At 33.7% G+C, this 71,695-nt stretch overlaps 5 protein-coding genes, 1 long non-coding RNA gene and 1 other non-coding gene across 11 annotated transcripts; 6 read left to right on the forward strand and 1 right to left on the reverse strand.

Moving 5' to 3' along the window:
* Window positions 1–11,572: 11,572 nt before the first annotated feature.
* Window positions 11,573–12,520, forward strand: LOC130624921 (uncharacterized). Its single transcript, XR_008981674.1, has 2 exons — window positions 11,573–12,137; window positions 12,249–12,520. It is a non-coding gene; the product is annotated as an uncharacterized LOC130624921 (long non-coding RNA).
* Window positions 12,521–22,436: 9,916 nt separating this feature from the next.
* On the forward strand, window positions 22,437–26,305 carry LOC130625239 (uncharacterized). Its single transcript, XM_057440295.1, has 5 exons — window positions 22,437–22,714; window positions 22,827–22,952; window positions 22,998–24,226; window positions 24,340–25,759; window positions 25,948–26,305. Exons 1-5 carry the CDS (start codon window positions 22,437–22,439, stop codon window positions 26,303–26,305), a joined length of 3,411 nt encoding a protein of 1,136 aa, XP_057296278.1.
* A 5,955-nt stretch (window positions 26,306–32,260) lies between these two features.
* Window positions 32,261–32,332, forward strand: Trnat-cgu (transfer RNA threonine (anticodon CGU)). The gene has a single exon. It is a non-coding gene; the product is annotated as a tRNA-Thr (tRNA).
* Window positions 32,333–36,494: 4,162 nt separating this feature from the next.
* Window positions 36,495–40,816, forward strand: LOC130625705 (uncharacterized). 2 transcript variants are annotated; one of them, XM_057440808.1, is made up of 4 exons: window positions 36,495–37,362; window positions 38,100–38,406; window positions 39,314–39,410; window positions 40,147–40,816. In XM_057440808.1, the coding sequence occupies exons 1-4, from the start codon at window positions 37,352–37,354 to the stop codon at window positions 40,536–40,538; spliced, it is 807 nt and encodes a 268-aa protein (XP_057296791.1). In that variant the 5' UTR covers window positions 36,495–37,351; the 3' UTR covers window positions 40,539–40,816. The 2 variants fall into 2 exon arrangements, with proteins under 2 accessions (XP_057296791.1, XP_057296790.1); XM_057440807.1 differs by having other exon boundaries at window positions 36,495–38,406.
* An 8,044-nt stretch (window positions 40,817–48,860) lies between these two features.
* Window positions 48,861–50,024, reverse strand: LOC130625885 (uncharacterized). Of its 2 annotated transcripts, none has more exons than XM_057441005.1 (4): window positions 49,873–49,924; window positions 49,648–49,753; window positions 49,387–49,554; window positions 48,861–49,238 (listed from the first exon to the last, which is right to left on the reverse strand). In XM_057441005.1, the coding sequence occupies exons 2-4, from the start codon at window positions 49,697–49,699 to the stop codon at window positions 48,973–48,975; spliced, it is 486 nt and encodes a 161-aa protein (XP_057296988.1). In that variant the 5' UTR covers window positions 49,700–49,753; window positions 49,873–49,924; the 3' UTR covers window positions 48,861–48,972. The 2 variants fall into 2 exon arrangements, with proteins under 2 accessions (XP_057296988.1, XP_057296987.1); XM_057441004.1 differs by having other exon boundaries at window positions 48,862–49,238; window positions 49,869–50,024.
* Window positions 50,025–55,776: 5,752 nt separating this feature from the next.
* Window positions 55,777–57,357, forward strand: LOC130625883 (uncharacterized). 3 transcript variants are annotated; one of them, XM_057441002.1, is made up of 4 exons: window positions 55,777–56,012; window positions 56,089–56,194; window positions 56,373–56,540; window positions 56,995–57,357. In XM_057441002.1, the coding sequence occupies exons 2-4, from the start codon at window positions 56,143–56,145 to the stop codon at window positions 57,249–57,251; spliced, it is 477 nt and encodes a 158-aa protein (XP_057296985.1). In that variant the 5' UTR covers window positions 55,777–56,012; window positions 56,089–56,142; the 3' UTR covers window positions 57,252–57,357. The 3 variants fall into 3 exon arrangements, with proteins under 3 accessions (XP_057296985.1, XP_057296986.1, XP_057296984.1); XM_057441003.1 differs by lacking the exon at window positions 55,777–56,012 and having other exon boundaries at window positions 56,021–56,194; XM_057441001.1 differs by lacking the exon at window positions 55,777–56,012 and having other exon boundaries at window positions 56,052–56,540.
* A 6,297-nt stretch (window positions 57,358–63,654) lies between these two features.
* LOC130625939 (uncharacterized) lies at window positions 63,655–69,987 on the forward strand. Its single transcript, XM_057441063.1, has 4 exons — window positions 63,655–64,020; window positions 64,847–64,964; window positions 67,606–68,119; window positions 68,454–69,987. Exons 1-3 carry the CDS (start codon window positions 63,718–63,720, stop codon window positions 68,082–68,084), a joined length of 900 nt encoding a protein of 299 aa, XP_057297046.1. The 5' UTR covers window positions 63,655–63,717; the 3' UTR covers window positions 68,085–68,119; window positions 68,454–69,987.
* Window positions 69,988–71,695: the final 1,708 nt, after the last annotated feature.

The raw sequence follows: 71,695 nt of genomic DNA on the forward strand, positions 1-71,695 counted from the left end.
TTGAAATGCGTTATTTGATTTTTTAGCCAATAGGATCTCAGATTGTCAGAATCTGATATCGTGGCTTCCTGTGATTTCTTATACCTTTTTAGAACAATGTGTAAATTTGTATATTTCTGTTATTTATTCAGATGTAATTAAATTAATGTATATATAAATTGCGTTATTTGTCGCCCATATTTAATACTTTTCAGACCAGGTTACTTTAACCCCTTTTTAATATAAGAACAATGTTATAAGAACATGAACCTTAGACTCAAAACCCCAGACTCAAATCATTATTTTTACAACTAAAACTACTCAAGAAATGGAATAGTAAAAAAGCCTCAAAAAGCGGTTAAGTCACATAGTTTTGAGCAATTATTCAATCATTTATCCTGTTTTTAAATCGGAAATCTCAGCCTTGGGTCGACCATTGAACGTTTTGCTCTGTGAAAAGTTTTTCTTGACAAGCCGGAAATCTTCAAGCCTTGAGGCTTCTTGTTTCATATATAAACGCCTTTCCAAAGTCATAAAAGAATATCCAGCTCTTATGTTTTGAAGATAAACAAAAAAAACAAAAACAAAACAACATAAAAAAGTTTCACATGTTTACATTACAGTCGCCTTCTTCCACAAGGTCGTTTTAACGCGGTCAGAGATCTGGACAATCACATTAGTATGCGTAATTATGCGACTTACGTAAGCAATAGACCTTTCCCGCATTCCTAATTATGCCAAATTAAATTAAAAAGGTCGATACTAAAAATGATTCTTATCCCTAAGTTCCTTAGCAAAAGATAGAAAAAATTACCAAATTTTGTAAGTATTTCTGTTTGTTAAGTGCCTCAATTCCGAGCTGAAAGTTACGATCAAACCCTTCATATAACCGAGCTTTCTAAGAATAGCCTCGTTTTCAAAATAATTGTTTTCTTTAAAATTAAAGAAAATCCAACCACAATATTATGTTGCTCTAAAAACTTTATTATTGGCATGATAATTAAATATTCCATCCTAATATCCTTGTTTGAAGACCACAGAACCATTATAAAATTTTGGATGACGACATAATTATTATAATTTATGATTCGGGAAAGGTGTATTGTATAGAAAAAAAAGCCAGCCCCCGTAAAAGCAGAAGGTTCTTTTTAGAAAAAATATGTAATGTTTTGCGAAAGTAAATAGCAAACATTCATATTTAATTTTATCATGGATCAACCAACGGTACTTGGCTTGCAGTTTGAACCAGAATTTTAGTATGATGAAGAACATTCTAAACCTGAAGAAAATTCTGATGTTTCTTTGGAGAATGCAAACTTGCGAGCTGTTACAGCGGAGGGAGATAGGAAAGCTGGGGTCGATGGTCGGTGTACTTGTGGGTACTGCGTCGTGATGGATAGGGAAAGAGAGTGCATATAAATAAAATAAAATATTTCAAATTAGACGGTTTGCTTCAGTTTATTTCTATTTATAAAATAAACGGTGAAACAATTACACATACAATCTAGTGCCCAAACCTTTTTTAGATTGCAGATGTATCACACTGAGCACGATAGCTTTTCAAACGTGATGCTGGACAGGGGTGTTCTGTGGACTGCTTTGGTATCGTTACATGACAGGGAGAATGCATCGTTACCATAGGATAGGGATAACGTACCTAGCCAATAAGTAGAGTTATATAAGAATATGTTATATATTATATTATCCATAAATGAAATATATAACCTATTTTAGATCATATCGCTGCGCGTCGTAACGACAGTTTAGTTGGTTCATCCATACTAGGTTGAGAAGAGTTGTGCAGAGAGTCATTCCTGCTTGTGTCGTTGCTAAGATAAGAACAGCCTTCCCTTCTGAAAGTAGTAATTACAATGGGTTTAGAGAGGGAGGAACGAATGTTCCCGAGATTGAAATAGTGTAGCAATTTGCAGCTCACGAAGACGAAAGCGACTAAACAGTGCTTTAGTATACGTGTAAAATATCCACGTAAATTATATATATGCATGAAAATAGTATGTAAATAATTATATAAGCTAAAAAAATAAAAAGTCACTACAGTTTTAATCTGCTATACATGATTGCTCAATGATAACTTCACGGTCATCTCTCTCTGATGGTGCTACAGTTAAACTGAGCTTACATTTGCTGCGCTTTTCCGTGGTGACCTTCTGTTTTCTTCCACTCGTGTGATTATATTACCGAGTATGTCAACAAGGTAATTATAATCTTTTGCGACTTTCTCCTTTTTGGCGACAAAACGTTTTGTTGGTTTGCTATAGACAATGCGAAAAATTGGTTTTCACATTGCCCTCTTTTTCAGCTTTTTTTAGATGTCTTCTAAACGATTAGTTTGCTGTACGTATTTAAAACAAAAAAGTAAGACGTATGTAAGACGTATTCGTACCTGTTCTCTACCCAAATTTAAGGTACGATCCAAAATGGCTAACTGAGTACCCGCAATCATCTTTTCCATATTGAATAAAATGGATTTGGGGAGATAGCGGATTTTGACACTATGAAATACTTCCAACAATGTGGTATAGACCAATCGGGTCATGTCGGAAATATCAGCGACAACTTGTCTTTGAAGAACAATAGATTTGAACTTTTCATAAACTTGCGTTTCTTTCTTTAACCACTTCTTGCGTCGAATGTCAGTGTCGTTGAGTTCGCCATGTTCATATTATAGGTAATTTTTATTTCCAATGAAATTGGAATGGCGGTTTACAACATGATGAATAATAGAACAAAAGCACTCTCGTAAGTCATTTGGATCATAATAGAGTATATATAACGCAACAGATTTATGTTTTGTGCGAAATTCTTCTGACTTTTCCAACCACGAATCGTTGAATGATACATCGTGCAATTCTTCTTTATTTGTCTCATCATCTTCGTCTACATTGTCTATAAAACTCTTGTTGCTGCTTGTTATTGAAGATAATCCCGGGATGTTGGCGGAGTATTCTGGAGTCAGGTCTCTCATTTTTGTAATAGCGGTGCTATTAAGTTTGGGGACAATGTTATTGTCGTCACATTCATCATCAAACTCGTAATTATCATCATCAGTTTCATCATCATCAGCATCGTCGTCTTTGTCCCAGTCGCCTTGGTCTAGGAAAAAAGAAAGAAAATTTAATGACGATATGATTGATTCTAAAAAAAATTATAAGGAATGAATTTAAATTACCGTCAAGACGTGTTTGACATTGAATGCTTATTATATCTGGTGTTACTTTTACACAATGACTTCTGTGTCGAGGTCGCATGTTAACTTGATACCCCATATTTCTGACACTAATTGGAGAAGTCTGGGTACCAATAGATCGCAAGACAACTTTTGGTTTACTAACGACAATGGGAGAATCAGTTTGTGTTCCACATGTGTTGCTAGCTTCCACTTCTTCTTCATGCAATTCCATCACTACGGCAGTTTCCATGACCTATAATTTTAGATAACATGGAGTATATGCTCGACATGTGACTCCTATTAACAAATACCTATAAATTACCTCTTCTCTTTCTCTGCATTGGGCCCTTCGAACTGAGGCTTTTCTTTCCTTTGGTTGCTCTTAGAACCAAATATTGTTGGAAAGGCATTTTTAAACAGCATTCTCGGAATTTTTTGCGGGAATATCTGGTGTTGCATGTCCCAACTTGGATCAAAGCATTTTTCTTCCAAATTTTTGAATAAACAAAGACCTTTTTAAGTAAATTTTTCTCCGCAAAGCATGTATCCACTTTCTGTGCGTATCTTCATTTGGCAGCAAACTGAACTTTTTCGGGATTATTAGTCGTATGATTTTTGAGCATAAATGTTTTTAAAGCATACCGATCGTATAAAATAAATCTAAGTTTCTATTTTAGATCATTAATAGTTTAAGAACAAAAAGAACAAACTTCGCGTGCGGTATGTGTGAAAGAGGAAGGCTTCTATACTTTCTATAAAATGGCTTACGTCACAGTAAACCGATTATGCTATATTGCACTTGATCGTGTTTTCATCAGAAACTATCATGGCGCTCGCTCTTGTAGCGAAAGTTAAACTTTGAAGAACAATATTGTGCGTAAGAATTCCTTTTTAAGATGTATTGATACTGAATTATTGTTTCGTGCTATATGAAGTTTTTATATGTAAAAATTTATAAAATATGCTGTATTCCCTTTAAAAAAAGAATGTATACAAGACGTATTTAACGAATCTTATTGCTGTAACCCATTGACCGTCGCAGAGTGCAGAAAAAAACTCAGATTAGTTATTGATTTAAGACATAGATAGATAAATGTGCGCATCTTCCCTCACAATATAGGAGATATATCCTGTCTATTTTTTCAGTACGGGCCATGGCTTAAATAGAGAGTCCTAGAGTACTTAGTACTTATTTTAAGTTACGCAGACCTAATTAGGGTTAACGCTTTACCAGACAACTCTATGCAACATCCAACGGCCCACACAATGTGCCATCTCCCCCATTTCCCTTAGATCGCTCGGGTTAACCCGGGGCTAAGATAACATTCACTCACCCACTTTGAAGCGCCGCCAACAAACTTTTAAAACTAAATAAGTTTCCTTCCAAATAATTGACTACATTATCTGAAATGTTCGAGAAAGACGATTATTTCACAAAATCCAATCTTCTATCCACAAAATCCATTACCAAGTTTAACCTGCAATGTTGTGTTTTCTTTGGTTTAATAAGGCCGAATAAAGAAAAGGCAGATATAAACTTGAGTATGCAAAATTTCAGTTGAGATACAACTAGGCTGGCTGATAATTGTGTATATTTTAGAGAGATGGCACGGTATCTTTATGGTACGGTATCTTTATATAAGCAAAAAACGCTTGCGTGATAACATTTTTCATGAACAATGCTCATAATAAAGCATATATTTCCAAAAAAATGACTTTACTTTTAACATAGTATGTTAAATATTTTGAAGCAACAAAAAATTTGTCACCTAACTTTTTCTTTGAAAGGAAAAAAAAACGTTATGACAAGTATAGAAAACATTTTTGAAAAATATACAAAACCTTGCTAAGAAATTTCTAAATGATTTACAGATACATAGCTTTATTTTACCCATTTTTAACCCTGATTAACAGCAAAATGTTAAAAGACGATTCATAATTAAGTTTGAGAAAAGGGTCAAAAAACATTTTAAATCCATAATGCGCTTTAAATGAACTCATCCTTCCAAAAAGAATCCATCTAGCGATACGTTTTCTATATAGTATTTACATAAAACACTTCTTATAATGTAACAGACAGACAGACGTATACGGGCATTATAATATAGATAGTCGTTAGCCCGTGGAAAAATCCATCTCCCGTCCTTTAAATTCACTTGTCGCAACAAAGTGGACAAAAATATATCGCATTTGGTATTGGTGTGCATTATAAAAATTTCGTGATTCCGTTACGGGACGCGGCTCTTGCAGATACACAGACAGACGACGGCTATTATTAAAGAGATATTATTAAAGAAATGCTAATATCTCTTTAATAATAGCCGTCGTCTGTCTGTGTATCTGGGTATTACACTGGGTATTTCCCTCTTGATTTCGTTTTAAATTGTTGTTACGGAAAATAAGATCTAGCGACAAGTGGAGGTTTCAACAATAAATACATGCGTATCTAGCAAATAGTAAACTTTCTTTAAACGTGGTCCGTTTCAGGATTGGTTATCAAAGAATTTCATGGCTTCGGTCATGACCTGGGTCACCCTCGGGTAAAGTTGGCAGGGTTTGGTGCCTCTCAAAAGCAATGCCCGATTCTGTGCCCGAAAGGGATCGACCAAACTTTTAAGATTTTATAATTTATTGTAAATTTTGTGTCGAAACTGAGTCGTTTGTTCTTTCTACGCGTGCAAAATATTGTAATGGTACAAGTTTGTACAAGCAACCGAAAAACTGTTCGGAGTAGACATATCTTACTTACACAAATTAATTAATGTGTTGCTAAGTTATATCAATCTTATAAGTTATAATTTGATTTAATGTTAGCTGTTTTTTTTTTTAAATATTCAACAGTTATTTATATCTAGGAGAATGTAATCTAATTGTTTTATTAAGTTCTTTAATACGACAGAACAGAGAATCTAGAATCAATACAGCTTAAGTCAAAAGAAATAGATACAAAAGTGTTATTGTTTATTACAAGTGGGACAAGTAGCCGACTGACTTTAATAATCTCCGCCCCTCGTAAGCTCTTGTGTTTAGAAGTGAAAGACGCTTCCTTTTTTCTGACTTCGAAGTCTGTTGGAAATCAGCCAAGTAACAATATTTCAACAAAAGTTTTATGATATGAATTTTATTGTGAAAAAAACTTCAGTTTCCGAGTCACATAAGTTGAAACTTTTCTATTTTTGCGTAAAAACTTCTGTTCTCATCATCCGAATTTTATTTTTTGTTTCAAATCTCCTTTTTCCCAACACGAATTCATAAAAACACATACGGAGGTGTTGTAGTTTTGACGTGTGGTAAAAATAAATGCTTAGGCAGATAAAATGGTAATTGCTTTTTATCGGCTAAAAAAGTTGTTTTTTTTCCCGGGGTGGGGACTCGAACTCGACACTTTATGCGCTACCACTACAGCATTCACGCTATTCGTTAATTAATCAGAAAAACATTTTTAAAAATAATGATTTTTTAACTAGCTGACATTTCCTAGCTAGCTAAGCCTTCTTTTAAGAAGCACGACTTTTTAGAAACATTAGCTTCAAAATGCTGAAAACATAAGAAACATTGCCAGTCTGATGGTAGGAAGCAAAACAAGACCTCGTGAATTTTAAAAGCGTTAACTCTACCTTAGAACATGAAATCAGAATAAATATAGAAAGAGAAAGCTTATAAAACTTGGGGTGCAAAATCTGAGATGTTTAAAGAAATATAATAGATCTCTTTCCTTAAAACTATCTCAAAATTGATAACACAAGACATAAACCTACCAATGCATATTAAAAAAGCTGCATAGGTTTACATGTAAATTGGCAGGTCTTAAAGCTTTCCAAAATGGTATCTGGGGCTACAAGAAATGATGAAAATTATAGAGATATATGAAGAGCATCACAAAAAGTCTTTAGCAGAAAAATCTGGCAACTAAAAGACGAGAAACGTATTAATAAAAACACAGCACACCAATTTACACGATAAAAAAAATTTTGCAAATTTTCGTACACGGGATACCGGGAACGAAAATCATTGCTTAAACTTCTTTAAGCTTATTCAATGGCACTGATTTCAGCTTATGGGTAATGTTACGGAGACTTGTTTTCTGAAATTTCTAATATTAATTCAAACACCTGAATGTGATATTCCATGAGTATTTACAGCAGCAACACCTGATGGAGCATATAGATGAACTTAAAGTTTATCAGGATTACCAGTTGTATAAGAATGGATCTTTGTGAGCGCGTTGAAAATAGTTAAGAAATGAAACTTTCCTACTACCCACTTCCTTTATTCTCTTGCTGTACATAACCAGGTGCGGATTCAGAATGTATCAACTCGGAAACGCGACGTGATAAAAAATGTTCAAAGTAGTACGCTGCGCTACCTGAAATAATCTCGGAGATAATCCTGTTGTAATGATTTTTGTTCCCGGTATCCCGGGTACGAAAATCTGCTTTCTATTTTGCGTTGCGTTATTGACCATATCACACAACTCACAAGGCAAATTAAATCAACATATGTTAGCCAGAACTGTTTTATATCAGACAGTGTTGACGTGGTAACTAAACTTCATAGCACAGAAACCCTGTCAAGGTTATTTCTGGTTATAGCCATGGGATGTGTTTATCGTAAAGGTTTGACTATACTTTATAGCACAGAACCTGTCCAGGTTGTTTTAGGTGTTTTGGTGACGTCAACAGTGCATATACCAAAAAAATTGGCGAAATTTGTTTATCTGTTGTCTGTAATGTGTAGAGTATAAAACGCTAATAAAAATGTATAGGATCATGTGCTTTTGACGAAGTTATAAAAAAAATTAAGTTTTTAAAAACTTTGTAACGTCAACGGAGATACGGTACAAGATAAGAAATTGTTTACTTGCTGCCTTCATCGTAAAGATCTTGGAACGCTGATCAATCAAATGTATAAGATCATGAACCTTTTCAACAGTTACATAAATATTTAGAGTTAAAGTTTTTTAACGACATCATGAAACCGTCTATTCCGAAACGGATTCGGAAACATAGATTTGTGAAACTTACCCAAATTAGCTCCTTTCCAAGTTATTTTACGTTAAAATTTTAAGTGCATTTCAATGGCTTCATTAATTTAAATTAATATACTCACGTTACATCTTATATATTAATTCCCTTGCGTGAGTAAAACTGTGAGTCCACGACACGGAAATCACGGGTCACTTTCTTATGACGTGGTTGTACGCTAAAATTTAACTAAAAAGATTAGGAATGTACTTCATAGAAATCGCACATAAGCTGTAAATATATAACCCGCTGCTAATAACGATATAAATATATATACCCTTATGTCAAAAAACTCTATGTTAGCATATTTATATAGCTATCGCTACATATGAAACGGTATTAGATATTCACAAAGCATACGGACTGTTAAATGAAGTTCCCAGCATAAAACGGAAGTTGTGTTTACGAAAAAGATGGCTGTTCTTTTTGAGTATTCTCTACTCTTTCATTCAAAATAAATCTTTAAAAAAACATTTGAAGAAGAGCATGGTTTTATAAATTAACCATAGCAATGTTCTGTAAGGTTTTTTCATGTTTTATTTTCAGTTTTGATTATATTATTGTTGCCAGACATGTTTTATAGCTAGCATCATAAAAAGCCAACCACCACCAACAACTAGCTAGCTAGCTAGAAATATATATATATATATATATATATGTATGTAGCCATGTTTTTTATACCTAGCTAAGTCTCCAGTTTATATTTAAGTGACTAGCTATTAGCTGCTGTAGCTAGCTAATGCTAGCTTTAAACTAAAGATTCCCAGTATATATATTCCCACAAAACCCATCAAACGTTATTAACCCTGAAGATTTTAAACATTTTCCTGGTTTTTTTTGGTTTGCGAAGTTCTTTTCCTCCAAATATTCTGAAAATAAAGTTCAGAAATTACTTATTTTTAAAATGTAAATTTAATTTGTTTCAAATTGTGGTTTTGACATTTTCATGTAAGAATTTGTGGGCAAAAACCTTAATCAGCATGCTAAAAGAACTGACTTTTCTTAATTTAGAATTACTAAACACAACCATTTTCTTACATTTAGTGTAAACTTTTGTGCGTATGGCTTATATTTAATACACCAAAAGAGCTACTTTGTTGATTTCAATTTTATACTCTTTGTAAGCTATTTTTTTCTTCTTTTTGACATTTTGAATTAACTTATTGCTGTAGAAGGCATATAATATACATGCATATAAAAAAATGGAATTTTGCAAATTTCTGTTTTACCACTCAATTTTTACATTTTATAAGTTATTTGGAACAGAATGGTATGAAACAGACCAAAATACCTGATCTTAGTTGTTTTTAATTTACAGGCTGTGTCTGTGAAACTTTAAGGGGAACATTTGGTGGAAGACAATGGCATGACATATACTGATAGAACTGATTTTTGTTGTGTTAGATGTTATATCTGAACCTTTTTGACATTTTATGTTAATTTTGCGAGAAAGGACTATATATATATACACAGAAGAAGAATTCAATTTTACACCTTGCAAGCTTTGTTTTTCTATATTTTGTATAAATTCTTACTGGGGAGGACTCGGTGCAATATATCGAAATGACTGATCCTTCTCGATTTAAATTTGATGTGTTCTAAATCGTATATAGTTTTGGAAATTTTGTGTAAGATTTAATGGGTAAGGGCTAGATGCAATATGTCAAAAAAACTTTTTTTGTTGAATCAGAAGCACTCCCTACAACCATTCTTTTTTTTACAGTTTGTGAAGCTTTTGTGAGGAAAGAGTGTATGCAATATTATCGAAATAACTGATTTTTGTTGCAAACTGTCTTTCTTAGGCATTTTAGCTTAAAATATTGTTTTAGAGGGCATATGCAGTAGATACATGTACCGAAATAATTGAATTTTGCAAACTTTGATTTTGTCGTTACCTCTCATTTTTTACATTTTGATTAAACTTTTGTGGGAGACCGTCGGTATGCGAAGGACCAAAATAAGAGATTTTAGTATTATTTAGAATTTGTATTTTGTGTTGCAAAATTGGTGCAAAAATTGACATAAAATGAACTTATATACAGATTGATTGCTGTTGTTTAACATGACTCATTATGACTTATATATATATTTTATGAAAATTTGTGACAGAATACTATGTGAGATTTGAAATTTTGTTTGCTTTATTGATGGTAAAACAGCATGCAAATTGCTAAAAGGACTTTATTAATTTTAGATTTAAACACCGTTTTTTGTTGGCATTTTGTCTAAAGTTTGGTGAGGAAGGACCATATGCATTATATCAAAAAACGTTTTATTGCAATATAATTTAACCTTGCAATCCCTTTGTAACACCTTAGATAAAAATTTCTACTTAGGCAAAATTTATTGTTTTTTTTTTTCGCATTTTGTGTCAACCTTTGGCAGGGTTTGCAATAAACTAACTGATTTTAACATATACAATGAGAGAGATTTGTGTTTGACATTGATCAGCTTTTTTGTATATATGTGGCGTTTTGAGTGGTTTAAATTTTATGGGTGAGATGTATGTTGAAATGCTTTTAAAAACTTTTTTCCGAATAATTTTCGCATTTGTCAGATGGTCAGAGCAAGTAATTTTAGTAGATTTAGATTTTAAATGTCACATATATACTGCAGTGGTTGAAAATCTTTAATTTTTTTGGTCATTTATATAATAATGCAGATGTAAGATGCGCACTGCTGTATTGTTTGTTTTTTGATGGACATATATCTGCTACATAAATTAAATGGAATACAGTGGATTCTTTCACGGGAAACAGCTAGTTAATGTTATTAACGTCGTGCCGTAACATCAAAAATTTTTCATTTGAGACAAATTTTTTTCAGTTACATCAAAGAAAAATGATGATTTCCACTTTGGTGGTTACAGACCGACACAAGTGTCGTATTATTAGGCAATAACATGATATAACTTCAAAGGTCGCTCGGCATAAATTTGAATCTGGAATATGTTCCTGTTAGGGTCGCAAAATTATTGGAGAGCCTTTGTCATTTGGTCGTCTAAGTGGATCGCTTGAACATTACTTTCATATCAAAAATGCACCCTAAGGATAACTTTTGCATACCTTTGGCTCACCACATTGCCACTTTTAACCAGTCACTAAAATCTTGTCAAAAATTCGCGTGTGGATAAAATCATAGAGCATCTCATAAAATAGTTAGCTACAGTGGAATCTTGTTCACGCAGACGCACACTGGGAACAGGAAAATCGTCCGACTTAAAAAATGTCGAGGTATCTGAAGTCTCGATAACTTGGACTATTCGAGAAAAGTAGGAGTTATCAGGATTTTATTCAAGATTTTTGGTAAAAACTAAAAAGAGTCTTTATTCTCTTTACTTTTAGTAAAGAAATGAATACAAACTTAAAGGAGTAGTCCCACGAAATTTTCGATTCTTTTTATTTGTTCTTTGGATTCTCCGATATTCAATTAGTATAAAGTTTTTATTCTTTTTTCGAAAAATGGTTTATTGATCTTTTAATCAATGCGCAAAGATTGTCTTTTTATTAAGAACCTTTTGCTGTGACGTCATAATTGGTGATGTTAGTTTCCAGAGCGAGAGAGAGAGAGATACAGAGAAAGAAAAGCTTAATACTCAGATCACATATATGAACACAGACACAGCGAAGAAGAATTAGAGTATAATATTATTGAAGAAGAAAACAATTTTGGAGAAGATGAGGACGGTGATAATGAGATGGAAACCTTTGATGAGCTTTTTACAGGCACAAGGCTGCAACTTTTTTTAATTCGAGACCACTAAATAAGATGATAATAAGAACATTGTAACTGAGAGAGAAACGATATTTTTAGTAAAACATTGGAAAGTTTTCGTGTTGGGAGAAACGAATGGTGCAAGTGCGATAACTGCAAGACTGAAACTAGGGAGATTGATTGTCTTTGTTGCACGGAAGTGGGTGCATTAACAGACAAACAATTCCAAGGTATATGTGCTTAAAGATATTTTTTTAAATATGATTAAGCTACATAAAAAGTATTGTTAAAATATGAAATAATAATGGTATGTATGGTACAAATATCCGTTGTTTTTTTAGGAATAAAATATATAACTGAGAATGAGGATTTCAAGCAACTTTGTGTCGTTTTAATATGCTTACACGAGGCAAGAGGGAGATTTCTGCAAGACACGCCTACAAACAAATCTTTTCGGTTTGCTGGTTACAAGCAATTCATTTGGTTCGTTTTCTAACGACTTGGAAAAGGCAATCGCCGAGTTATACCGTCGCGTGTTGTGTGGAAAATATGACAAGCTTTCCCTGAAGAGGGTGGTGTCTATGTCCCTTACTCGAAAGAATAAACACAAAAATATATAATATATAATATGTGATTATAATTATAGAAAATAAAATAAAATAAATATTTCTAATTATGAAATTACGATCTTGGATTCTCTAGAATATCATTCTATTTGCTAAATTGTATTAACACACAAAAAATCATTCGCCAACTATGACGTCACGGCTATTTAAACAGGATTGTAAAAAAGGGCCGAATAAGAGAAAAAAAAAACATTTCCGATAAAATAAGATGAAAATATTTTTTTTTGATATTTCGTGGAACCACTCCTTTAACACCTTTGCTAGAGAATGTTAGTCAGTGATTTATATATTTCAATTTTACATTGTACGATGACCGAGAATTGCACTAATCTTACATACCTTAATGTGCTAGGGATGCATTGTTTTCTTTGTTATTTAAGTATGATTGACATCTAATTGACGTCATTCCTTATTTTTTTCAAACAAGGTCATCTAAACATATATCAAATGGTAAAAGCCCTTGCTATCACTAAAATCAAAGCAATTTTTTCTTCTTCGTGAGATGAGAGTGAATTTGTTTGACTTCCTCTTGGGTGTTCTATGTGGTGAACTTCCTTTTGTGAACTTTTATTTTTTGTTTGTGTTAGGGAGCTAGTCACCTTGTTTGAAATATGATGCTCTTGCATAACATTAATCATTTTATTTCTTCCGAGGCTCAAGTTCTCATTAGATATGAGAATTTTGTTATTGTAACCAGACACCCCCGACTTTATGTTTAGATTCATGTCACTAGGTAACATATAAATGCCTTGTCCAACTGAATAATCAACTTTGCTTGAAGCGTAATTTAAAGTATCCTGATAACGTTTAATGTCCTCTTGAATATCAACTCTACGGTTAACAATGTCTTTAAAGTTGTTCATAAAAACTCTTTGAGCTGCCAAAGCGCTTGAATTATTACCTAAGATAGAAGAACGAGCTAAGGCTTGCGAACTAAGAACAAGATAAGCATATGCTCTAACACTGTCTGAAATATTTACAAGACCTGTTTTTGTAAAGCCATTAGATTTTTATATAATCCATCGTGTCATGGAGTCGTCTGTGAAATAACTTAGACCTGGTGTTGGATAGTTTTTACGTCTTTTTTGATGCGAGCTGTAAAAATATTGGACTCTGTATTTCATGGGATCAGAATCGACACCATATACACTACAGATTTTTAGAAATTCTTCTTTTGTATAAGGATTGTCATATTGATTAAAACTATCTTGAAAGGGCAGAGGTGTCTGCAAGCGCTTAATGATTCGTCTAATGTGATAATAGACGTGAAAACGATATACTGATCTAATCATAGGAGTAGAGCGACCTTCTTTCAGGTGTTCAGAACTGACTCCACATGCACTTGAAGCACACCAAGTGACAAAATTGAGTTGGGTTTGCCATAATTTAAATGGTTGTTCCTGCCAAATTTTCATGCGTTGTTCATTTTCATCCATTTCGTAATAAGTAAAAATATTGGGAAAGCTTGCAGGAAAAGAACCATTTTTAGAGACAATAATTGTTTGTTTGTATAAATCTTTCCCATCCAATATCTGAAGGTCTTGTCCTCCATTTGGCTTATAAGCCGCATTGGGGTTATATTTAAAAAGGTTCTCCATTAGTAGCTTAAAATTATTATCTCCTACTCTCTAATATAAGAATGTATATCACAGTAAATGTGGAAAGGGGTGAGAAAACCATATATCTATCTTACCCCATTCAAAATATGGATGGCTCAAAAGAAATTGCATTGCTTGAGATGTTTGCAGACAATGTTACCTATCAAATCACAGCTCCCCTAAAAGTGACTCTGTCCGCCGGAGAAGTTGCTACAACAAAGAAAATGCACTAGCAGAGAATTGAAGGCATTTTTAGCAGGCAATGTAGAACTTACCTTATTAGACAAAGACCCTCGAATAATCAAGACCAATACATTAGCTGAAATAACCAAAATTAATTCGCATCTCTCTGAACTCGACAACACTCAAAATCTTGAGAATGGAAAGCTAAGTGATATTTTACTAACCTTTCCCATCACTAAATATGATGGAGACGTCACACATGTTGAGCCTAAAAATCCTTACTACAAAAAACTTAAAAAGGGTGTATTTACCTCTCTCACGTTGAAAATCACGGATCAGCATGGTAATATGATAAAAAATGTTAAAGACGAAGCAATGGGTATTGTCTTTCACATACGCCAACTGAGATAAAAGTAAAATAAAATAAAAGTAATAACAAACATGGAATACGGAAAAAGGTTAAATCCCGAACGTTCACTTAGAACTGCTCGTGGTGTAAATGGCTCACGTCAAAAAGTAATTGTCACACACAATCCAAGTGAGATTGATCAAAACCAGTTATTGTTGGTTAGATTTCCTAATTTGGGTAGTGATGATGTTATTATTCCCAGGACGTCGAAACTAAGTTTTGACATTGAACTAGAGTCAAAATCCGACACAAAAAGAACATTGGTCTCTAGTATTGGAAGAGCGATTGTTAAAAAGTTGGCTGTTAAGTTTGAGGGTAGCGAGATTTTGAGCATTGATGACTTTGATCTTTTTGGGTGCTACAGAGATTTATGGCTAATCAAGTCTGAAAAAAGAAATGCAATAAGACAAGGTATCATCTTTGATGAGGGGTGTACAGAAAACTGTATGAAATTGAGGATCAACGCTTCAGATAAAGACACAACTAATGTCTCAGACAAAGCCATTGCTGATGCATACAAAAACAAGTTTATCATTCCTCTCGATTTTGAAATTTTAGATTGCACGATCCCATATTATCAAGCTGGATTAGGGTATAGGTTATGTTATGAGATCACATTTAACGACTATAACCGAGTTATTTATTCAAATCCTCCAACATCCGCCGCAGGTCAAAAAGTAGCCCCGGACGCTAAATACAAAATAACTAACATCTCTCTCGAATATGAGATTGTGACACAACCTACCTTGGCCAGATTCATTTCACATGAATACTACAACATGGCTTTGCTATACCAGAGGTTTTTGAGACACAGACAAATTAGGGTAAACAAGTCGGACACTACTTGGAATTGGTCCTTCAATACCCCTTGTAAATCTTTGAAGGGTATATTGGTTTTGTTTGAAGACGAACAAGCCTACAAACGAGATACCGGCAAATTCTACAATCCGAAAATTAAAAAGGTATCCGTCATCGTTGAGGGTAAGCCCAACCAACTTTTTACTCAAGGGATGCGGTTGTTTGAACATTACAATGAAATTTGCAAGTATTTCGCCGAAGGAAAACCAAAGGATGACAATGCCAACGAAATCCAAAAACATTTACAATTACACGATATAAAAGTCTCCGATTACCTGACAGACAAATATGCTCTATGGTTAGATTTCAGAACCATAGATGAAAATGCTTTGCATGGGACCGGTCGACGTATTGAAAATGCAAGTGAAGGAATCACTTTACAAATTGAAAAGACCGCCGAAACTGCAGGTTCCTTAAACGCTTATATATATTTAATTATGGACGCCCAATTAAACATTTAAAACGGTGAATTTATGTCTGTCTTGTATTACTAAAATGGCGAAACAAAGTAACACACTTTACATGAAAGAGCCTCACACAGGATAATTCATTGGTCCCACGGGCTGTGGAAAATCTAAACGTGTTGTAAAATTATTAGAAAATGAATACTTTGATCACTTTGATTTCATCGTGATTATATGTCCAACATTAAGATGGAATAAAACATACAGAGAACAAAAATGGTTTTGGACAGACAGCTATGTGATTTTAATTGAGCCGGAAGGATCTTTGTGTGAATGGATTAAGAAGAAGGACTTTTTCTGTGCTGGATACAAAACTTTGTTTTTGATTGACGACATCATCGCTGATGAAAAATTGGACAAAAAGAGACAGCTTTTGCTTGAACTAGCAATCTCGGGTCGTCATCGAAATCATTCGGTATGGTTACTTACACAATCATACACCGCTATACCTAAAAATTTACGACGGCAAGCTAAAATGTTATATGTGTGGTATCCAAAAGATAGACAAGATCTGTCAACGATTCATGAAGAGAATGATGTCATTGAATCACGATCAGAGATCCAGACTGTTAAGGAAAGGCTAAAAGCTGGTAAACACGCGTGCCTAATCATGAGAATGGAACACCCAAGAACGTATGTCATTCGTTGAGCAAGTTGACGTTTTTTGTTACAAGACTCTTGTAACAAAGCTATAAGAATACTACAGGCTGTTGCAAGACTGCTATAAGACTCTTGCAAGACTGCTATAAGACTGTTATGCAGCAAATTTCAACAAAGCTATAAGAGAATATAAGAAAATTACAACAGATATAACAAAATGATAGAATATGTTAACTTCATGTTATTAAGCATCCTGCTATTTTTTACCGATTTTGTCTTAAAAAAATACTTCTCCCTAATAAAAATGGTGGAAACAGCAATTGACAGTTTAATTGGACATGATGTTCCAGGAGAATTTCCTCAGCAAAATAATGATGTCAAAAAGCAAAAATTGCTCGAGTGTGTTCTGACTGGGAATAGTAAGTTATACCTCGGAAAAATTTACACTGAAGAGCAAATTAACAAACTCAACGCTGAAGAGATGGAAAAACTTTTTAGTATCTATGAAGCTAAACTATCAGGTCAGATGGTGAAGTCCTTGGGTAAATCAATCATTCACATATATTCTACAGTCTTGGGAATAAACAATCAAGATGCATTGAGCAATGACCTGGAAAATGACCCCTTCTTAAACTCTGCCCTTCAAAGATTCACATGTGACTAATATTATAAATTCGGCTCATTGTTAGCACCACTCAGTGTTGGACTTATTACCAGGAGGCATTATATCAATGGAAGAAATTTAAACACAAATAATATAAATATAGCAGATAATAAAAATGTCAGAAGAACAGACTCCCATTCAAGTGACAACGAAGAACCCTAAAAAGGTTGAAGCAGGTAAGAGGTTGGCGGAATACAACCGTAAAAAACAAGAAGAATTAAAACAAGTGTCCATAACACAGACGCCTCAAAAGAAAGTGGAGAGGAAGATTCTCCTACCAAACCAAATGAACAGCCTATGAACTACGCTATAGGAGGAATAATAGCTCTCGGTTTAGTTGGTGGCTTTGCTTGTTTTGTGTATAAAAAGAAAGACCAAATGTTATATACTAAGCCAGCAAGTGTTGCTTCCCTTCCGCAAAAATCTAAAATACCTGTGAAAATAAATAAACTTGAAATGGAATAAAAAGATAATCTCGAAGTATATAATCTCGCAATATATAACAAAATGGACAAGAAAAGTATCGTCAACGATTTATATCACGCATCAGTCGTCTGCGTTTTCGCTATCGGCTATTCGATGCTAGGAAAAAAGGTGTTAAAAATGACACCTCCCTCAATTCAAAAGTTTGACTTGGAAGATACAGGAAAACTAGTTGCCATTGTTGCCGCTAGTGAAATAACAAGAGAATACTTAATTAAGCAAAAGATTTTACCTGAAAATATCAATATCTAAATATGGCGTCAATTGCAATGATGTTGGGAGGGGCTTTAGCTAACACTTTAACTTTCACAGGATCAAGTTATCTCTTTTCAAGTTTATTAAAAGATCGCATCGACACTGAAAGAAAGCGACATGATTTAGCAGTTGAAAAATTACAAAAAGCACAAATTGTATGGCAACAAAAAAGACAAGAGAGAATAGACTTTATCAATAAGCAGCTCAGGCTCGAAAAGAAGGCCGATTCAAAATTTATAGAGCTAAACGATGCAATGCGCGAATACAATAGGGTATTTGGTAAACATCTTGAACCTTTACCACGGGAGCCTGTATTGAGCGACTTTTATACAACGAGTCATGATCAACATGAAAGGGAAATGGCTTTTATTACTTTGAGTATGCTTGGAATTGGTGGAATTGTGTGGTATTTTGAAAGATGAAGAGGGGGAGCAAAAATTATGTTGCTTGTATCATGTAACATATAAGCTGTAAGAGCATTAGCGCATTGTCATGAGATAGGTGTATATCAGACCTCCGATTCCAAATACCAAAGCCCACAGGTTTTGACTCAACCAACCTACCACTTCTTTCGCTCGATTGAGTAACCATGACACGATGGATCCTAATATACCCGGTAGAGCTGCAGCAGCTTTACCTGCCAGCCTTCCCAAGAGAGACCCCAACGCCTTCAACTTGTTTTTTATCCAATCCTTTGCACCGTCCTTTTTATCATCACCTTTGTCAGGATTTTGTGAGTGACTTGTCGACCCTCCACCTCCTGGTAACTAAGCTTTCACAAGGACACCAATAGCCATGCCAAAGGCTGTCAGAATGCTAACGATTGTGATACCTTGTTCACGGAATAGTGTTCGTACCTTTTCACCCAATGTGGTATTTCTGTTGATGACTTTAGCAATGGTTTCTCTTATGCTCGTAACTTGACTGTTTAATTTACCCTTGAGAAGATCGATAATCTCTTGTCGAGATTTCAACTCATCTTGCAAACCTTTCAACCTTTCTTTGACTTCATTTTGTTGTTCCTCAGTCATATTTGGTGTGTTTTCCATTTCTTCCAACTTGTTTTTTTCTCTATCAATATGCTGTTCTAGCTGAACCTTTTTTGCGACTTCATCCTGAAGACTTCCTCGTATGTTTCTCAATGCTTTATCCAATCCTAACAATTCACGCACAGAATATTCAAAGAGATCATCAGTCTGAGTTGTTTCATGATCGATTGATGATTGGCGAACCAGATCTTCTGTACTATCACTTATATTTTCAATAATTGTATCCAGCTCAATGTCAGTTGCATTTGTTATTCTAGACGATAAAGGTAGTTTTTCTTGTATTTTGTTTAGTTTAGCTGCTTGTCGTGCAGACAACTTATTCTTAGGTATATCAAACCCTAAATTACGCAGCCTTCTCTTGCCTAATATTTCTGCTATAGTATCAGTAGCCCTTAGTCTTCCATTGTTTGTCAATGGTTTGCTACTGTCTTTGTAGTATAATTCACCATCTCTAATTTCAAACAGGTCGGTATATAACACCTCAGGTTTTGGCTGGAATCTTTCAGATAATCTATCATACAGCCCTTCAACTATTTCCTGCAAAACTCTAGTTTTCCGACTGGGACCTCCAAATGATGTTTCTTTTTCACCTGATGTATGTATTTGTACACCCGTACGGTCTTCAGTGGGTATGAGAGGAAACGTCATCTGTTGTCTCATCAGGTTTTCCGTGTTCTCCAAAAGGGTCAATGTCAATGTCTGCCATTTTATTTATTTAGAGAATAATTTTTCTCTTGTTATGGCAATAGCTATCTCTAAAATAAAAATGAGTTTTAAGATTTATCCAAAGTTACCCACTGCTCCTGAGTATTCGAGTGAGCAAGACAAGTTTAACACAAGTATAGTGAATTCTCAACTTGATGAGTTGATAAAATCAAAGAACAAATTTAACACCAAGTATAAGAAATACAACAAAGCACTACACCGATTGATACTATTAAATGCTAGCTCAAGCGCTTTAACCATTAGCTCTGGTATTGGTTCAATAGCAACAGGCGCTACTCTTATTGGAATTCCCATTTCTGTCGGATTAGGTGGCGTAGCCTTAGCCGGCTCTATTTCCACTAGCATTATCACAGCGTTGATTAAAAAATACCAAAAGAAACTCGACAAAGCCATGAAATTATATGATGTTGTAACATCTGCGACTGCTGTGTTTGAAACCAGTATCTCACAAGCATTGAATGACGGAAAGATTTCCTACAAAGGATTTTAGGTTTTAAGCGGTGTATACTACAAAGCTCTGGAAAATATGACCTCAACAGATAGAAAGATGGAGAGTGAAACACGCAATCAGTTTGAGAAAAGTTTGATGGCAGAACTTCAAAATCTAAAAAAGACGTTAAAGCCAGAACAAAGTTCGTAATGTGTGCTTGTATACCATTCCTATATTTCATGTGCTCGTCAATTTGAAAAATTAATAATTGAAAATGGTATAAAGAGATATAATCGTAAATATATAGACAAAAAAAACAATGGAATTTCCAACAGTTGAAACATTTGAACAAAACATGGAACAATTTATTCCAATCATAAAGTGGAGAGAGCTGCCTGAAAACGTGATTTACCTTGTTAAATCTGTGGGTGGGATAGACACACCTGCGTCTAAAGTTGGTTCTGGAACAGCTATGTATGCAGAGGTCCAAGACAGAAGAGGAAATTTATATAAGACGTGGTTGCCTGCAAGACTTTGCGTTGAATTAAAGGATTATGGTTGGGGCTCTAGGGAAGCCTTTGTCAGATCAAAAGGTCTCAAGCAATCTTAAAAGAATCATGAAAGGCAGTTTTTTAATTATGACATTATGTGGCGCTAAACCCTGCAAGACAAAATCACAATCATCTTTACTAGAAACAAGTAAAGATACTTTTTATGTATCGCCCCTTTTTCACCAACGTTGCACATAATCAGGAGGTAATTCTGTATCTTCAGGTATTAACATCAATTCTTCTTTTACAAAAGCTCGTCTAGGTCCGTCTTGGAGGTAATATATTACACGGTTACCAGGTTGCGCTATTACCTCACGCAATCTATATGTGTTTTTTGACCATATTCTATCGGTTGCTCGTCTCCGCCCATCATCATGTTCTTCACCAGGTTGTAGTAAATATCTATACAAGCCATCTTGTTTAGCAAGAGGCACCTCTTTCATTTTAATAGCATCTTTTGGTTTCATACCAATCATTCGCGTCTTTGTATCGTTTAACCTATCAATCAGTTTATACAAATGCTTAACCCATGTAGATGATACCTTTTCCGAATCATTCAGTTCAGTAAATTTTCGGCAAGTATCTTGTTCAACGCCTCAACAAAAGCTGTGTGGGTATGCTTATATTTTGTAGTCGCTCTTTTAATTTCAACATTATGCTTCTCCAAAAATTTTGTCACATCTGCTTTGAATTCTGAACCGTTATCACATTGGAAAGTTTTCGGATAAGTTAATGGTGCAGCCTTGTAGATGTCTTCAATCATAGCGGCAACCTCTTTGGCTTTCTTATTCTTCAAAGGTCGGGCTACTTTGTATCTGGAAGCAACATCGATTCCAGACAAAATGTACTTATATTTATTACCATACAATATGTCACCAGGCATGTACAACAAATCGAATTGATGTAAATCATTAGGAGTAGTAACTTAATAATGTGGTCTTTCAACATGTTTTGGGGCAGGTAAATGTACTTGCCAAAATGCTTGTTTTGATAGCCACTTCTTAATTTGCTTTGGCTTAAAGCCAAATCCTCTTAAATTCTGAACAGACTTTTTCCCTTTCCATAAATTTTGAGGCTGATAATAAATCTCTTGAAGTTTAGAGTTTGACATGTTTTATTTGTGAACATCGTTTATTTAGCTCATTTTTTTATGATGTAGCATGACAAAAAGTGACTTAAAACGTTTTATTGATTATATATAAGGAATAAAGATGACTGACAAAACAGAATTACATTACGATACTCCCGTATCAAATTACAAATCAATGAATGTTAAAACGCTACGAAAATTATGTGCATCACGAAAAATAAAATATCCTTCCCAAATGAACAAAACTAAATTGCTCGAGGTGCTTGAAAAGAATGATAAAGATCCATCTTATACTCTTGATCCTGATACTAAACAAGCATGTAATAGATACTATTCGAACTGGATTCAAACCAACAGAGAGAAATATCTCAGCTACCAAAAACGCTATAATGACAAGAGGAAGAGGGCTTTCAAAAAATAAATTGACCTCGCTTTTTGTTACTTAAATACGAGTAACAAAATAGAACACAAAGGTTACGAGTCTTTTTGGTTGAAAATTGAAAATGATATAAAGAGAGTTAATCGTAATAACATATCACCAACATGACTTCGCAAAATACTGTTGTTGAATTAAAAGCTCTCGCCAGAGAGCGCGGCCTACATGGCTACTCAAAACTCAGAAAAGCTGAGTTGCTCGAATTATTATCAGGCTCACCTGTTTCTGCTATTAGACCGATGAGGAATAGTCAACCTGTTCCACCGCCAAGATCTACTAGACGGTTCAAACCAGTCCGACGTGTTACAATTATTCCTGGCCAACAAGACATGGATTTGTTTGAGCAGCAAGAAATGGCAAAAAATAGACCCCAGGTAAAAAACAAGTTGAATGAATGGAGAGAATGGTTAATAAATCATGTACCTAAAGCTATTAAGGAGAAAACGAGTAAAGCTTTCAGAACCCTGAGAGATAAGGTTCTGGATTTGTATAAAAAGGATAGAGGAGAGAAAGAGGAGGAAAAAAAAAAAAGAGGAAAAAGAATTTACTCCTATTGAAACAGCCTTTAATGGTTCTTACAAAAGGTTCAAGATAAACTCAGATGGAAAAAAGGATGTTGATTTGTTTCTCAAAAAGGTTTGACCCATCCTAATTGATCTTATTAAAAGGGAACTCAAAAACAAAAAATCAATAAAAATACAAGCAACTGTGTGGATCAAATGGAGAAAGGAGGATTTATCCAATCCTGAAACGACAATCTATGTTGATAAGGCGTTCAATAGCTATATGGAAACAATTCACAATGAAAACGATATATATAATGTTGTTAATAATATGCTCAAAAAGATAATCGAGCAGATTGAAAACCCTGCGTTACCTCAATCCGGCTTTGTTATCGATAAAATTTTAAATATTGATGTAGACTTTCACAAGCTAAAATTGACGAGAGGCAGCTCTTACTTGCCGCTACCTAAGAATTTCAGCGGTAAGAAATCGATAATCAATCCTAAAAATGAAGATGATGATGAATGCTTTAGGTGGGCTATTATCGCAGCTCTCAATCATGATAAGATCGATAATCATCCTGAACGAATCTCAACTTTTAAAAAGTATGATAACTATAATTGGAATGGTTTATCGTTTCCGATGCCATTGAATAAGATAGATTTGTTTGAGAGAAGAAACCCTGATATTGCTGTGCATGTCTTAACTAAAGAAGGAGGTAATTGTGTCTATATGTGTCGTAAGTCGAAGCATCTTGATCGCAAAGAAACGGTTGTTTTGTTTTTACTGTGTGAGAAGGAAAAGAGGCATTATATAGCTGTAAAGAACTTGAGCGGTGTCTTGAGTAAGGTCAACTCGAAGCATAAAAATAAAGAGCATTATTGTTTAAATTGTCTATCTGGTTTTAATAGTGAGGAGACCCGAAATGAACACTTTGAATATTGTAAAAATAATGAAGCTGCTAAAATCAAACTCCCGAAAGAGGGTAGCACCGTTAAATTTATCAATGGTCAGTACCAGCTCAAAGCCCCATTTATCATGTATGCTGATTTCGAAGCTTTGTCAAAAGAGGTGTCTGAAGAAGAGAAAAATAGCGGATCATCCACTGAAAAAGTTGGTAAACATATCCCCACAGGTTTCTGTTGTTACAGCAAATTTGCTCATGGTGAAGTTCCAGACCCTCTGACGCTTTACCGCGGTGAAGACCGTGTTTTACGCTTTGTGAATTATGTAGTAGGTGAAGTGAAAAGGCTATACAATATCTTTTCAAAAAGAAGAATGCAAGATCTCACAAATGATGAGGTGACAAAATTAGTCAATTCTAGTAAGTGCCACATATGCAAGAGACATTTCAACCAGGATATGCTTGTTGCTGATCACTGTCATTTTACTGGTAAATTTCGTGGAGCTGCACATCGGTCTTGTAATCTCCGTTACAAAGTGCCTAAATACATCCCAATCGTCTTCCACAATCGAGCGGGTACCATGCGCATCTATTCATCAAAGAATTGGCCAAACAGTATGGAGATGAAAATATTACCGTCATCGCTGAAAACAAAGAGAAATACATCTCTTTCTCGCTAGATGTTGTGGTCGGTGAATATGTGAAGAAAGGTGAAAAAAGGAATCTCGGGATACAACTGAGATTCATCGATAGTGTGCGTTTCATGGCTAGTAGCCTGGATAAGTCGGTAAACAATCTATCTGATGATCAGTGTAAAAATCTTCGAAAATTCTTCAAGGGTGATGAGCAATTCAAACTATTGAGAAGAAAAGGAGTTTATCCATATGAATACGTTGATTCTTTCGATAAGTTCAATGAAACTAAGCTTCCGGCAAAAGATGCTTTTTACAGCAAGTTGAATAGGACCGGTATCAGTGATGCTGATTATGCGCATGCGCAGAAAGTGTGGAAAGACATGAAAATCAAAAATATGGGTGTGTATCATGATATCTACCTCAAGACAGACGTTCTATTGCTTGCTGATGTTTTTGAGACTTTTAGGGAAACATGCCTAAAACATTATCAATTAGATCCTGCAAATTTTTACCCTGCTCCTGGGTTAGCTTGGCAAGCATGTTTGAAAAAGACCAAAATTAAGCTAGATTTGTTACATGATATGGATATGTTTCTGTTCATGGAGAAAGGTATTAGAGGAGGTCTCACTCAGGCTGTTCATAGACATGCTAAAGCTAACAACAAATATATGGGTGTTCGATATAAGACGACCGAAGAGACCAGCTATCTCCAGTATCTTGATGCAAACAATCTGTATGGATGGGCTATGATTCAAAAATTACCAACGGGAAAGTTCAAGTGGGTTGATGATCCTAATAAATTCACGACTAAACTCATTTCTATGTTGGCTGAGGAAAACGGTGAAAAGGGTTACATACTCGAGGTGGATGTGAGATATCAAAAAGAGCTACATGATACGCATAACGATCTTCCTTTCATGCCTGAGCGAATGGAGATTAATGGGGTCGAAAAGCTAACTCCATGCCTTTCTGACAGAAAAAGTTATGTTATTCACATCCGTGCGCTTGATCAAGCGTTGAAACATGTTCTTGTTTTTGATAAGGTTCATAGGGTGATAGAATTTGAGCAAAGCGCATGGTTGAAAGCGTACATCGATTTTAACACCGATTTGCGCACAAAATCAAAGAACGACTTAGAGAAAGATTTTTTCAAGCTGATGAATAATTCGGTCTTTGGTAAAACTATGGAAAACCAACGTAAACACAAAGACATACGCTTGGCTACCAAGAAACAGCAATATGAGAAACTAGTGATGAATCCCAACTTCAAAGGAAGCATCTGTTTCTCAGAAACACTGATGGGTGTTGTAATGCAGAAAATTAAAGTCGTGTTGAACAAGCCAATCTATCTAGGACCTGCAATTCTCGACTTGTCTAAGATAATTATGTATGAGTTCCACTACGACTATATGAGACTAAAATATGGTGACAATCTAAAGCTTTGCTACATGGACACAGATTCATTCGTTTATCATATCAAAACCGACGACTTCTACAAAGATATCGCTGACGATGTAGCTTTGAGATTTGACACTTCAGGATATGACAAGAAAAATAACAGACCTTTACCCATAGGTTGAATAAAGAGGTCATTGGTCTAATGAAAGATGAGTTAGGCGGTAAGATAATGACGGAGTTTGTCGCTCTTAGAGCGAAGACCTATGCATATAAACAGTTAGACGGAACAGAGGACAAAAAGTGCAAGGGAGTCAAGAAGTGCGTAGTAAAGAAGACCATGGGGTTTGACGATTATAAGAGATGCTTGTTCGATGGTGTGAACATTTACAGAGAGCAGATGACCTTCCGATCGATTAAACATGATGTTCACACCATAAAAACAAACAAACTCGCTCTCAATGTAGATGATGACAAAAGAATTATCCATAATGATGGAATAAGCACCTATGCGCGAGGACAATATAAGGCTACATAAGATAACAAAGAGGTAAGAGGTAAGAGGCAAAAAAAAATCGAAGGAAAAAAACACCTAAATTCACGCTAATTCGCATGAATTTTAAACGAGGGATAATGCAATTTTGAGTCGGAAAGATGAATTGTCCCAAGAAATAGCGTGAATTTTAAACGATGAATTGCCTTAAGATCATGAGGGATGACTTGTCCCAACATCCGCCTTTCCCTATCTCTTGGTCTTTTGTACACAATGTTTCCCACCAATTAAAAGAAATGCAAGTGAAACCATTTTCACAATATTTACATATAAGACGGTTTGAATAGAATCTAAAAACAGGCAATAGACTTCCTGTAAATGTGGAGGTAGATAGGGATTGGAATAACTAGTTTTTAAAAAACTTTGAAGTGAACGGATAACCTATAAGTTTTAAGGATCATCAGCTTGGCAAGTTTACTATATTATAACACCCGTATCCGTCCCGTCCGTCTGTCACGCAAAATGGTAGCTTAGCTGCGCAGGTATGGAGACGCACACAATGCGGTATAAAAAGGACGGGCGAACCCGTGGATTTTTCCACGGTCTAACGACTAGTTAATGATGATCACGTAAGTGATCGAATAACATATACACCTGGGGACATCTACGAAATTTGCTTGTATAAGGGCGATTTTGGTTAAATTTGTCTTCCATATTATAGTATATTTGAAACAGATGAAAAAGAACAATTTATAGGGTGGGGCACATTTCCAACGATATTTTTGTACGTAATTTTTTGCTTTTTGCGCGCGGTAAATATGCTATTCCTAAGAAAGTATTTTCAACTTTCACAGGAATGTGTATTGAATAGACAGTTAGCGCTTCTACAATAAGAATAAGACAAATCTACAATGCTTCTGGAATAAATTAACAATGATTTGTAAGACCTCTTCCTTGGATAATGTAGTAAGTTGTTAGATTCTTAGTACACTTAAAACGTGGCAAACATGTTTTATAATTTTGAAGAAAATAAATTGCTTTCCAATATGTATCATTTCTTCTACACATTTCGTTTTAATTAAAAAAATTTCTGAACACCACTAGGTACAGTAATATAGCAACCAAATACTTCGATGAATTTGATAATGTGGTCGAATTTGGTTTAGATGTTGTTGTAGTGGGCGTGGTCGGAGTAACGTAACCATTGCATAAATCGTTCTCGCAACATGTCTCCTATAACAATAGAAGAATATTTTTTCATTTTATAGATACTTTGTAAATCAATGTAATATCAGTTTCCATATTAAAACGGGACCTAGCCAAGAGCTAAAATTCAACTAGAATACTGTCTCAGACTTTCAGGAAAGAGCGAATCATAACTTTCAGATAAATCTATTTTACTATAATATCCACCTATTCTGAATTTCACAAATGTCTCACTATAATGTCTCATCTATACTAATTAATCCGTCAAAAAAGTTGGCAATCAAAGAAGATCAGAAAATTTTGAAAGTGATTTTCTAGTATAAAGAAAAAATAAATTTTAACCAAGGTAAAAGAATAAAAAAATTGAGCATTTTAAAAGAATTTGACCGGGGAAATGTTACAATAACGACAAAGTTTTAATTCGATAAACTCTAAATATCCATGAGCTTTTGAGACTTTTAATATACGGCCTGATTTATCGTCACTTTTTTTCTAATGGATGTGTAAAGGCGGTGTTATAAGAGTCAAATGACTGAATTCGACCGAATTCGACTTGTCGAATTCCACAAATTGGATCGTGTATCATGTAAAAATGGTATGCTTTCAGCACGTTCAGACTTGTCGAATTCGATTTTTAAAAAAGAACGCTTTAACTTTTTTGATTAATTGAAAGGTTTTTAACCAATCAAAATGCTTAAAATCTGTGCATCAAATACTTTGGTTCAGAAAAATATGAGTTTCTATATAAAAAATAAATATCGCCACAGGACGTCTAAAAATATCATGTCTTTAAAGAAGAATAAAAAAGATTTTAAAGGGATCTATATCTGAAAATGAATGTTGGAAGAAGCGCTCTGGAACGTACTAGCAGAAGATATTCGAACATAATGAAAATAATCTTCATGCTCCAACAAAAATTAGTTAATTAACTATCACACACTCCTAAATTAGGTCTTTTCTGCAGTATTTCTCCCTCCACACACGACGTTTTTGACGTTTTTCCAAAATTTGTAGTTGCTAAAATAAATAACTTCAGCGATTTTAACTTCCTTTTGGCTTTGTAAAGATATCTATCGAAAAAAAAAATCTGTTTCCATCATCACCTGTCAACTTTCGATTTTATTTTAATGCTCAATATAATCTCAACAAATCGAATTCACGGTTAAGTAATTTAATTATCTTATACGAGGCTGTGTTTTAATATGGCAAAGCTAAGTGGCCGCATACCATAGACAATGGATGATATACCAGTATTTAGGTCCTCATTTATCGTAAAATATACACCTTTAGGGTAAAAGAATTAATACTTACATTTAAAATAGCTCACCTTACAGTTAAAATGACGTTCTTTTGGTAATAAATCACAGTAGGAATCACAAATGGCTTTATTCGCGCACTTTCTGGCAGTTTTGTTCTTTAAGTCACCATCCTGCACCTGATATGTTATCACTTGACATGCTGTTTCATCCTTAGGACAGACTTGAACGTAACCAGTTCTTTGGCATTCTTTATCATTGTTCACAGCATTGCATTGAAAACATCGAAATGATGTGACTAGTAGAAAAATGGTATTATATTAAAAAGAACAAGATTTTTAGAGATTGGTAGGATTTTAATTTCAATTTAATTTCAAAAAGGTAACATCACTTTTCAAAATAAATTAAGTCCCATATCACAAAAATGTGTGATCAAAAAATTGATTATTTTTTACTTAACAATATGTAAAAGAAGGCATTATGTCCCTTACACAGCAAAGGACTCATATTGGCATACAGCGAAGGAAAGATGTCGTGTAATGTTCATAGTTTTTGATCACTTAACTTTAAGAGGCCAAAATAGTGTACCATAAGACAGAAAATTAAATTATCATAACGGGAGATCGAAAATTACGTTTTTGAAGACTGAAAGTTATCAGGGAAAAAATATGGAAGATTTGGATGATGCGAAAAAACGGCTGCCAAGTCTAGGGATTAATATTTCTTACCTAAGCTAAGAAAACAAGTGTCTACTAGCAGATAAATTAACAAGACTGTTGCTGTCTTCTTCATTGTTAAAAATGACCTCTCCTGTTAAATCCTCTTTCTGAATTAAACAGCTCTTTCTTTAAATAAATTTATTATTTCTCTTCAAAAAAATAATTGTAAAAAATTAATGAACAATGTTTTCTATAAAAAATAGGTGCGTGATAGGAAAACCTTCAATTCTCTCATCTGTTAATTATTTCATCTTCAAAACACAGCTGCTAAAGTCAGGAAGTTGCATGTCGGATTTGAATCTTTCACTACATTGTTAGATTTTCACAATTTTCATTACTTTAAAGATATAAAAAACGGTAGAGGCTCCCTAAAATGGACGCCTGCTTTTCTGTAGCACAGACAATATGATTTGTTCTAGACGAGTTCCCAAAAAGTTAATTAGATACTGCGCGTCTTATAGAATCAATAAACTTTAGACTTTTGCCAAAGTTTATATTACAATAAAAGATGTTACGAGCTACCAAACTGCATCTACATTTAGCTACCTTTGCTTTTTAGCTAGAGATGAAGCTAACAGCTAGATAGGCACAATTTTATTTCCATCCCAGTAAAATTATGATTGATGAAGATAACAAGAAAGTAAATAATGCTAGTTACAATAAAAAGCAAACTAAACTAAAAAAACATTAAAGATAGCTTTAGGATGGCTCCTCTAAATGCACCCCCAAAAAGATTATACAACTGTTTATGTTATTCTTATCTTAACATCTATTACAAAAATAAAAAGTTGTTAGAAAACAATACAAACTTTAACACAACAGCGAGGTACAAAGTTCAATTATTTACAAATCACATTATTAATAGTCGTATTCTGTCTGTTCGTGTGCGAAAAAAATGGTGTGTCACGGTCTCACCAAAATACGAACTGTCCTTATACCATACGAAGGAGATTTTATTTCACTTTCCCGCTTTTGGCGCATTTGGGTAGCTACAAATTTATCAACAAATCAACCAATCAGCAAGCCTTAAATTTAATTGTCGGCGTTTTTTTATTGTTTAATTACTTTTGACTGCGTTTATTATCACATCAGCACCTTCAACTTTCTATTACCTTCCATCAAATGAGAAAAAAAAACAATCTGAAATTTAGCAAAAAGATTATTGTGGTCGTGGTCAGTGTTAGGTAGGTCTATGTTTGACTTTCTTTCTCCAAAGAGTTTTTATTTTTGTAGTATACGTTTTTACATGTTAAGGTGAATATATTTTCGCGTTTTCAGCCGTATATAAATCTTAACTAATTATATGATTTTAGCTACGGACTAAGATTTGGTGGCAGCATATTAAAAGCAGATAGCTAGCTAGTGTTCTTTATTGCTATTCTTTCAAGGTTTACCACAGTGTTATATAAAATATTTTCGAGAGGAAGGTTCTCGCTTCTTGTTTTCAGAGCCCAAAGCGCCAAATAGAACTAAATCGGCAAATTGCAATGGAGGAATCCTAAGTACAAATCAATGAATTATCGAATTTATTGATAAGAACAGACAGAAGGCAACTTTTTCATTTTTTCTATTTATTCGAACTGTAATTTATCATTTATCCATTATTTTACATAAGCCAACCAGAAGTTTCGAGAATTTGAATAAACACACCAGCTATAAAATATTTTACATCGGTAATTTTGAATGTGACATGGGCTTAGCCAAATTCTGCATTAAATTTTCTGCACGTGCATAAAAGTCATAAGCCTTGCATCAAAGAAAAAAACTAAATGATATAATAAACACCCAATGGCCTAGTGGTAAGGTGTAGGTCTCGTAAACAAAAAGTCACAGTTTTGAACCTTTTCTGTGTTTAAATTATGTCGATTCGTATGGCAGAATTTTCCGGAAATAAGATGCGGATAAGAGCACGGAGTTAACAGACTAGACGAAACTTCTCGCTTCTTGTTTTAGAGTCAGTGGCAATAAACAGGGCTATATCAATAAATTGCAACGGAAAACATCTACGTATAAATTACACTTACCTTTTTAATACGTTTAATACTTAGTAGAAAGAATAGGCGATAGGCGTCCTCTTTTTTCCTTGTTTTCATAATTTCAATTGTGATTCTTTATTTCTTCATTTCTTCATATAGGACAACCTGAAATTTGAACAAATCAAATAACGCAACAACGTATAAAATATTCTATATCAGTAATTCTAACCGTGATATGGGTTTACAAAAACCTGCATTAATACATTTCACTTGCATAAAAAGTCATTGACATCGTTTCAGAAAAAAGTACCAAAGGATATAATTCAGACGCAGTGGTCAAGTGGTAAGTCATCGGTCTCGTAAGCCGAAGATCACTAGTTTAAACTCTGTCTCTTCCTAAATTATACCGAAGGAGATACCTGACCTTTCCTATCACATCGTCGCAAAATACTTCAGATGTTGTCAAAATCTTAAAAATGTATGAAACTTCTAACACCTTGATTTTGAAGTCAACAGCAATAAAAAGGACCTCATTGGCAAACTGTAATACGGAAGTAATTATTGACATAACTTGTGCACAATTATTTAATTTACCTTCAAGGACTGGTGACAGGTATGCTCTTATTTTCTCTTGTTAAAATTGTTATCCTTTATAACTATGCATGTCTGCATTGGACAGCATGAAATTCGTACAGAGGGAAACAAACAACCACGTGTTTTATCTTTTACATAAATGATGCTGAAAATGGGAGAGGCTCCCAATATCATTTATACAATTTTCTACACTTCCCTTACATTGTTCTAAATTATGCTTGAAAAGAAACTACGAAATAACATAATACCGGCGCAGTGGCCAAGTGGTAAGGCGTCGGTCTCGTAAACCGAAGATCACGAGTTCGAACCTCGTCTGTGCCTAATTTTTGTCGACGGAGATGCCTTACCTTTCCCAACATATCATTTTGATATACTTGAGATCTTTTCAAAGCCTTGAATATGTATTAAATTTCTAACGCCTTATTTTTAAAGTCAACTGCGACAAGTAATTCTTGTGTTAGCTTGTTCACATTTATACGAAATATCTTCAAGGACTTGTGACAGGTATGTCCCCATTTTTGCCGTGTTAAAATTGCAATTCTTTATTATTATGCGTCTCTGAATTGGACGTATAAAATTCTTACAGATGGAAACAAACAACGATCTGTGATATCTTTCACCTTAATACTTTTGAAAATGGAAGAGTCTTCTCAATATCATTTATTCAATTTTCCACATTATCCTTAATTGTTCTAAGTTTCGCTTCAAGAGAAAGTACCAAAGAATATAATGCAGGCGCAGTGGCCAAGTGGTAAGGCATCGGTCTAGTAAACCGAAGATTACGAGCATGTTGACACGTTTGCCGGTCTTTCCTGACATTTCAGGCTGATATGCCTTAGAAGTCAAGCAGTTTCATTCAGTGTCTTGACTTGTTTTTAAAGTCAAAAGGAATAAACAGGACTGAATCAGCAAATTGCAATTGAGAACATCTAAGTACAAATTGCAGTAACTTATCCAACTTATTGATAAGAACAGAAAATAGCCACCCTTGTCCTTCCTGTTTTCACCTTATTCAAATTGTAATTCTTTACTTTTTTTATATATATATAGGACAACTCCAAATTCCGGCTGGTTGAATATGACATGGACTTAACAAGTTTTGCATTAAATTTTACGAACTGGCATAAAACGTCATAAAGTAATTCTTTTGTTTTAACATTGTCATTAAAAAGAAGTGCGCTCCCCACCATAGAGATTTTCAGTTTAATTGTGACTTTGGGTTACCGAGGTTATATCTATAGCGCTTTGAATGAGTCTTGTTTTTAACTCGAATGTTTAACTAAACTTTAATTAATTTATATTGAATTAACATATATAATACTCTAAAATAAATTTTCCTTTAAATTCACTAACGCGTAAGATAGAAGTTTTCTTCTTTTAAAATGATTACCATCTCACGCATAATTTAAATAAAAAAAATATGAATTAAAAGACATAATCCCTTATTATCTTTCATGTAATAAATTATTTCGCTGTTAAACCGTTATTGAAATTAAATAATCATGTGCTGAGTATATCAAATTACAATGATTTATGTTCGCAGTTTAAATGATAAACAAGTTATCACACTTGTTCTCGAAAAATAACTCGTGAAATATGTAAACTTGAACTTAAAAACTCAAAAAAATATTTCCGACATTTTTCTCAGCACTGTGAGATAGGATTTTCACCGACTTGATGAAACAGTTGTATGAGGCCAAAGGGATCGTAAAAACTGCAAATAGAGGTTAACACAGTACGTTTGGTAGGTGAAACTGTATTCCTTTCGTCAATAATTTTTGACAGATCAAGTAAAAGTTCCTTTCTTAATTGTTATCCCAAATTTCTCCCATTATTTTCTCGCGATTGTGATCCTCTTTCAAACGTTTTGGTGGTATGATTTCTACTTGAAAGTTGCTAGTCACGATAGGAGGATATTAAAAAAGAGTTTAGCAATATGAATAAATGTAGTCTCATTCCTTGCTCCTACCGAATGAATAGTGAGACCGTCTCCGTTGTTTTATACTAGTCTTTCTGCTTATGGTGCGGTCATTTACCTTCAATCTAAATCAATAGGCGCCAGTCAGCAAATTTCTTTCGTGACAGCAAAATGTGGGAAATATATTACTTGTCAATTTACTCAGATCAGTAAAAAATGCGTTGTGTAATCGCATACCTTTATCAGAAACGCATCTTTTTAGTGATAGTAATAAGATAAGCCACTGGATATTAGCCACTGATAAGGAGTTAACACTTTCACTGAAAATCGAATAACTCAGATTCGCAGTGATATAACAAAAATGATATTACTGCCTCAAATTACAAAATCGATCAGATAGTAATACAAAACAAATCCCTCGTACTGTCGATGTAATTAATAGTCATTTTTGGAAAACTGAACCAGAGTTTATTAAAACAGGGCTATTCTCAGAGAGCTAGATAAGTATTGCTGTGAACGAATTGGATAAAGAAATAGAAAAAGTCACTACCCTGATTATGAATTTTTTACCAAATTTTCTTAATACTTGTCGCAAATCGCCATCGTAGACCGTTTTAGTAATTAGAACAAATACAAAAGGTTGGTCGCGTGGGTTTATCGTTTTATTAATAACAACGTGCAACTACTCTAACCGACCATCGTTAACGAATATGTGTTTAAATGATGAACGCCCAGTTTCCGTTGCTGGGGCGTTGTGTTGCATTTGGGGAATGCTTTTGGGAAAGACAAGGTATTTTTTAAAATTGGATTGTATACATGAGCAGCGTGTATGAGATATAGTTTTAGCCTTTGTTCTGAGGCCAGATGCGAAATCTTTTAGGCGAAGTTTGGTTAGGTTTACAAGTAAAAGAAGGTGTCCAGACGAACATATCGAGTAAAGGAATGAATTTTGTAGCGAAAGAAATAGAGGCTTTTGTTAGTGAATTGAATATTGGTTAATGTTTTAGATCACCCTATCAGGTTTCTTTCAAAGAAGGATTATTAACTTTAGAAAATATTAAAAAAAAAACAGTTGGATAAACAGAAATTGACTAATAAGAAAATGCAGATCGTCCTTTTGTCAATAAAAGCATTGTAAACAAACAACCACTAACCAATCTATATCCCTGCAACATGGAGCAGCGTTTGACACCTAATCATTTGCCATATGGTCAACGGATGCAAAATTTATTAGCTAAAATCAGAACACCGTAAGAGAAAACACCATCGAAGTTCACACCTAACGTCAAGATTGATTATAGCAGTTATCACAAAAAAAAATCCACTACAGTAGATCAATTTGGGGATTGCTGGAGAACCTATTTTTTATTGAATTTACGGCAGCAGGAAAATTACCTATCAAAATCCCATGCTGCAAACAAAACCGTTACTAGCGTTGGGGACATTGCAGTAATTAAGGATAATCAATTAACACGACAATCCTGGAAAATAGGAGCAAAGATCACTTGATAATAAACAAGTACGAACGAACGAACGAACGAACGAACGAACGAACGAACGAACGAACGAACGAACGAACGAACGAACGAACGAACGAACGAACGAACGAACGAACGAACGAACGAACGAACGAACGAACGAACGAACGAACGAACGAACGAACGAACGAACGAACGAACGAACGAACGAACGAACGAACGAACGAACGAACGAACGAACGAACGAACGAACGAACGAACGAACGAACGAACGAACGAACGAACGAACGAACGAACGAACGAACGAACTAGAAATCGACGAGAAGCAACTGTTCCTTTTCCTGTGTTTGCATATTTTCTCGTTGAAAATATTTTGTTGCCTACCTAGCGAGAATGGAGTATTGTGTTGTTAATAATTTGATGAAAGGTTTTAAATGGAAGGAACGGGCCTGTAAAATACATAGAAAGACGACCCCGTGATCACTTTGTTTTGTGATTACATGAAATGTTTTTATAATCTGATAATTAGGGAAGAAAGAAGTAAATGTTGTGTTTCTAGCATTTACCACTGTTAGTATTTCGTGGCTTGTTGTTCCCCTTGATGTTAATAAGTTGCATTTACTGCGGGCGACATTTTGATTTCACTTCAAATTAATTCACTTTAGAAATATTGTCTTTGTATGCGTAGGTCTGTTTTTGTTAATTCTAGTAATTGTCGTGCAACACTTCTTGCACAACGACATCTCTTGCATCAATTTTTTTAGCACAATATATGTTTCCAAAAAATCATAACGGAATATGCTGTATAACTAACTGCAGTGGGATTGCTGTATAGCAGTTGATTAAAGAAGAAGCGAACTGAGCTGCAGGAACGGCTGCTGGATAAAAGTTTATGATCAGTGTTGATTTTAAAGACCAGACTGACTGGCTTGGTCGCCTCTGCTCTATAATTTTTTTTACTACAAATCAGCCTTATTTACGTCTTTGTGAGTGCTGAATTATTTATAATTGAGAATTTTTACACGTTTGCCAAATGGATGATTAAATTCTGATGGTCACGGGTCAATGCACACAAAGTAATTAGAAGAAGTTAAATATCAAAATAGCAAAAATGTTGAACAAGTAAACAACATTATTTTTATCATTTCCTACTGCTAAACTTGCTGAAAAAACTTTCGGGGAAAGAAAAAGAAAGTGTAAATTCAAGGAATAAAGATGAAGCCACAATATTGCGCGTTCGATTTGCTGTTGAATGTTTCTGGTCTGTATATTTATTTGGCGCCATTTCATCATAACAAACTTTATTGTTGAACATTGATAGTATGTTGTGGAAAAGGTAATCAAAACATGAAAAAAGTATTGTTGCTGGTCATGACAAATATTTCTTTAATTTAAAGAAGTTTACACAAAGGTTATAAAATGCTGTTACTACTATAGTACGTATAAATGTTCTTAGTTATGTCAAGTCAAAGATCTAATTTTTTGTTATTTACTGTACATGCAAAACCTACTTATTTTCACCCCAAACAACCATTAAAATTCTGTAAAAACGTTGCCAGGAAAATATATGGATATTTAATTATAAAATATAGTTATTCATTTGTTATTATAGTAGCTACCTTTTATTTTTTAGACTTCATAAGTTTTTCTCTCACTTAAAATTTATTTTCTGGGGGCCACAAAATAATGTTCGCCTCTCCTTAACCATTTTTATGTTAATGAGACTCAATTCTAAAATGAATTATGCAGAAATCTATGTCAAATCAAACCACTAGGTCAAGTTAATGTGTTAAAAAATAGTGAGTTAATTAAAAGTGCTTTAAAATATTTATGTTTTTCATATATACGTGTGAAAACAACTTTAATATACAGATTCTTATAGAATTTAAACTTAATGTTATTAATTCATGATAAAAGAGAGACGTATCAAACATAACTGTCGAGATGTTGGTAAGGTGGGTGAAAAATTGTATTAGTTTTTTTATCTCTAAAATATATGCAATAATTTTCTTTATCGTTACCATTTTGTTGCGACGAGAACGATGAAATAAAGGTGACACTTGGTTTCAATTTGTTATTACTTCTCACTCATCCTTGCTGAACAATTTTTACTCGCCATCAAATAAGTCATTGACCCGTGGAAAATATTACGGGATTTCTCTCATTGCTACTGCAATCGTGGTGAAACTGTTGAAACGAAGGCAGTTTTTTCCTCATTATTCAAATTTGAACAAAACTGTCAATCAGTAATGCTCTGCAGCCGGCAGTTTGCAAAGTCGCGACTTTTGTACACACGTAGGCCAAGAAGACAGCGTTAAAGAGTTGCTAGTCACATTATTCAGCACACTCGCAATCTGAAATACTTCATGTCGGGGACCACGAAGTCCTCGAAATTCGTGAATAATGGCGTTGCTGACGTCAGCAACAATTAGCACATTTCAAGAATTTGGACTTTACCGAATAACCTAAGATCCGTTGACAAGTGAACTTTGATAAGTTCAAAATGTGCGAATCGAATATAGAAATAGCCTACGCAATTACTTGTGGTGGCGAACTTCGAAATTAGCTGTCTTGCCTTGCCGCTTCTATCTTAAAATGGCTAATAACACAACCTTTCACACAATTCTAAACGTAACATTAGCTTCCTGATTATTAGCTTGATGCAGTACAATAGGATTTTTCTTTTTTTTAGAGTGACATTATCGATGTTGTTTGTTTTGTTTTGGTGTTACCTCTCACTTGGATACATCACACGTCTGCATTGTCGTCGCCATGGAAATTTCTCCATCATTAAGTCAGATACAAGGTTTAGTGGTACAGTGGAAAAATCTTTGGAAGGTGTGACAAGATCTGAATGTGTTTTATCGTGTTTAACATGCGGTTGCTCGTTTATAAATTACCATCCAACGAATCTTGCGTGCGAGTTAATGAATGCTCAAGGAAACGAATCAAATGAAGCTGGTTGGCAATTTTTGTCAACAAATTACGGAACAAGGAATGTGAGTATGAAATTTTGTTTATCTCAGTGTCACAAATGGGTGCAGTGAAATTTCCCTACTGGCTATAATTTATCACCTACTTCTGATTTTTCACTCTACCTTGACAATGGAGTGCGTGTAAGAAGCATAGCTAAGGGTGCTTGACATTTCGTCTTGTCTTGGGGGTGACCATGCCGCACATTGTCCCACTCCAGTAAGAAGATTTATTGATAATGTATTGTATAATCAGCTGTGTCATGACATGTATTTTATTGCAGCTTGCTGCTTTGTCACCTCATAATCATTGCTGCAAAATTTCTCTCTTGTTGCAGTATCTATAAGTAGTAACTACTATGCTGTAGATAATTTCGCACCAAACATTTAAATTTCTATCCATTTTATTAAAGATTTTATTTCGGTTTGACTGTTCAGTGTTCATATTACTGTGGAAAGTTTATCATTTCTTGAACATGATAGCATGATAGTTTAGTAAGCGACGTTTCGGGATAAGATGAGAGAAGGATCTCCTGAAACGTCGCTTACTAAACTATCATGTTCAAGAAATGATAAACCTTCCACGGTAATTGTATCCATTGGTTTTAAAATGCACCTTACATCGAGGGGCCTAACTTGCTAGTTAATTTTGAAAATACGTAAATTAGAATAACATTTTCCAGATTAACAGCATATGACAAAACGGGACATTTACGAAAACCAGTCTTTATCCCGTGACAAAAACAAGAATTAACCCCTCGTACATAATTACTGCATTTCGGGCATGCTTGTTCGCCTGTTAGCATAAAATAATAATGTATGGATCCAAAGCAAAGCTTCACTGCGACCATTTTAAATACTTAAGCAAGATAAAACTATTAATAAAACAATAACATATGTACCAGAAATCACTGTTTTATTTTCTTTTTTTTAGAGAGGACCAATCTGTCGATCATTTAGTCCATGTGAAATTACAGAAGCTTGTGTTGATACTTGCTTTGAAGACGATCAAGTAGGCTACAAGTGCATACGTAAGTAACATGCCAAAATTGAGTGCAAAATTTGAATGTAACTGTCATTTGGAAATAAGAGTCATTGACTGATAAAAGTTTTTAACTTATATCTACACACGCGAATTGGTAAGCAATTTTTCTATACTTAACAAGGTATTCAAAAGCGGCTGGTAATCCACAGTCCAGCTTAAGGTGGTAAATAAAGAAAGGAAAAGGGGCAAAAAATACGTTTCTAAAACAGATCTGATTCTAAAAGTTGCGTAAGCTTCATACGTAAAACGAGATTAAAACTAAAGTTTGATTTTGAGTGGTGCGTTATAAAAATATGACTTTGGTGTTTCTATAAGAAGAGGTATCCAGCCACAAGTGAACTACTGTTGAGCCTTTGAATGAATAAATTAAGTAACATTAACCCTTAGTCAAAATTTTGTCTTGTTTAAAAAAAAATTGTATTTTAAATTCCTAGTTTTTTACTCCGAAGTCACAATGCAGTTACAAAAATATATAAAAAACAAAAAACTTGAAATAAAATAGATCTTTCCACAGCTTCTTTTGTAAAAGACTTGGAGCAAGTCATTTGAAGTACACAGTCTGAAGATTTTATATAAATTTTAAACGAATTATAAAAAAAGTATGTTCGCTGTGTTAGAGTTTAGCAAAAAGAATTAAATTTTTTAAATCACTTTTGAAATAACGTACATTCCTTCCTGTTAAAAAGCTTAAACATTATGTTTAGACAGTAACTTTTTTTTAGCACACCAATTCAAACAGCATGCACATTCCTCTGCTAGTGGATCTCCACTTAATCCTGATTATCCCGTAGACAATTTAAGAATTGCTGGGATATTCGTACAAACTCTCGCTAGTCCAGATGGCAACATTATCTTAGATTTAGGCTCAATAAAGTTTATTCGTTTCATCAGAACCTATTTCCACATGGCAACACCACATCTTCAAATTAGTATTGGAAACCTTAATTCCAGAGATGGAAATGTCTTTTGTTCGAGAGTATCGCAAGTGATTGGTGTAGATCTTGTTGTGGAATGCAGCTCATATCTATCCGGTCGTTACATCGTACTCTACCATGCGGCGGGTAGTGCACAACAGTTGAGTGTTTATTACATCGTTGCCTATATTGATGCATAAAAAAAATAAAACGTTGATCTTCGATGTTTACTCGAATTCAGTGACTCTTGATTGTTTCGTCAGATTACTAATTATCGAATTCGAGACCTTTGTTTTTTTCTTTCATTTTGATTCACTAAGATTTATACCTTACAAACTATTTCTAATACTTTAATATTAGTCGCACTTTTAAAATCATGTCATTGTCGAGAAAACGGACTCAAAACAACGACATTTCTTTTCATTTTTCTTCGTCTTTTTATTTCATAAATAAGCAAATGCGGACTCAATGTACATAGAAGGGGTTTTTAAAAGTAAATTATTCCATTTATAACTAACATGTTTTAATTATATTCATAACTAAAACACGTTTTTTTAATTGACACAACTAGATATTTTCATGATACGAAATAGAGATGAAGAATCAGTTTATTTTAGAATTTTTCTCCACAATAATATCTATTGAATTATCCATAAATGATTTAAAATTTTGAGATTAAAAAAAAATACCTCTTAAAAAAGCTTCAAACTAAATTGTCTATAACTTCCCAAATCAACTTTAAACTCAGGTTCTCAGGCAACTGTCTCGCTTTAAGCACTCCTTTGCTTGGGAATCGTTTTCTTAGTAAGGGTTTGAGCGAGTCGATCCTCCCCTCTTTAAAGTTCGCTAGCCTGACATTGTTGTGGTCCTAGATATTTCTAATGAAGCATATATAACGATTTCGAGAAATCCTATTACAGATTTACAATTTTGGTATAACTTGTGTTTGGTGTGAAACTCCATTTTAATTAAACAAAAAAACGTCCTAATATTTCTCAAATTTCACAATGAAAGAAATAGATCACATTTCATTTCCCAATTTATACGGGTTTAAAAGGGCTTTTTATGCAGTAAGTACTGGCCTCATAGCAGCGGGTGCAAAGTGGGTTATATTCTTCAACTTCTGTGGAATACTGTTTTACGGACCTTTTTTTCTCTTTAGGCATTTATAACATTTTGTGCCATGTGATACATATCTGAAGTATATAATAACCGGGTATGTTAAGACATAGTTAAAAACCCCTTTGCTTTGTCGCGTGACCAAGAAAATAAGAGGCCTGGATAAGCGAGAAAGTATGACACATCGTTACTTAGTTTTGCAAACTCGCGCACCTGCCCTGAGTGAGAGTCTTCGCATTAGACAATTATATATCTTTTGTTATATTACAACTATATTGTTTTGTAAAAATTTACCGTATACCGACTGCACACTTTCTAGTCTGATATACTAGACTTGTATAGCATATAAGAAGGTTATATAAAGTTAATAATAATTTTAATTGAATGCGATAAAGTAGAAGGTCTTCTACTTCGCACTGTCATTTTATTTATTTTATGTGCCAGATTTATCCTAATATGAAAATTTTTGCTTGTACTAAATTGTACGTAGAAAATTTTATCTATAATTTTAATACAGAAAAATTAGTAGTTATAAAAGTAAATCACATTTTTGACGAAGAAAAAATATTAGCACAGATTGCTGTCTTTCTTGACTGATCCCAATAATTATAACTTTCCAGGCCTTCCCAGTAAGGAAACATCTGATGTAAACTCCTAAATCCAAGTTATTTTGCGTCAACCTAATATATCGATGTTCGAATGAAAATAACCAAATTAATTTCTCGCAATTCAAATATATTCCTGACAATTTGTAAGGGAGTGGGGGAGGGGGTGTCTCTAAACCCTAATATCTTTATAATCGTTTATTACTTGCACATCATCGTATGCATTTTCTTTATCCGCGTTTCAAGCTGTACCCAATTGGAAGAACATCTTAGAAAAATTTTGAATGCCAAAATCATTGATGACATCAAAAAATTATATATCCGTTAATTGCTTTCTACCTGTAATCAAGGGATTTTTTTACAAACCATTCAACTAGCATTATAAAGTACTAGTCGTTAGCCCGTGGAAAAATCCACGGGTTCGCCCGTCGTAGCTAAGCTACCATTTTGCGTGACAGACAGACGGTCGGACGGACAGACGGCATTATAATATAGATATATTTTATTTGCAATTTTCTTAATACAATTCTCTTAATGCAATTGTATGTCCCACAAAATATATTTTCCTTGTCATAATTAAGTGCCCTGGTAAAGCAGAAAGCAATTAACACTTTTACGAACGATAGGTCGAATTTTAAGGAGGAGGTACCTTCACCTGCAACTTCGGAACACCTGCTTAATTTTAGAATAACACTCATGGCAGAATAACATAAATGGGGGCTTTATTTTCATTTTTAGTCACATGGTAAATGCTCTCAGAATTTCTAATATTGTTGTTGTGATGTGTATTTTCTTGAAACGTTTTAAATTTTCCAACCTATGTCAAATTAGTGGAATAATCAGGTTTTAGGACTTTTCTTAAGCTTCTTGTAGCTTCGAAGGACTCCGAAATGATAATTTCATTTTAGATTATGAAGCTTTTTTATATCGATTCTGGGTAAAAGATAAAAATATTTTCAATAGATTTGTGTACTTGGACACTCTCAAACATTAAAATATACACCTTTGGGATATAATAAGACCAAAATGCAAGAAAAAAATATGTAGAGATATTTTACGACCTCGGGGTGTAATTTAACGGGCCTACGCATGAAAATGGCGTAAGAAGGGCGCAACTTAAATGGAACAATGTTTACAGATAATATAATTGTGAATAAGCCAGTTTTTGTTTTTAAAACTTAAGTCCTATAAATCCGGAACAATTTTATAAAGGAAGTTTCATAGCCGTCGTTGTAAAAAACATTAGACAGTATAATCGTCTTTGCTCACAAGCATGCACACGCCATGAGCGTATTAACATATATAACTAGTCAATAGCTTCTGCAACAATCCATGGGAATTTGCCCCTTACCGCTAATTCGTTAAAAATGCATCGCAAAAAAAATAATTTCATTTAAAAATTTTAAAGACCCACTTATAAATAATGTAAATAAGCAGACCATAGCAATAAAATCAGTATTCAGAACAAGTAGAAACGGAGCGAATGTACTTTTTTTGAATCGTTGGTTTGATATTGTTAAAAAAATCCTAGCATATACACAGAACAAGTAAAATTTATAAAGAACACGCTCTCATTTGACACGAGTCATATTGAACAAGGTTTTGCTGGCAATGAATATATAATTTTCTTCATAGGGTGCAAATAATAATCTCCACAGGGTGCAAAAAATGAAAAATATATGATTAAATCATAGAATTAAATATTCATTATACTTAAGCTTAATCAAGGATTCTACTCATTTTAGTGCTCATTCTCGTTTCAGGGCAATGAAACAAACATTCGCTTTCTCTTCTTTTCTTCCTCCTGTTGGTTACCATAGTTCATAAACCACATTCTCTGTTGTCTCTTCTTCTCATCTCATTTGCAATTTTTTTTTTTATATATTGCCCTGGTTAACTTTAGTGAATAGAGCATAAAAAACTAAAAGTTGTTTTAAGGTTGATCTCCAACTGTTGAAAAAATTCTACGACATATTTTCTTGACATATTTTTCCCGGGTAGGAATACTTTAATTCACATCAGCCGCCATCTTGAATGCAATGCTTTTCACAATTTCCTACACCTGATGTATTTCTCGCGTTTTCATTAAGTGGAGTTTTCAATTTTCGAAATTATGTCCAATCCATAAAAAATTTCAAGATAATGCTGTGAACTTATTTTAATGTGTACACCGATGTTGGAAATCTTTCTTGTCTGGGAACTATTTTAACAAGTGGAGATCAACCTTTACAAGAATGTGAAAACTTAGTCTAGTAAACTGAACTCATCATTTTTGTCTTTTTAATATTTTTGATGAGAGAAGTTTAGAAAAACCTACCTTGATATTTAAGTTGATTTAATCGTAAGCAGATAATTAGGAGTCCTGGGACAGGCAAACGAGTGTCATTTTGGCAAAAAAAATTAGGGTAATCAATTCACCTTTATAATATCTATGGTATGGAAAAAGTTTGAATGTACATTCCTTACAAGGTCTAAAATTACTAATGACAGAACATGTCACACATTTGCTATTGCCTAAATATGATATCATAATTTATGCAGCATAATTAAATCTGAAATTCTTTAAATGTGAATATCTTCAGAACGAAAAGAGCTTTTAAGAAAAATTAAAAAAACTTTCTAACTAACCTTTCAAGCTCGGTAATATAAGTTTAGCATCATTATACACCTTGGGTTCCCTTTAATGACATATATTTTTAAAGTTCCAAAAAGTTGAAACGAAAGGATAAAATTTCCGTTTCTGGATGTTGACCCAGACTTTGCACCGATGTCGAATACCATTTTTGTTTCGTTTAACATTTTTTAGTATTTTGTGATAGATCAGGTTCTAAACAAAATAATGGCACTAACCCTTGGAATAGTGCGTCTGAAACTCAAGTCAAACCTTCTTTGACTTTGGTTAAGAAGGTTTAATTTGGGACAAAATTTGGTAGGTAAAAATTCTCCGTATTTTACGTAAAGTTGATACATTTTGGTTATACATATTTTGATTTGTTTTGGCTGTTATGGTTAATATTGTTGTATATTGTAATATTCGCAGAAACAAATGATATTAAATTTCCCAGCTGTTGAGGGAAAGATGTGACCATATTGATTTTGGTTTGCTTTGATAAATTCGTATAAGAAAAGTAAATCTTGATATCCTTGAAAAGCTTAGTAAATTGGACTTTACTGAAAATTTCTGGGTATAATGTGCGCCTTTGAAATTATGTATGCATTCGTGCCTTGTCTAACAGCTATGGCACTCTTGCCAATAATAGAACCAGGTTCGAATCCTGGATAGCGCTAGGAAAAACATAATTATCTAGCACCTATAGCTATATAGTAGCTACATTGAGGACAATATTGAATCCTTGAAAAAAGGGAAGATTTACATACAGTTCTATTCTCATAGCACACACCTTCACTGGAAAATTAAATTTCATATTAAACAAAAGTGTCTTATTTTGTTTGTCTTCACATCTTACTATTTTACATTGTTAACCGTCTGGATTTTCAAGCGGGCAATACGGGTTTTTAAGCATTCTGATTGGCCTAGCGCTCTTGACGACGGTACAAAAAAAATGGTAGCTTAAAATGTAAACAAGGACGAAAAAAGATATTTACGAAGCATTGGAAATGATTATTTATCTAGCTCCTGCAATACATTTATCGCTAAAATTATTTTCATAGGATAAAAACAATAAATAGTCAAGTTTAACAGGTAAAATGACTAGATTCAGCACATTTCGTCGGGATGCTTCTTCAACATGGGTAGTTAGCTAGCTAACTAACATTGTCCATAAAAAAACGATGACTTGATATTCAGTTTTATTAAAAATACTAAATACAAGGCGGCGAAATCATAAAAAATACATCTGCTCTCATTTTCAGATTCGTTCATTCAGCTTTGTGGTTACCAAGTCAACATAAAACTCGTTAAAGGCCATTGTTATTCTTGGCTAGCTGGCTAGTTAAAAAAATTACTTTAATATTCGTTGTAACTATATTTTAGCTGCGCATTCAACTTTACACATTATTCTGTAGGTGTCAAACATCGTAATGTTTTGTTTACAAAGTTTTATTCTTTAGGGACGTTGGAGTTCTAAATAGAATGTTTGTTTTTAGACAGGACTGTTTCAAATTTTGACATCGAGTGTAAACAGAAGTAGTGCTAGTGAATTATTACAATATTATTACAAAAACACCAAACTAAAGTTCTTATTATTTATTTTTATTTAACTTGAACGGTTAACAAATGCAATAATAAGCGATTACTCCGTGCTGCACAGAGAATATCGCCCTCAATCATTGCACCAACCTCGATATATTGCGGTACAGCCATGGGTAATTGGTTATCTATATATTAATACGCCTTGTGTGTGTGTGCGCACGGTGAGGCCACGTCACACAAATCACAGGTCACTTTCTTACGACGTGGCGTTACGCTAAAATTTACCAAGTTAAAGAAAACGCAAATCAGGGGGTTACTATATAAATATTTAATTCTCTTTTCTTATTTTTTTTTTAAAATAAAACTCTTTTTCCTTACTTATTAAAACTAAATTTTATTTTAATTTCAAATGGTTTTATTTGTTTTTTTGTTGTAAAAGCCCCGCTGGTCGTTTGGGATAGAATAATTAAATTTTACCCCCGGTTTACCATGTGCGCGCCGTATCTCACGGAAACAAAGTTTATTAACTGAAAAATGAAAACCGAAGCGAAGAAAGTTGTCTCTTTTTCAAAGCAATCCTGAAAAAAGTTATTTCAAACAAGGTTTACTCATCACGAGGTTAGATTAAAGCTTATTTGTTTCTTCTATCTTTTTTGTGTTCTGGGACCGAAGTTGCTTTCTTTTAAAAAAACTATCGAATTCGAATGATAATTCGAATCTAAGAAGTAAAGAACAAAACTGTTGTCATTGTAGAGCGACTGTTGATGTCGAGCGAGAATAAAAAAAGTTTATGTTGTTGCCAGAAATATTTGTTATAAAGAAGAAAAACGTACAATGATAAAACGTCAAAAAGAGAACTGATTGGAAATGTATCAGACAATTGTAGCTAGCTATACATTTTCAATTTGTTTTCTTTGGGATGAAGCGAAGTTTAATAATTGAAGTAAAAAACTGATTGGTCTTTTATCCACAGACGCTAGCTAACTGTGAAAGCCAAAGAAAGGCAGGTGTGTTGTTTAGTTTATCTGGTAAAGAGATAAGTTTAGGTGTGTAACGTTTTTTTTAACCGTTTTAACTTTCAGAGCTCAGCTTTTCCTTTAAATTTTTAGTTCCTTGTTGCGTCTTGAGCTTAAATGCGTTTTCTTTTGACACAATTTTTATAAGAATCTAAAATGTAAAGCGACGTTTTGAAGCCGTTTACACGCTTCCAGCTAAACTTTCCCCTTAATATGAAGTTAAATATGTTTTGTCTTTAGCCTGAACATATTTAACATTTTTTGTAAGAATATACTCTAAACAATGGGTCAGAATATCCTAAGAATATGTCTAAGCTTGGTTGTTTCTTTTAATATTAAAAATTTGTATGACTGAACCTCTTTCTCTCCAAAACAATGGGCAAGTACACCAGGGAAAGATAAGAACATGAAGGCGGAAACGAAAAAAACACTATTCTTATAAAATACAGCGTGTATATAATAGAGAAGATTTTATATAAAATGTTGAAAGTATTTTTTCGTTGTTACTGTTTTTAACGCTACGAAGTGGTTGATGTCGTTATAATAAACCTTAATGTAAACAAAGTTAAATCAATGTTTACATCTGTTACGTTACCGTTTAAAATATTATTCGATTCTTCAATTCGAAAACACTGCATTGTTATCATGCACTGCACGTTTGCGCATTGGGAAGGTTGCTATATGTAATAGACTAAATAGCTAATTTGGTATGATGCGTTAGAATCTGTACGTTGTGGAAACTTTGCAATAACCTTATTTGTGTGACTTATCGATTTTTTCTAATGTCTGGTATACCATTTTCCCTTTTATATTTCGGGCATGGCAAAGCAAGTATATAGTTTTAACAGATTTGTTAGCCACCTTTGATTTTGTTAAACTTTTTGCATTTTTATGTTGCTGGACATGCTTATATTTTTAAGCGTTCTGTTTCAGCGGGTACAAATATAACGCAGATTGTGAGAAACTTCAATCCCAGGGTTTTTTTCTCTTTTATTGTTATTTTTTTATTGCTGCACATATTTATTTTTTTGGACGTTTTGTTCTAGTGGTTATAAACTAGAATAATACAAATTGTGACTTTTAAAAATTCATTTTACTGTGTTGTATGTTTTTGTTTGGTATCCCTTACATCGGTTTAATGAGAGATTCAGTGGATTCCCCCACGGGTATTCAGCTAGTTATTGTATTAATAGCAAAGGGTTTGAAGTTGTAACAATTTTCTGATATATTTCGGACTTTAAATAATAAAAGACAGAAGATATCCTGAATTTTCTTTAAATTCTAAAGAACTGCGTCATTTAATTGGAAAATATTGACCATCATGTTTTATTATTTTTCAAGAATTTCTCAAAAATTTTCAAGAGTCCACGTTAAGCACATTATATTTGGGATTTTTACACTTTTACCTACAACTTTAACAGTCGAAAAAGTTGATAAGCTTGATAAACTTGGAGAAATGACGCAAAGACTTCTATTTCATCTATGGAGGCAATGGAGGACATACTTGGGTTTTTTTTTTTTGCTTGCTCCATTTTTAAAGTAAATTGAAAATTTATCTAAACTGAAAAAATTGGGAATTCGTAAAGTCCCTGGCCTTTTCGTCAGAAGTATAACTAACACACATTCTCCGAAATCTTTTATTTCGTGTACAAGGAATGTTTACAATAAGTTATAGAAGTTGACAAAAATTGACTAGATATAGATTTGCTTCACGCAAAGCTGTCCTGTGGTGTAATGTCACTCAGGCAGAACCAACAATTGCTTGCAGGCGTTGTTTAACATCTGTTAATCTCATCTTAATCCCATTTAATACCCTCTTAGAAATTTGATCATTGTGCAACATCTGCTTCAAATTTCTTGCTTCTTGTACACTTGTGACAAGTCCACAGTCAAGTGTTCTGTTGATGATCCCAATTCTGCTCTCTAACTTTTGAAGTATGCTCATGATTTCATCAAATTGGCTGCAAACACCTTTCACTTTTAGTTTGGCAATGAATGCATTTAAAACTAAATCAAAAAAATATTGTGTTAAATTAGTTTAGGTATTAAGTTGAATTAAAAATAAAAATTCCAATTTCCAAATTTTGTATCGGATTTAAAATTTTAATGGAAGGCTAAGGTAATATATCAAAACGGAAGTGAAATACACACTTACACGGAATAATCTGGTTGCACACTTTGATGTTGTCGTTTGCTGAAGTAATCAACGTATTGACTGTCGCATCTTCTGGATGAGTTGGAACATTGGGAATATTAGTGCAGTTGAGAGGAGCTGGAGTTGTAGTTGGTGCAACTGTTGTAGCCACGCTTTGTGAATATACCACTGCAAGGAAAAGCATAAAAATTATTGCATGATTTCCATGAAATATTACCATGAAATTATCATGCAGCATCGGAATATTAAACATTTAAATACCTGTTGCTGAAAACAGTAAGATAGCACTAACATAGGACATTCCACTAACCATTGCTGTTATCGTCAGGAAACTCTGTAGTACTTGAATATTTTATTGGATATTTTGCTAAAATAGATTATATTTCTTGAAAAAAAATATTCATGCTTTGGAAGTGATTATTTTGACACTAATAGTTTAACGTCAACTTGATAAAAATTGTCGCTTATAATATTTTACTTACCTACCAGCAGTCTTCTTTATTCGCCTCTTTGTAAATGTTCTGTCGTTGAAACTACAGCTTTTATAACAACAGGTCGTTAAGAAAAAAAAAAAAAGTTATCAATTTTATTGTGTTTAACCCACCTTTGCACAGATTTTCGTTTTAAAATTGTGATAAGCTTTTGTTCGTAGATGATTCATAAAATAGCTCAATTACAAGCTGTATGAGACAGCAAAATTAGAGTCAAACTTAAACAATATAAAAGCAATATTGTTATGAATTCTGGTTACGCAAACTGTATAATCTAATTAAGGAGTGTTTTCTCGATAAGGTTTGCCATTGTTTTGTTCTGTATAATACTTCCTCCATAATTATTTCAAACAACAGGTTATTGATACAATTTTCTTATTGCCAGGTAACAAATGCCTCGTCATTGATTTCTATTTTGGTTTGTTTCGTCAAACTACCTCGGTATCACCGAAGCTTAATGCAAACCATTTAATAATGAGAAGAAAAAGAAATTAGAACCTTTTTGGAATTGACTTCCTCCTCCGGTATCGAGTAGCTATCATGTATTACTATGGACCTTGTTTGCTAATTCGGTCTCACAGTAACTAAATGAAGTCATAGCTTGTAAGAAAAATAACAGTTAATTCATGCAATTGGTTATTGACAATTATCTTTTTGCCAGGAAACAGATGCAACTTGCCCTCTTCTATAGTAAAAAAAGGTGAACAGCGATTTTGAACAAAGTGTGTTCACGACTTCAAATTTCCAATGTGTTTTTTTTTTCAATCTATGTGGTATTGTGTTTTTTCCGAAGCACTTCCGACACAATTTCTAGCAGTTGAAATCAATTAGAATACAGCGTTAATCTTCTTCATTCTCTTTTAAGAAGTGGTATTTGTCAAGAGAAATTTTAGATTGAATCGTTCCTTTCGATGCCTGTACAGACGTCATGTTACCATGTAAATTAGCTTCAATGTCTCACCACGTGATTTCGAAAGTGAAGCAAAAGTTACAGTTACAAGGGTGTAATTTGGCTCAAGGGACTATAAAAACGGTTCCATTTAGAGAAAGTTCCACGTATCTGGGACTAATGGCAATTGTAGTTCACAATTAAAAAGGCTCATACAACGCATTTTGATTTTTTTCTTAGCTTGTAAAAGTGGAACATTGTCCTTGCTTAACCTTATGTTATACGCAATCCTAGTGGTATTCATGTAATGAAGTGAAATGCAATGTGTGTTCTTCTGAAGAATAAAATACATAAGCGCAAATAAAGGTAGAAGCATTGGGAATGTTTTATTCCAGAAAAGCTATAAAAAAGGCTACGTGTTTTGTTTATTTTGAAAACATCTTAATAATAGGACTGAGGTGTGGCGCGTGGCCTTGTGGTTATGGTGTTAGCTTCGTAATCACAGGGTCCGTAGCTCGATCTACAGCGCGGGCATGTTTAGCAAGTGTCTTTACCACAGCTACGGGTCAACACATGCTATGTAAGGGAAATTGGGTAGGCAATGCTGAGGTATACCTAATGTATACATTAACACAGGACTCACATTGATAACAGTGTTTCCAACACTGAAGTGGCTATATCCTGTATAAATATTCGGAATAATAATAATATTAATAATAAGTTCACACTAACATTATTGGCTAGATTTCAAACAGCTTCTGCTTACTATTTCTTTTTCCTACGATTAAATCCTTAACTTGAAAAACAAAGATCTTGTTAGATAGCGTCTTAAAAAAGGTTCTAATAATTTTAACTTATATGTTTGGTATTTGAAAGTTTAACAGAAAGGTGTTAAACAAACGACAGTCTCTGCCTTGCCTTCTGTGACCGTGAAATTACAGTTATTTTCTTATTTACTTTGTTCAACCGAAAATAAGAGCCTTATTGTCTACGTAATCTCTTCAGGACTTAGGACTCTATTCGAGAAATTATTATTATTTTAACTAAGTAAAGCACTACACACATAGATAACACTAAATCAACCGTGCATGAACATTTATATTTGTTGTCTACCACGACCAAAAAGTTTGTAAACAAAGTATAAAACTTTTCAATAATAATAGCTGTAGTTAACAAATAACAAATGTGATGTAATTTTATCGAATTCCCTTGGTTTTTCACGGCGAACAGTTTGTACTAATTATGCGTATTACTTAATTATTTTTATCAATTCGGCACACCTTGAAAATATTTTTCGTAGTTCCTTTCGTTACTGTTATCGCTCAGACATATATTACAATAAAGCGTATCAATACATCAAGAGTGTTTAACTGGTGATAAGTTGCAACAAAATTGTATACAGAGGTAAGATAAGAGAACCCACGCTAGTTAAATCAAAAGATTATATTCTCGTTAAGTTTCCTTCTTTTCTACTCATATGTATGATCTTTGACGCTTTTAATGTATCAATCAACATGAGTCACCGTAATAAATCATTGGTCAATCATTAATATAAAAAAACATTGTTTCTAATGGAATTTATTTACGACTATTATATATGTAACTAGTCGTTGCCCGTGGAAAAATCCACGGAGTCGCCCGTCCTTTGTATTTACCCGTCGCAACAAAGTGGATAAAAATATATCGCATTTGATATTCGTGTTTCCGTAACATCATTTTCTAACTCAGCGGGGGGTTCGCGCAGAGACAGACAGGCGATGGCTATTATTATAGAGATATTCTTATTAAATTACCTCGCAGATTAACCAGTTTAGATTTTTAAGTTCGCTGTTTTTTGTTTAAAATGGCGCATAAAACCGTGATCGATCATAAAGCTAGCTAAACTTATGAGAAACTTTTTGTTAATTTCTTTATACTGCCGCAAAAAGTCTCCTAGTATGGTTAGCTTGTAGCAAATGATAAATTGACATGTTAGCCTATGTATGTTAGTTGCTATTTTGCTTACAAATAGCTATTAGCTAGCTAAACAGCTAACCTTTTAAAAAGTAAAAATTAAAAAATTAGTTGAATTGCTAAGGAATAATTAAAATGCTGAATTTAATCTTGCAAGAATAATTTTAGCAGTTGTTAAACAACAACAATTCCCCTTAAAAACATAGTGACAAACACAGGTTAGAAAACCGCAAGGTAGGCTGGCAATGATGACATGGCAACTATTTTTTTTAGTTGAGTAATAAAATCATGTGGAGTGTGTTCTGAGGGGATAATTAAGGGACATTATTACACTAAAACTCAATTTTAAGCTAATTTTTTTACATTTTCACAGATTTGATAAGATCGTTGGCAAAAAAGGTTATCAGCAATATCTGACTAAGCTGTTATTTGAAGGCTGGTAAACACTAATAGCAACTTTCGTGTCCAATAAACAACCATTTCAAATTACAGATGGAGGCGGAAAAGCTTAATATCAGTTGATAAAACCTTAGAGGACTATGTTACAGCATAAAGAATGCTTGGGTGCGTCAGTAATGCGCTACGTCGTCATTAAGGCTAGTACTTGAAATTAGCTTACAACAGGATTGCTACATAACTTAATTCTGAGGCAAGTAACAGTAATTCTCAAGAAAACAGGATTTATTTTCAATTTCAGACATTTTGCAATATTGTTGCCATGCTAAAATTGATACAAATAGGGTTTTCACAGACACGATCTATTCGTTTTATAATTTGCGTCTATAACATTTAAAGTACCTAGAACCAAATTCGTTACTCGCACAGAGTTGTTAGAGTAAATATTCTTCTTGCTAAAGCTTTCCTAAGTATTTATAACCTTTCTTGCTCGCGTAAGTTTCGCTTAATATTTGGTATATGTTGCAACTGCGGATATTTTGAGACTGTTGCTACGACATATGTTTGTTATTTTGCGATTTATCGTCTCTAGATAAACTAATTAAAAAAAATAGTTTTACCTTAAAATCTATAGTTGCAACAAAATCTGTAAGGCAAAATGCATTTCTAAAAAATTTTTTGATAAAGATATGAAAACAAGTTTTCCAAAAGTATTAACATTGCCCCTTCTTAGAACTCAACTAGTGCTAAAGATCAACAAATTCTAGGACTGAATCAGAAGCCGAAGGCAGTTGTACCTAGACAAATCATCCACAGACACTTTATAAAGAGCGACGTAGCAAATAGGCTTTCACAAATTATTGCTATGGTTGAAACTGTGATAATTTTTCTCATTAGCTATTAGTGTATATTGTGAGATAAGATTGACTCACACTAATTATACTAGAAGATAATCTTTTTTCATTAAACTTCCTTGTGTCTTGTTTGTATTTGTTTCTCGGTTGCATCCATTGAAAGGGTTATGAGTCATTCTAACACATATATCTGTTAAATCGCTGAGAACAACAGAAAAAATAGGCGCCTCATTGTGCTAGCCAACCACTATTTTCTCAAGCATGGGTGCGAACGCAGTTTTATTACACCTTGTTAGATATACCAAGTAGGTTTAAAGAGATGAAATAGAAAAGGAAAACGGCTAATTTTAATTTAAAGAATAAATTAAAGAAGAGATTAAAGAATAACACAGCAACCTGTAAATCGGCAACGGATGGTTTCAATAGAAACTACTGAGATGTATCTCCTTCACTCTTTAAACCTCCTTGGATATACAATAACTCCCATTAACTTGAACATCCAAGGAAGGAAGAAATAAGGCCTTGTTAAGTCAAATTTAGTTGAAAAGGATAATAATTTGAACTAAAGCGATTTCATCAAGAGTCAGGACAACCTTTTACATAGAAAAAGTGCAGTTTTAGCCATAAAAGGGGCATGTGAATTGTGTATTGAATTCATCCAGTAAGGTAACATTGATATCTATGTTAGAGTTAATAAACACTGAAGATTTGCTCTTTTCAAGTAAAAATTTCGAAATATCCGAAGAAATTAATCACAGGGGGACAACTTTAAGATTTACTTTAAACATATTCACCAAACGGTTAACGTAAAAAGAAGGCGTCGTTCACGGCATAGGGTGTGGTATTTATTGTTAGTTTACAAGACCAATAGGATATTTCACTCTTATAAATAAATCTCTTTAAAGCACAAAGTAAATGTGTTATAAAGTACTTTCTTGGCCACTTTTTATGATGGGAGAATAACTGAGTTTAGAAAGGTGCACGCATGCACGAGATATATCTGGTCACCAAGAATTGGCGGGTTAAAAAATATGGTAATTATTTGTTGAATATTGTAAAAACGTATGTGATATGAGTAGCATGGAAGGATCTACCAAAAACGCAACATGAAATTTACCATGTTGGTTATTTCACCACTACATAGTAAACGTAATAAAAGTGAAATTTTAAACAAGGCTGTAAATAAAACATTTTTAACAAAATAAAAGATTGTGGGGAACAATCAGAGCATTTGAAATATTTCACAAATCTTTTTTTTTTCTAACTGTGCAAAAGGTTATAAAGATTTCTCTCATTTTAGTACCTTAATTTTGAGAAATAACCAAAAAGGTCATCAAAAAGGCAATAAATCATTTAACACTACAATAACTCCACTCTAACAATAAAAATTTACTAAAACATGAAAAGCAGAGCGAATTAGATTTTCTGTTCATCACATACGGCCCGATAAATACACGATTTAAGACAGTGTTAACTTTAAAATAATAGTCTTTAATAATTCAGTTCAAGATGGGAATATTTGTGTTGCTTAACATTATAATAACATCAACTATGATGCCCGTAGAATAACATAATTGAAACAATAAACTTTTGTCCCTCATAGCTTTTAAAGTTAGTTTTACGTTAGATAATCAAATCAAAACAATCAGAAACACAATCTTAGTATTTATCTCTCTAATGATACTTAATTTAATTAGCTACCTTGTTTTTTGTAACTTTGTTAGAATCTTAATTAAATTACTTCTGTCTAATCTTACATTGCATTTGAAGCTGATTTGCTGTGTCATGTTGTCTTTTGTTGAACTCTGCTCAACGAAGCACTTTTGGACAGATGTTTTGATTCTTATAGCTATAATTGTTTGGTCGTGGGTGAAAATAATGGAACTGATAATATCTAAGTGGTTTGGCTACCTTGATTTTTCTTCTCCTAACAACCTAATGCTATAAAAGGAGACAGTTTTAACTTAAAAGGCACACAAGGAATTCATCAGGCATTTTAAGAAAAAAGATAGAATTTCAAGAATAAAAGTTCATACATTAAAGGTAGCCTTTAAGAATTCCTCTATGTTTACTTTAATTCTTACTTTAAGATATTGTCATATTTATTGAATAATTTTAGCAAAATTTGAAGAGAAAGTGAAACGTACGGTAGCATATCTTGTCATCAATCATCATGTTGAACGGGAATTTCTACATCAGCGCTATCTTGTTAGTTTTGGCAACAGGTATTGAAATGTTCACTTTGATATCTGATGAATGATTTTGTGGTAATTGAGAAATCACTATTTTTTTGATAGCAGTACAATCTACAACACCAATTACTGCTTCTTCCGATGTATCATGATAATTTCATGGTAATATTTCATGGCAATTATCCAATAATTTTTACGCTTTTCCTTGCAGTGGTATATTCACAAAGCGTGGCTACAACAGTTGCACCAACTACAACTCCAGCTCCTCTCAACTGCACTAATATTCCCAATGTTCCAACTCATCCAGAAGATGCGACAGTCAATACGTTGATTACTTCAGCTAACGACAACATCAAAGTGTGCAACCAGATTATTCCGTGTAAGTGTATACTGTAATATGCCTTTGAAATGAATACCCTCTCAATAATATAATACATACTGTTTTAATGACATACAGTTAACTTCCGGTAACTCGAACCTGCAGGAAAATAGTTTGACTTAAGTCATGTTTGAGATAAACGAAGCTGCCTTTTAGTCAAATTTGAGAACAATGGGTCGAGTTAAGAAATGTTCCAGTTGTCTGAAGTTTGAGTTAATGGGCGTTTTTTGCAACAAAGGTATTAACGAAAGTTTAAGGGACCCAAGGAAATGATTCGAGATAAAGAAAGTTCGAGTTATCCGATGTTCGAGCTACCAGAAGCTAACTGTAGTTAATATAATTGAAATTGAATAAAAGTAAAAAAATAATCATTAAATTATAAAAAAATATTTCAAATAGGCACATTGTTTAATTTTGTCGCAATCTTAGTCTGACACATTGCTTTCCATTTTAGTGTTGAATGCATTTATTGCCAACCTGAAAGTACCAGGAGTGTGTAGCCAACTGGACGAAATCGTGAACATACTGCAAAAGTTAGACGCCAGAATTAAAATCATTAACAGAAGACTTGACTGTGGACTTGTCATAAGCGTACAAGAAGCAAGAAATTTGAAGCAGATGTTGCACAATGATCAAATTTCTAAGAGGGTATTAAATGGAATTAAGATGCGGTTAACAGATGTTAAACAACGCCTTCAAGCAATTGTATGAACAATGTTTAGGAAGGAAAATTACTCACAATGTAATATTGCGTACAGTAGAATAATAACCACTTTGCTTTTGTAGTTTATTGACACAAATAAATATGAATTTGTTATTCCTGACAAACTTTCATGTTGCACTGAGGTCCCGAATTGCAGGGGGGGTGGGGGAATATATGTATAATAAGCTGGGGGAACAAAAACTTTCAAAAAAAACATTCGAAAATAGACATAAGCATGTTCGTTTAAAAAAATATTCAAAAAACAAAGCTTTCTTGCTCGCTGAAGTTAATTTGCATTGTCACTAAAAGTAAACGGGGGTTCTAATACCAGCAGGGGTGGGGAGGGGGCGAAAAATTTCCCCGGAAAAAAAAATAAGCGCTGTGGGATTGGTAATCGCGACCTTATAGCAAGTAGTAATATTGGAAAAAATAAAAACGTTTTCAGAAACATCAATCATCAATCTGTGCATTGTTACATAACTACAAACGAAAAAATTTTTTTTGCTACTTGGAAGAGTCAGAAAATTCACTTTGAAAGTATGCCAGCGATGCAATTTGCGTTAAATGTTCATGGGAATTTTTGATTTTTTTTGCCCTGTCTTATCCTAAATCTTATATAAAATCAAAAATCATCAATTCCAGTAAAATTACAAGTCTACGTTTTTGAGATCGTACATAGAACAATTCAGTTTAAAGTGCTTGCTATTCTCTGACAAATCTAAATTAATTTTTCACCTAAATTATTCTAACAAAACAGAGCGCAACGTCATGTGTTATCCAGTGCCATATAGATAAAAAGTAACTATTTAAAACTGTAAGAGAATTATCTGAAACTATAACAACTATAACCACAGGGAAGAACAACCCTCGTCGCTTGAATAATTGTACAAATTTTTTTTCAGAAGATTCTGCAAGCGATCTATTGCTAGGATATTTTGCTCATTTTAGCCTTCCTTGCTCGCATGTGGTTGAATTCCTTGCAATATTTGCGATATGGGATGTTTCAAACGATAAGTTTATTACGCCTTCAGTTAAAAAATTAAGTGAATCATTCCATGTTTGTTTTGATTGGCTGTCACAAATAAGGTTGGAAGCTTCAATAAAATACTAAAGGTCAGTAATCATATAAAAAATGTAAAAAATTAATACCGTCAGACACAAATATGACTAGTAAGTGTACGGTGCCTGTGTGGTTATAGTATTCCTCACCTTGTGTGGGAGTCCTTGCCACGCTTGCAGATTTGATAGCCCTGAAACGACTTCAGTTCTCCCATCGTAATAATTTAATAGATTGTGCAATACTTCTCAACCAGCTCATCGTTACCAAAGCACCAATGGTTTGCAACATTTTTTGAAATAAGCTCGTTGTTCCTTTTCTATTTAAAAGTTGAGAAAAAATATTTTTTGCTTGCTCTGTTGTGCGTTAACACATTCCTTATTAAATAATCAAAATCTACATACAATGTGGCAAAGCAATTCGCAGCGGACCTTGATGAGTACATGTGCAAATTTCGTCGAGATTCTCCATCGTGGAAGGGATCTTCGGACGTTTTAGTGAATAACAAAAAAGTAAATTTACGGCTACCTGGAAAAAAATTGAAATTCATATTTATGATATCTTGTAGACAATTTAATTTGATATCTAATAAATAATAACTGAACCATTGCAGTATCCTTAATTTTTATTGATATTTTGACTGCAGAAATTTGAAAGAGGAGGGAGTACTGGCGTGAAATAGATGCGCATATTTTTTGATGTTTTTTCTCGCAAGCGTCTTCGGTGCAGTGTTATTTATACTGTGTAGGTTCTAGGAACAACAAGATTCACCTGGCATTTAAGTCCTGTTAACACAGGACTTAAATGCCAGGTGAAAATCTTTCGCGAAAAGGCACGATCTGATGTAACGTTTCTGAGATTTGCGACAAAAAAAACTTTGTTAAAGTATTCTAAAGGTAAGATTCCAAATTTCATTGGGCTACCTTTGAATCTTTACTCGAAACCAATTCTAATTTTTACGATGAATATTTAATAAACACTGAAAAAATGCCTATCGGTTTCGTGTATCGGTTTCTGCAAAGCAACCTTTTTGGAATTAGACAATAGTGCAACTTCACATAGCAGATCTGGATGTATAATAATTAAGTTTAAAGTTAGATCGAGATGAATAGTTTTACATTCAATTATACTTCAATGCCAATGATGTAACCAAGTCTTTTCTATTTAGAGGCTCTCTTCTATGGAACTCATAAAGCGATGATGTGAAAACATTGTCTGATTAAAATTCCTTAAAAGGTAAACTTAAGTTACTTTCCCTCACTGAACTATATACGTGTGATTTACATAACACTGCTATTTTGTCGACAATAATTTAAGTTTGTTGTATATTTTTTGGCAGTTGGTACAAAATTAGTCATTGAACTATGTAAGTCGACCTTAAAATAAATAAAATTAATAATAAAATATCAATGTCGTATTTTTACAAAGAATTGCTACTATATTCTTTGAGTTGTGTCTTTCCACGGTGTCAATATGGGTAGAGCTTTTATGCCTGCCCATGTTGTCCGATAAGATTTAGGACAATTATAGTAGAAGCTATCTGCCCATGTTTTCTAAAAAGTCCCAGAAATCATGGCGATATTTTCCGAGAAAATTGAGGACAATGTGGGCGGGACCTTTATGCTAGCCCTTATTGTCCAATAAGGTTTAGGTCAATGTTTGTAGGAGATATCTGCCCATGTTGTTTATAACGTCTCAGACATCATGGGTAGAGGTTGTATCGTGCAGATGCCGTCTGAGAAGGTTTAGATGAGGTTGTGAGTTGCGTTACGTTGTAAATTTTATTCAAAGATCTCATTGAGAGTCTTACAGTCTGCATAAACACAACATATTGTTTCTGAAAATTAACTATAAGGGCTGTAACAATTTCCGCAATGAAAGCAATATAACATAACACAAGCAAAGATACGTCATGAGATGTTGTGTTAGAAAAATCTATCATGGCTTGAACTAAATTTGGCGTTTGAAGAGAAACTTCGTTAGTTTTGCTTTATTTACAGCTTAAAAAAGATTAATAAATAAAAACCTAAAACGCCATAGAAATTAATAAAGCTTTTATTACTAAAGCTATTTCTTACGCTGACATAAAAAAGGCTGGGAAAGAAGCTGCTAAAATTAAATGTTGCTGAATGATGTACAATTTAATCAACCCTCCCACCAAGTCCATTTTTGCGAGCGGTAATATATGTCATGGTGACGCTAATAAATCTGCGTTGGAGAGCGCATTTCAAAACATTGAAAGTGAAACAAACAAATATTTTTTACATAATATAAAAAGTAAAGATTTTAAGGGTCAAGTGTTAAAACAAAGTGACTAATGTAGAGAGATAAATTCTTTTAAAATTGTTTAAAAATTTTAACACATAAAAGAGTTTGTGAAGAATTAAAACCAGGTTAAAAGCATAAAATTATTAGTTGAAATACAAAAATTGGAAGTTTAAAATTATGAGTCTGTGTTTATCGGAAGTTGCAAGAAGGGCTTGAAAAATACGATTTTGAAATCAAACAGTTTTTATTGGCAGGAGGCGCGAAAATTGAATTATCCCATAAAATTGTATTTTGCATATCCCAACAATATGGGTCGTGTGGACAACATAGGTCGGAAAAGTGCTTATGAATTTGCTGTAAATTGTAACAAGGGGCAAGGGGAGCGGGGGTTATGCAACATCCACCTGCCATTAGCGTATCTAAATTCCAACTCATTGAATAATACAAGTCTTTAACGAATCTCAATTTTATAAATCTCAAAATCTCATGGAGTTGATAACGTCATCGCAAAAATGCTGATACCAACAATTTCTTAATCAAATGGAACTTAAAACCTTGGAAACAGCTGTGGTAAAGTGTAAAATTACAAGAGAGAGAAACAGGGAAATAGCCCCCATTCTCACCCAGCATTCAGGAACTTCCGAAAGTCCCAAAAGGAATGAAGTTAGACTCAACGTGCTAAGAATGGCCTTATAGTCACCGCAACATTGGTGGGAGGGGAGTAAACTAGAGGGAGGGGGGGGTATACTAAAACATCATGCTACATCGTGTGCGATATGTAAATATTGCCATGTTTTTAAATAACGATTTCTATTTATTAAATTATCTTCTATAACATCTCATGTTTGAGAGTATGAGATCGTATTTTAGTTTCCAGAACAATAATAAATAATGTATTTTTTGTTTTATGAAACTCAATACAAATGATAATAAAGAATTTTTTTTCTCAAGATAGACCTAAAGTACAAACATCTATTAAGGAACAAAAATGCTCTTTAATTATTCAGCACTGTTAATACGTCGGCCGTTTATGTGGGTGCCTTTGCGTGTTCATGTTGTAGCGTCTGCCATGAGTTTTGAATACAAAACTCTAATACTCCATTCAACAGAGTCTCTCGACTTAACATACTTAATTAACCTTAATGACGTAAGTTTTCAAGACTGAATTTAGTGAGTGTTAAATGTAAAAACAAATTATTTAACTGTATAATCAACGGTATGGTTTAAAATAGAGACTTCGCCCCTCGACCTGAATCTTGTTTAATTCTTACTTAAACGACTGAGGGAGTGAAAAAGGAGGAGCGTGGAATTTGTTGTGCATAATTGACAATTATTTAATAATTTTTACCCGGTTTTCGCAGTACACTCTTTTTAGCTCAGATACTCTATATATCAAAATAGAATATGTTTTTCTATTTCTGTTTTTTTATCTTTTTCCTCGAACTTTATCTCTCTTGAACAACTTTCGAGGTCTCACGCAAGTTCTTAATATAGAGAGAGTTCACCCTCGTCTCCAGGTCCTCTTTTCTCTTGCAATTTCGACATCGGTGACTGTAATTAAGGCATGAGAACGAGGTTGCGAGTTTCTTTATGAAATTTTACACAAACGTTTTCATGCCTTGAAATTGATTACCTGGGATATATGTATCTATAAATATGTTCCAGTGTTTTGTTAAGTTCCTTATTTTCTTTAAGCAAGGTCTGTTTAGAACAGACAATAAAAAATTATCATTTTCACATAACAAAATAAATCCAAAATGTGAACTGAAAACCTTGGTGTCCCCTGTATCTTCTTTTTTTGAAGAATTTTGGTTCTTAACGTATTAAAAAGAGGCGGAACTTGGTTTGGTAGCAACTCATAGTCGGTAAAAAATTAAACCAGTAAAAACGGTTAGTTAGTAAAAAACGAATTCGATTAGATTACCACGGTTAAAATGGTTCGTCGATAGTAAAAAAATAAAGTCGCTAAAAATGGTAAGTCGTCGGTAACAAATAAAAGTCGGTAAAAATGGTTAGTCGTCATTAAATAAAGTCGGAAAAATGGTTAGTCGTCATTAAATAAAGTCGGAAAAATGGTTAGCCGTCATAAATTAAACTCGGTAAAAATCGTTAGTCGTCATATATGTCGTCAAAAGTATTTGTTCAATTTTTACCAAGGCAATGTAGACAAATAGCTAGCATTTGCATAAGTTTGCAGTAAAGTTTCGCCTATACTTTTACGTGTTAAAAAAAGTTAATTTTACATTTCATGCAAAATTAATGGAAAACACCGCACGAAAATAATATTATTATTAATATACCGCACGAAAATAATATTATTATTAATATACCGCACGAAAATAATATTATTTTTAACATGTTTAAACACACGTCGATGAATGTGGCTAACCAAATTCGTGAAATCTTAATATAACGCACTTTCTAACGATTTTCGTTACACGAAACTAAATTCCAATCGCTTAAAAACTATCGCCTAAAACAATGATAACACGAAATTTGAGTCCTTAAAACCAAGAATGATATATTATAATACCCGTATACGTCTGTCTGTCGCGCAAAATGGTACCACAAGTAGCAAAACGGGCGAATCCGTGGATTTTGCCACGGGTCTCTGACTAGTGTTATGAAAGACACCTCTCCATGATTAAAAAGATGCAGGAAAGAAAATTATTTTTATATTCTATTTTAAAGTTGTAGGTTTTGTTAACTTTTCTGTTCTGTGCAACCCGCGGAACAACCTCGATCCCAGGGCCTGTAGCGTATTTTAATCCTTTTATCAAAAAAGCTACTGGCCCTGGCATTGAGGTTGCCAGGAGTACTTTCCTTATATTTTATTTTTGCGGTATGTTTGCTAAAAAGAAAAAAAAATAAGCAAACATTTAGGTCCAAGATCATTTAGCAACTTTAGGCCCAAAAATTGTTAGCTGAAAATAAGTATATTCAGAGCTGATGAAAATTTATATGCAACGACATGATTGGTTACTTTTTAATGTGTGTTTTGAAAAACACTGCCCATTGGATAGATTTTTAGTTGCGAATGGTAACCCTAATGACGTCGGTTGTGGCTGTTTTGAAAAAAATGAATTTTATGTAAGTTATCCTAGATCAGTTTTGTTCCACTTCGCATCAGTCTGTGACTCAAAAGAAAAATGGCTTTCAAAGTTTTTACTTTAATCTTATTGCTTTTTGCTATCAAATACATTCTCACAGAAGATAAACTTTACCTCATACACAGCGTTAATGACATCAAAAATGGAAAGATCATAAAGCATTCGAAAGGATTCACAAGAACAACTTGTTTGTTAAAATGCCGAAACAATCAAGATTGTGACACGGCATATTTCAAATCAGATCAGGGTAATAACGCAATTGGAGAGTGTTGGTTTGTCCAAGAAGGTGGTGAAGATGAGTTGCAGCTACCAGAAACATCAGGAGAAGTTGAAAGTTTCAAGGTAAAAGAGAAATGTTATATTAATGTGATTAATCTAAAAATGTTCAAGTTAAAAAACCTGTACTTTAACTTTGTTTTACCACAGGTTTTTGCTTTTGTAAATTTAATATAAAAAACCGAACATCCGACGGATTTTTGACGACGGCGACACGAGATCGCAGTCGGTTTGAAATCAAGCACAAAGGTGCAAATTTGGGGAGTTTCTGTTTAAACATGGGCTTGGGTACTAAGTGGGTTAACATTAATAATTATTTTTAACTTATTTTTATTATTTTTCCCATTAATAACAAATCGTCACTGAACAAAAAGCTCTGAAGTGAGCATGCACATTTTATGTTATTTTGTTTTTCGCGGAAAAGTATTTCTGTGTTGTTTTTTAAATAGATCGCTTCCTGGATCTTCTAATAATTGTGTTTCTTCATAAGCTAGGCCAAAATCACACCAATATGAAAACTTCAATCAAAGGTAAAAATGTTTGGTAAACTGAGAATCGCAAAAGAATTTCATCCTGAATTGTTCGTAGTTAATAGCATAAATAGTCTATGAAAAAATGTTAAAGCTTTTCTTTATTTTTTGCAAAATCGAAGGTTCGTGTTCTTGCAAGTTTGTTCTTATAGAACAAGCGCCCAGGCATTGATTACCTTACGTCAATCATAAATTATTAAGTAGATAAGTTAAAGAGTGTGCTCAAAACATCACAAAACTGATCTTCTTAACAAAACCCGACTTTTTACACACTCTGGAGGAGAGTGATTTATAAAAAGTGGCGGTAAATATCTTTTTGTACCTCTTGTTTGCAAAATAATCAGAATGAATGTTCTTTCTAGGGAGTTCCTGATTATTGTGAAAAAGACAAACCGTGTAAAGATGGGAGATATAAAAGCACAGATGACAGAACCCAAAACAAAACTGATGTCAAAACCCAAAACGAAACGCACATTAATGGTATGAATTCTTTTATGCAAAGTTTGTTTGTTTGTTTGCTTATTATTTTTGTTTTTCGTTGTTGTTTTTTGTTGCTTGTATTTGTTGTTTTTTGTTTGCTTGTTTGATTACTGTCTTTACTTATTTATTTTACAATTTTCCATTTATTTACACAATTACTTAACATTTTTAAATTATTTTTTTCCCGATTTCCTTTGTTACTCAGCCCAAATTTGGGGCGAAGAGGCACAATTACTTACGACGGCAACTTCCAGACCATTTGATTTCAACAATATTTACGAATCAGAGCAGTTTGTAAAGCTCTGGTAGCATAAAAGTGCACCTATGCGGAGTGCGGAGCGATCAATTAGTTTTTAATTTTATTTTCAGTCTCCCTGAGGGTTATTGAGACGTGAAAAAAAAACGTGGTATACGGGTATTATAATATAGACTAGCCGGGAAACCCGGCGTCGAAACGCCGGGTTAAGCCACAAGTAAAGGTGTGATCCGGCATTGAACACTCTGTGGAGCGCTTAATAAGAGCTGTAAACTGTCCCACACGATCAGGTGGAGCGCTTTAGTACAGGTATACAGTATGTCGTTAATCATTTGAAGCGCATACAACATTATAGTGTGCGACTGTAACATATTTTTCAAAAAATAACTTTCCCGCAACGATAACTGATATAAAAACAGAGTTTACAAAGTGTTGTTACTCCATCATAGCAAAAACAATCGGTCAATATTATTTTATTTTGTGGAAAAGTCTTTTTAAAAGTTAAAAAATTAATCGTGACACTGGGCTGAGCGCTTAGTACAGTTAAACCGTGTTGTACAGCGTATAGTAATAATACCCTTTTAAAAAAAACTTTCTCGCAGACACAGGGCTGAGCGGTTAGTCCAGGCGTGATTCCCAAGAAATTTTCAAAATTAATTGTCACAGTGGTGGGCTGACCTTAGTATATACAGGTAAACGGTGTTGCACATGCCCATAGGCGTAACAGGCTTTTACAAAAACAGTCTGTTTTTAACACTGGGCTAGCCGCTTAGTACAGTTAAACACAGTTGAACAGGCGCATAAGGCATATTACCCTTTTCCAAAAATGTTCATTGCAACTTCGGTTTAAATAAAAACAAAGGGAACAGCCTGTCGTTACTCGTCCAGCCAAAACAATCGCTCAGCCATTTCATTTGCAGAAAAAGTTTGCAGAAAAATAATAAAATATGTAGCTATACCTAGCTAGCTAACTGCATTTAGCATAAAAATTATTAATTGCTTAAGAATATTGTTGTAGCCAAACTGCATTTTTATACTTTCACTTTTTAAGGAGCTAGCTAAATAGCCACAGCCTCAACATAAAAATAAATGTTGGCTAGGATAAAAAGCTCTTATACCATACAGAATAGCAATAAGTGAGGCTCTAGCTAGCTAGTAGCTATAGCTAGCTAATCTTCGTTCCTAGCCAAACATCCTAAAACTGGTGCGTTTAAGATCTGTACGTGGCTAAAAAACGTGACAATATATTTATCCTAACATTGAAAACAAACAGAAAACAAATATTACAAATATATAAGGCTTTTAGAAGATAAAAAAGTCAAACAGGCCTACAAACCTCACACACTGACCACAAACACGACCATTATCAAAATGGCCTTCGTTCCGCGAAGATCTTGGATTCTTTCTGGTCGCGAAAATCTTGGTTTTTTTTTAAAGAATCAGGCGTTGTGAATGATGTTCCACGCGCGAGCGGTCAAAACAAAGTCGGTAAAAATATATCGCATTTGGTATCGGCGCGTAATTTACAAAATTTCGTGTTTCCTTTAAATTTACCTGTCGCAACAAAGTGGACAAAATAAATCGCGTTTGGTATTAGTGCGCATTATAAAAATTTCGTGATTCCGTTACGGGACGCGGCTCTCGCGGACAGACAGACAAAACACGGCTATTATTAAAGAGATTTATTCCTTAATCAAAATGAGGGTCAGGGCAAGACCACAAAAATCCTTTCGATTCAATGTATCAAAAGTCACTACATGAAGGTTATGCGAATAAAAAATCTATGGATAGAAATTTTTAAATCTCTTAATAATTTAAATCCGCCATTTATGTTAGACATCTTTCAACGCAGCAAAACAAACAGGCCAGTACAAATTCAATATGTAAATAATCTTAAAACATTGAACTTTAATACTAAAAAATTTGGGGAAAAATGTCTTCGCTCATTGGAGCTTAAAATTTTGAATACTTTACCTTCTGAATTAAAATGTTGTAACACCCTTAAAAAATTTAAACTCAACTAAGGGAGTATGATTTCAGTCACTCGGTCTATTCATAATTTTTATACATTTTTATAAAACTACAAACAAATTTTAGTCGGATTTGATTAGTTTCCTGTATATTTGTAGATATCTATTTATTTATTTTATATCAGGAAGCTATTTGTACATAGTTATTTCTCCGATGATTAAGAAAGAAAGAAAACCAAAACCAAGTCTGTAAAAATCGGGTTCTGCGTGATTTTCCGAAACAAAGCTACGCGCAACCACTTTGAACAGAATACGGTTATTATTATTAAACAGATAAAAACAACAAGGTTGATGTTGGGTTCTTACTTAGACGTTAATCAATGCATATTTTTGGTTGTTTTTTTTTACATTATAGATAGTCATTGGAAGTTACTAACAAAAAAAGCAGTTTGTTTTGGAGCAAAAGATAATAAATATGGCAGATTTACATTGTATCGTACTGGCCTACTTACAAAGCTGAAACTTCAACATGCAGGTCCAGCTACATTAAATTGCCGTACTGATCTTAGCAATATTGGCTCTCGATGGGGATGCAGTAATTTCAAAGATGTCTTGATTATGACTGCAGTTACTGATAAAAATAACAGTATAATAATTCCAGGTCCTGAGAGGTTTACTACTCCAAAGAAGGAGCAGTACAAACTTCCTGGATATCACGCCAATTCCTCATATCTCGAATTTGGCAATCTAAACAGATCTGTCGAACATGGAGAGGAGTTGAGAATCTGGTATCTTCACGATTTATATAACGTATTCGAGGGTGATAACGCGGGATCTTCTTGTGCGGTTGTGTATGCTGTCATACAGGATTTTGAAAACACTCCTGAGATATAAACTTTAGAGGAATTTTGATAAAAGAGACAATATGGGTAAGGTGCATTTTTTAGGTATTCACAAATAGATCTAAACACAACTAAACAATTTGCTCATCGTGATTTTGACGATAGCGTTTTTCAGTAGAAACAAAACAGAAATAATTAGTAGGACTTCGAGTAGCGAGTCAAAAATTAAAAATCTGTAATTTTGGGAGTAAAAATGTTTTAAGCGATTTTTTAATTTGCAATGTTCCAAAAAATAAATATCTACTCTTAAAATACAGAAATCTTAATGGTAATGGCAAAGTGAAGTTAAACGTGTTTAGAAAATCTAAAAAATAAATTTTAAAATATCATTTTTGATGTTATTAATTAGGCATTTTTTTAGAATGAAATCTGTTCTGAGGAAAAAACAACAAGTAAATGTATGTATAGCCTTATGTTGGAGCTAAAACTTATCACAGTGTATTATGTACCTTATTACCACACAAATAAACCCATCTAGTCATCAAACGGATGAAAACATTTCTCAACATTCCGTATCTATACTGAAAGAGAACTACTTTGTTCATCACTATGACTTACACGCATTATACTCGCCGTCATGATCAGAGGTCTGATCGGGGTGAAGCATTCTCTATTGAGAATGAAATACGGATGTGCTATCATAAATATTCACCTATGTATTCCGTATCTATTTTGAATCGTGTATATAAAAATGCACAGTTGTTTTTTTGTTTTGTTTTTTGTTACTTGCACTGTACATAAAACGCACAAAGGTTTTATAAATTTATTTATGAAGAGCACATATACCGTAAAAAATTCGATTAAGCGCCTGTGCGCTTATTTAATATTTTAGGAGTTAGGTTGGGCGCTTATTTGAGTGGGCAGGGGGTGGGGGGCTTAATCAAGGGGGCCGCTCAGTCATGTCTTTACGGTATTAGAACATCAACACATGGTGCAACAACACAGTATTTTGACATTTTGAATTTTTTATTCTAAAACCAAGGATTGGAACTGTTACTGCTCTTTCTCCAATACACTACGCCCTTAGATGAAAAACACGCTAAAGAATTTGTCTGTAAGACACTGTGCATCGTTAATTCTAAGAAATACGGTAGCTAATCTTTTTTGTTGATGCAAAATCCTGAAAACAGTAGAAGAGTTATTTCTGAGGGACCCATTTTTTGTTAAGATTTTAAATGTTTGCATTCTATTTAAAGAAAAAAAATTTTTGTGGTGTAATTTTTGTGATGTATATATATATTTATATGTGTTGATACACGTTGTATTCGAAAAACAAATAAACTTTACGAATATAAAAAAGACTCTAAAAAGATACTGTTTACTTAAAACCTTCCATCTGTGTATTAAACTATGAAATTTTTCATCTTTGTTATTCTTAGTAACTTTACACTGTATATAAAATGCACAATTATTTTAAAGATTTACATATCGGAAGTACAGTTTAAAAATACTCTGTGACTTATTTTTTTACAAACTCAAGAATCTTTGTTCATAATGTTTTGGAAAATAGTAAAACAACATCGCCTGACCAAAGTTCCACAGCCATACATAGGCAACTAACACTGGAGACGACTACATTGGCAGATGTGCAGGGTGGGTAACGTACGTTAAAAATGCGCTAGGCGCAATTTCTGCGAGAACAGCCTTATGGAGCAATTAACGCGACGGCCCACGTAGGTTCAGAAAATTGAAAAAAGAAAACGTGCTTACGTCAGCAACAAGCAACTTTAATTATTATTGTTGACAAGTTAACAATGCGTGGGTATAATATTAAAACGTTGTTGATCATTGCTTCAGTGTATGATCTTTGAAATTGATGAACAAGATTGTAGTTCATGGTATCTATGTTTTCATACTTCAAACCGTTCTATATTATTAAAGACCATATTTCCCTATATATGAGGAGAATCCTATTTTTAGAGCTAAAATGTGTTGATATAAGCAGTAAAAATGTAAAAGTCATAACCCAGTGCCACATTGATTTCGAAACTACTCACGTCTCTGCGATGTTGTCTATAGGTTGGGCAAGAATTTAAGACTTAATGCAAGAAAATGCCATGAGTGGTACAAGAAAAGAGAAAGGAAAATTTGAACAATTGCTTTAATTGGATTTACAAGATTATGACGCACCCACAACGGGAATTACTGAATAGAAATTCCTTTCTCATGTCTAAAATTAACATCTTGATAATATTTAATTTGAGATTGTGAGCCATCTAATACTATGCCAGGGTTGCAGAGGCGCATTTGTTTTTAAATAAGCGTTGCAATTACAAGTAGCTATATACATTATGTTTATGTACCTAGTCAGCATTATGTCCAGCATTATATTCAGAAGATTCCGTCATTTTAATTAGAACGTAGCTACGCATAGGAATTCCTTGATTATTTGACAGTGAACAGTCATCACTTGAATGTATGCTAGCTACGCACGTAGGGTATTGCATATCGCCTATTGCAGCAAACAGAAACGTATTTTTTATAAATGAATTTCTTCAGATTTCCAGTTTCCCTTCAGGTACGGATTAAGAATTTTTTGGCGGCTGTAAAATAGAGGTGTAATAGCTTTTCAGTGCAATCAAAAACAACCGGAGACCTCGGACAGCGTTTTGGGCTGCAACGGGACCACCGCCTTTTACCGCCCTTGATCGTCAAAATAGCGTAAAAGTCAACCTCTGGATGAGTCGTTGATAAACCAATCAACTTTTCATTTTTACTTCAAGCTATGTACATCTTAATTTTTTTGTACAACTTTAAACAGGAATTACAAACAACAATTTTCTATATCTATAAAAGACTTTTATAGATAGAATAACAATAGTTTTCACAATGATAGGGTATTGTTGTTGTTGTTGTTGTTGTTGTTGTTGTTGTTGTTGTTGTTGTTGTTGTTGTTGTTGTTGTTGTTGTTGTTGTTGTTGTTGTTGTTGTTGTTGTTGTTGTTGTTGTTGTTGGAAGACTCAAGTCATTCGGGTAGACAACTGAGTATATTATAGATGAGTTCCAAACCTAGGACTCGTTGTACCAATCTGAATTACTTCAGTCATGAGAGTTGGTTTTAATGTTTTATGTTGCACATGGATATTTGTCAAAATTGATATGCTGAAAATCGTATATTGGGTCTCCAAAAATGGCTAATATAAGGAACTCAAGAAATATGACAGAAGTTTTTTGACTTTATTTCATCAAACCGATCTAAAAACATATCTTACAAAGTTGCAAGTTATTTTTAGAATTTTTACTGAAATTGGAACTTTTTCCCGTTCTTTATACCGCTGACACCAAAGTAGCTGCATGGACTAATCGGTTTGAAATTACTTTGCAATATTTTCCTAATAATAAAATTAGAAGTCCTAATGATGCACCACATTGGCAAGCCGTTCAATGTTCTTAATCCTAATTTTTCACGTAACCTTAATCGGGATTTTGCCTTAATGTACTTTGTCTTGATTCGCGAATGATTATTCGGTACAAAGCTATATGCAATATGCTATATGCGACTAAAGTGTTCGGATATGGTGTTTCGCAATTTAAGAAGTCCTATTCGCAATTTACGAGGTCCTATTTGCCATTTCGGTAGTCCTATTCGCAATTTACGAGGTC

The sequence above is a fragment of the Hydractinia symbiolongicarpus genome, chromosome 14, assembly GCF_029227915.1.
Source record: "Hydractinia symbiolongicarpus strain clone_291-10 chromosome 14, HSymV2.1, whole genome shotgun sequence".
Taxonomy (NCBI): Eukaryota; Metazoa; Cnidaria; class Hydrozoa; order Anthoathecata; family Hydractiniidae; genus Hydractinia; species Hydractinia symbiolongicarpus.

Excerpts from the sequence above, each read along its gene's own strand:
- LOC130625239 (XM_057440295.1), top strand. The coding sequence starts at position 22,437 with ATGACTTCGCAAAATACTGTTGTTGAATTAAAAGCTCTCGCCAGAGAG. Across the intron at positions 22,953-22,997 it reads GGAAAAAAGGATGTTGATTT|GGAACTCAAAAACAAAAAAT; the intron begins GTTTCTCAAAAA and ends TCTTATTAAAAG. Across the intron at positions 25,760-25,947 it reads GACTTGTCTAAGATAATTAT|GTTGAATAAAGAGGTCATTG; the intron begins GTATGAGTTCCA and ends CTTTACCCATAG.
- LOC130625705 (XM_057440807.1), top strand. The coding sequence starts at position 38,068 with ATGCAGTACAATAGGATTTTTCTTTTTTTTAGAGTGACATTATCGATG. Across the intron at positions 38,407-39,313 it reads CAAATTACGGAACAAGGAAT|AGAGGACCAATCTGTCGATC; the intron begins GTGAGTATGAAA and ends TCTTTTTTTTAG. Across the intron at positions 39,411-40,146 it reads AGTAGGCTACAAGTGCATAC|CACACCAATTCAAACAGCAT; the intron begins GTAAGTAACATG and ends ACTTTTTTTTAG.
- LOC130625885 (XM_057441005.1), bottom strand. The coding sequence starts at position 49,699 with ATGGTTAGTGGAATGTCCTATGTTAGTGCTATCTTACTGTTTTCAGCA. Across the intron at positions 49,555-49,647 it reads CTTACTGTTTTCAGCAACAG|TGGTATATTCACAAAGCGTG; the intron begins GTATTTAAATGT and ends TTTTCCTTGCAG. Across the intron at positions 49,239-49,386 it reads GTGCAACCAGATTATTCCGT|TTTTAAATGCATTCATTGCC; the intron begins GTAAGTGTGTAT and ends TTTTTGATTTAG.
- LOC130625883 (XM_057441001.1), top strand. The coding sequence starts at position 56,303 with ATGTATCATGATAATTTCATGGTAATATTTCATGGCAATTATCCAATA. Across the intron at positions 56,541-56,994 it reads GTGCAACCAGATTATTCCGT|TGTTGAATGCATTTATTGCC; the intron begins GTAAGTGTATAC and ends TTTCCATTTTAG.
- LOC130625939 (XM_057441063.1), top strand. The coding sequence starts at position 63,718 with ATGGCTTTCAAAGTTTTTACTTTAATCTTATTGCTTTTTGCTATCAAA. Across the intron at positions 64,021-64,846 it reads GAGAAGTTGAAAGTTTCAAG|GGAGTTCCTGATTATTGTGA; the intron begins GTAAAAGAGAAA and ends TGTTCTTTCTAG. Across the intron at positions 64,965-67,605 it reads AAACGAAACGCACATTAATG|ATAGTCATTGGAAGTTACTA; the intron begins GTATGAATTCTT and ends TTTACATTATAG.